This window comes from Ailuropoda melanoleuca, chromosome 12 (assembly GCF_002007445.2).
Source record: "Ailuropoda melanoleuca isolate Jingjing chromosome 12, ASM200744v2, whole genome shotgun sequence".
Classification (NCBI taxonomy): domain Eukaryota; kingdom Metazoa; phylum Chordata; class Mammalia; order Carnivora; family Ursidae; genus Ailuropoda; species Ailuropoda melanoleuca.
In genome coordinates, this window is record NC_048229.1 from 36,342,050 (window position 1) to 36,399,538 (window position 57,489).

General features: G+C 56.0%; 4 protein-coding genes across 6 annotated transcripts in view; 3 read left to right on the forward strand and 1 right to left on the reverse strand.

Annotated features, from left to right (window-relative positions):
• The first annotated feature begins 13,066 nt into the window (after positions 1-13,066).
• AKT2 (AKT serine/threonine kinase 2) lies at positions 13,067-43,956 on the forward strand. The gene is made up of 13 exons (XM_034638446.1): positions 13,067-13,196; positions 21,224-21,352; positions 23,072-23,183; positions 32,342-32,495; positions 32,935-33,066; positions 34,916-34,981; positions 36,230-36,298; positions 37,145-37,267; positions 38,683-38,811; positions 39,007-39,221; positions 39,711-39,798; positions 39,915-40,017; positions 41,128-43,956. Exons 1-13 carry the CDS (start codon positions 13,151-13,153, stop codon positions 41,205-41,207), a joined length of 1,446 nt encoding a protein of 481 aa, XP_034494337.1. The 5' UTR covers positions 13,067-13,150; the 3' UTR covers positions 41,208-43,956.
• A 3,240-nt stretch (positions 43,957-47,196) lies between these two features.
• CCNP (cyclin P) lies at positions 47,197-50,789 on the forward strand. Its single transcript, XM_034638452.1, has 7 exons — positions 47,197-47,203; positions 47,283-47,477; positions 48,686-48,775; positions 48,853-49,008; positions 49,567-49,725; positions 49,806-49,957; positions 50,562-50,789. Exons 1-7 carry the CDS (start codon positions 47,198-47,200, stop codon positions 50,725-50,727), a joined length of 924 nt encoding a protein of 307 aa, XP_034494343.1. The 5' UTR covers position 47,197; the 3' UTR covers positions 50,728-50,789.
• A 2,344-nt stretch (positions 50,790-53,133) lies between these two features.
• Positions 53,134-55,546, forward strand: TTC9B (tetratricopeptide repeat domain 9B). Its single transcript, XM_011230440.3, has 3 exons — positions 53,134-53,701; positions 54,257-54,439; positions 55,335-55,546. The coding sequence occupies exons 1-3, from the start codon at positions 53,287-53,289 to the stop codon at positions 55,442-55,444; spliced, it is 708 nt and encodes a 235-aa protein (XP_011228742.2). The 5' UTR covers positions 53,134-53,286; the 3' UTR covers positions 55,445-55,546.
• Positions 55,547-55,723: 177 nt separating this feature from the next.
• Positions 55,724-57,489, reverse strand: part of MAP3K10 (mitogen-activated protein kinase kinase kinase 10) — a 17,438-nt gene continuing 15,672 nt past the window's right edge. The window contains exons 9-11 of one of the 3 annotated variants that reach the window (XM_034638136.1): positions 57,145-57,489; positions 57,073-57,097; positions 55,724-56,327 (exon numbers count right to left, since the gene is read on the reverse strand). The exon at positions 57,145-57,489 is cut by the window's right edge and continues 224 nt beyond it. In XM_034638136.1, the coding sequence (XP_034494027.1) occupies positions 56,005-56,327; positions 57,073-57,097; positions 57,145-57,489 (693 nt within the window). In that variant the 3' untranslated portion in view covers positions 55,724-56,004. Of the gene's footprint in view, positions 56,367-56,521; positions 56,531-57,072; positions 57,098-57,128 lie in introns of all 3 variants that reach the window. The other 2 variants (XM_034638138.1, XM_034638137.1) reach the window with 2 other exon arrangements.

Sequence of the window (57,489 nt, forward strand, 5' to 3'; positions counted from 1 at the left end):
GGGCCGGGGGTGGGGGGTGGGAGCTTGGGCCTGGCCCCCTTGGGGGCAGGACCCACCGCCAACTCAGCACCCGCAGCGGGGCCTGGCTGTACTGGGTGCGTGAAGCAGGGGACGGTAAGCCGGGCTTGGCTAAGGGAAGACTGCATGTAGAGTCCATGCAGGAAGTTCCTCTAGCCCTGCCGTTCTGCCCAGGAAGCTCGTCCGCAGATGTTTCTAAGGGTGAGGCCAGAAATCCAAGCCTGCCTTGGTTTGCCACCTTGTGGACCCTTTCTGAATGGACCCCGGGGGATGGGGGGGAGGAAGCTGCCACTCCCTTGCCGCCTCCCTGCCTGATTTCAAAGTATTCATCATCTGGTGGGTCATTGCACTGTGGTCGGGGCTGAGCTGGGTGTGCTCCCTGCTCCTAGCCTCTCCCTTGGTTGCTTTGGAACCCTGGGGGCCTTATTTCATATATTTGAGGTACATTTTGCTTGGCTGAAATGGGAACAATCCTGCCAAGTGGGGCTGTCGGGAGGATTCAGGGATCCCATGTGTTAGAGAGTGCCTGACACGGGGCCTTCTGCGAAAATGCTCGGTGGATCCGTGCTGCTGCTGCTGGAGATGGTGAGCCTGGGTCAGGTTGGGCATCTGCGAGGGCACAGGGGCTCCGGACGCAGCCAGCCTGGGCTTGTTGCTTGGTGAGCCGCTGTGTGTTTGGAGCCTTGGGAGGAGGTGACAGGCCGATCAGCTGAGGTTCCTGCTGGGGAGGGCTCCCGACAGGAATATCAATCATACCCATCACTGAGCCCCCGCTCAGCCAGACACGGCTCGGAGCAGCCTGTGCGTGTGAGCTTGGACACAGTGGCCTGTGAGGTGGGTAACAAGCACCGCCATGGGTGGTTGGGAAAGTGAGGCATAGAAAGCTACGTAGAATGCTCTGTTGTTATTCAGAGCTAGCAGGGTGGCCTTTCTGTGCCGGGCCCTGTGGAGCCTTATGTGTCTGCTCTCACCAATCCTCACCGTGACCTGGGGGCTCAGCAAAACTCTTCCTCCCGTTTCATAGGTGAGCGAGCAAAGGTCCAGGCAGGTTACTGGATTTGCCCAAAGTCACGGTGTTGGTAACAGACAGGAAATTTGAAGCCAGCTCTATCTGGGGTTGAGTCCGCCTTTTTGAAACTGGCTCTTCTGCCTCCGATCAGTGCCATGGCCACTGTTTCTGAGGTAATTACTGTTGTTGTTTTAAAGGTTTTTAAGTGATCTCTACACCCAGCGTGGGGCATGAACCCACAACCCTGAGATCAAGAGTCGCACACTCCACCGACTGAGCCAGCCAGGCACCCCACAATACTGTTGTCCTATTGATCTTTTTGGCTTTCTCTCCTAGATAGAGCTGGCCCAAAGTAGGCCCCAGTTCCGGAAATGACTGGATTAGCTCCATTCGATCCCTGCTTGGGAGAATGGGTGCAGCAACCTCTCTCCACCCCCTGAAGCCCACAGAGCCCTGGCCTTGGCTAGCCCCTTCCTTCCCTAGAGGCCAGGGGGCAGGGGTGAGGGTTGGGAGGTACTCCTGTATCCCCTACCTCGGGGTCTGATTCCTGCATAGCCTCTGGAGCCCGCCCTTGGCTATTTGTGGTCATTTGTGTATTCCATTCTTTCACCGGTTAATTTATTGAGGGCCTACTGTGTGCCGTGTACAGTTTTGGCTGTCAGGCAGCGGCACCCAGTCTAGTGGAGGAGGCAGAGAAGTCCAAGAGTGCTTGGTGCCGCAGAGGAAGGGAACAGAGATCTGGCTGGTCTTGGCAGGAGGGGGACTAGGGGAAGGGTCCTGAGGTGAGTCAGGCCTTGACATGAAAGCCCAGAGGAATGGGCCAGGCAGGGGTGCAACATAGGTAAAGGCCCTGAGGTGGGATACGTTGCAGTGTGGTGACCCTGAGCACATGCCGCTGCAGCCAGGGGGGTGGGGTCAGTGCACAGGAGGGTGGCAGGGCCCAGGGCTGGCAGGCAAGTCTGTGCTGCTCAAACTGGTGTCCCAAGACCAGGGCGGGGGGCAGGTGGGTAGGGGAGGTGGTGAGTATTGAGCATGTGTTTTGGGGTAGCGTCTGGGACTTGTCTACTTTTTTTAGCCGTGTGTTTTCATTTAGATGATATTTTCAACAAGTTAATATGGGCATGTCATGAATCATCTGGATGATTCCTTTTAACCAGCTAGTGACAGTATGAACATAGCTGCCACTTCCATAGCTCTAACTCAGGCTGGCCCTTGACTTTGGTGTTTGCCTTTGTGTGATTGCTGCCTGTTTTCCCAAGTGCTGGCCTCATCCCCAGTTGTGCTTGAAGTACGTCTCATTGGGTCCCCGTGATGATCCTGGATTGCCAAAAAAAAAAAAACAAAAAACCCCAAAAAACCCAAAAAGCAAAACATCTTTTGAAATAATAAACACACACTCAGGTTGGCATTAAGATCGCGTTTTATAGGTGAGGACACTGAGGTTCAGGGAAGCGACCTGTACATCCTGGAAGGTAACAGTCCGGATTCGAGTTGACCAGTGCTCTGGGTGTGGATTTGGGCCAATGAGCCCTGTTTCAGCTCCCTGGGCTGAGTGGGTCAGGGGTTGGGAGTGATGGTATCACATGGGAGCTTCCCCATGGCAGGCTGGGATGATCCAGCCCCTCAGGCCTGTGAGCACACCCCAGCCCTCACCTCCCCCCACCCCTCCTCCTGCTTTCAGTCCCCTGGTGCTTCACCAGAGAGGTTCCGTGGAGCTGCACCTCCAATATGCTGGCCACTAGCCCTGTGTGGCTATGTGAGTTTTAGTTAATTAAACTTAAATACAAGTAAAAATTTAGTTTTTTATTTGCACTATTCTCTGTAGCTACATTTCTATTATTATAGAAAATTCTGTTGTGCACTCACCTGCTGTGTGATCTTGGGCATGTGATTTCATCTCTCTGGGTCTCAGTTTCCTCTTCTGAAGAATGGGAACAGTAATGGCATCTACTTCCCAGGATTGCCGTGAGGATTCATAGGAGTCCAGACCTGGCACCTCGTGAACACTTGGTAAACAGTAGCCGTGGGTAGGACCCTACCTACTTGCTCCTGGGTGCCCCAGGGATAAGATGGGGACTCACACCACGAGACCCTGCCTCAAAACTGCTGGTCAGGGAGGCAGGCAGATGGTGATGTGGAGCAACGCCTGTGAGGGAGGAAGCAAGCCCTCAGCCAGACTGGAGGGGCCCTGCTTGTGTGTGTGTGTGTGTGTGTGTGCGTGCGCGCGCGCATGTGCGCACGCGTGCATTTGTGTACATCGGGCAGCCCAGGTCTGCAGGGCATCAGGGATGGTAAGGGAAGGCTGGCCCAGGTGTGAGACGGGACTCAGTCTCTTGGGAGTGAGGGCGGAAGGAGGTGGAAGAGGATCAGGGCTGGGACAGTCGTGATCCAGCTTTTCCTCTGCCGTGTCCCGGCTGCCCAGCGTTGGGTACTTGCTGCATCCTTCCTGTCCTCAGTTTCCCCATCGGTAAAATGTGGATCCTCATGGTCCCCAAGTGAGCCAGGAGGTGAGAGAGTCAGGCCAATGGGGACAGCCGCAGAAGATGGCTGTGATAGAAGCTCTGTCTCACGGGGGCCAGGAACTCCACATCCCACTGCTCCCCAAGCCAGACCGTTCCCCATCAGTCCCTGAAAAATAGCCACAGCCCTTACAGCAGCCTCTGTTCCCCTCCACCCTCCTTACTGGGTCTCGTGCAGGCCACACCTGGCCTTGGCGCTACTCTCCCTGGGCCTGGGGTACTCTCCCCCTCTCCCCTGGCCCCAGTGGCTGCCTCATCTCTCGGCGAGAATTTCTGCTCACATTTCGCCATCTCAGTGAGCCCTTCCCTGATCACCCTGGATAAAACCAGAAACTCTCGCCCCTTCCCACATACCTAGTCCTCAGTGAGCTGCTTTTCTCCATAACATTTGTCAGCTTCTGTTACAGCATGTAATTTGCCTCTTCATTTAGCTTTACTTTAAGGCCTGTCCACCATCTCCCCTCCCCCCATAAACTCCCCTAGGGCAGGGAGTTCTGTTTCAGTCACTGCTGTCTCCCTGGTGACCAGAGCAGTGCTGACACAACACGGGTGCCATATTTGTGGAATGAATGAATGCAGTATTTTTTGTTTTGCCTTTATTTGACCCAACTCTGACCTCAAAAGCTATGATTGTGTTTGCTACCCCTACCCTGAGTTCATGGAAGCTCTGGGCCTGGCCCTGTGGTTGGGGACACAGTGGGGAACCAGGACCCTCCCATCCCTGCCTTGTGGAGTTCCACATCCAATGGGGGAGGCACCATTACCCAGATAATTGTCCAAGTGACTGAGCACATTAGAGGTAAGTGCCGTGAGGGGGCAGGAAGGCTGAGCTCTGGGGATCTGTGACTTGTTGTGGGGCAAGGAGCAGTCAGGGTAGGCTTCCCTGAGGAAGTGAGGATTTAGCAGGTGAAGATGGGTGAGTAGTGTGCTGGGTGGGGGACTAGTACGTGCAAAGGTCCTGGGGTATATGTGTGTGTGAGAGAGAGCGTGCATGCTCACAAATATCGTTCGAGGGACCAGGAGAAGGGAAAAGTGCATGTGGGGATGGCGCTGCTGTTCGACGAGCCAGGAGGCTAAGCAGAGGCCACTTCAGGTGGGCCCTTGTCTCCTTGAAGGCCTTGGATGTGATCCCCAAGCAGGGGACAGACAGGGTCAGAGCTGTGTTTGGACGGTCTCTGCCTGGCTGCAGCCCACTGCTTGGAGCCCATGCCCAGGCCGACTCAGATATCTGACGTAATTTCTGTGGGGTGCTGTAGGGCCCTGGGTGGTGGGCTGAGGGGGAAGGTGTGGGGTGGGGGTGGCAAGGAAGAGAAGGAAATCTGCTCTGTGCTTATTCTTGTCCCAGTATCTTTTGCAGCCCGCCTCCGTCTTCAGCCTGCTCCCAGTCCTACCTGCTCCAAGTAGACAGATGGGGCAGCTGAGGGGACTGTGTGCTGTTTAAGAGAAAGAAAGTGTCTTTAATGCTGCCTTCCCACCAAGGAGGTGGACTAGGTAAAAATTCACATGTTACAGAAATGTGCGACGTAGGAAGCGAGGGTCCCCCCGCCTCCCCCCAGCAGAGGCAGTAACACCTGATAGGTCCCGAGCGGGTGGCCACGCTGGCAGAGTTCAAGGGACTTTATGTGGATTGACTCCTTTAGTCCTCACCGTGGCCTTGGAGTGCGTTCCTATGTCTAGTGTGTGGATGGGGAGACCAAGGGGAGGAGCGGGGAAGCGACGTGCCCAGGGCCCCCTAGGAGGTGGCAGAGCTGGTGGGATTGCCGCTGGGTCCTGAGGCAGCCTTGACTCCAGCCTGTGATCCCGCCTCTTGGCACAGTTCCTTCCCCACCGGCGCCGCGCACCCCCGCCTAAGGCGCTCTTCCCTTAGGCGCCCTTCCCCGTAAGGTCCATCAGGGATCGGGTGACTGCTTTTCTGAAGAGGATGCTGTGGCTCACGTCTACACTTGGGCCAGGACCAGCACGGCCAGCTCTGGAGCGTCGGCATGTGAGAAACCATCAGAACGGAGGCCGTGTGCTGGGTGCACGTGTGTGTGGCAGGAGGGAGGTCATGTCGGATGTTCCGCCGATGGCCAGGAGCCCGCGGAGGCTGCACCGCCCATGGCAGGAGACGGCCCCTCATCCAGGGCTGGGTGCTGAGCCCTGCACCCGGGAGTTTGAACCCCAGCCCGTGGCGGAGGCAACGCCGGCCTCCCCGCTGCACGGGGGGGAGGCTCTGAGCCCACCAAGCTGGGGAGCAGGGACCTGGCTCCTGATGTGCCGGACTCCTCCAGGCCATGTGGCCGCCGGCCCCGCCAGCTCCATGCTTTCTGGTCTGGGCACTGGCACCGGTCATTGCGCTTCGTGACTTGGTTTCTTCGTTAAAAAGAGATCGTAAAAGTGCCTGGGAGGGTTGAATTCCCACGCGCAGAACACCTGGGTGTGCCTGGCCTGTGGTAAATGAGACACAGCCGTCCGCTCCCTCTTTTTAATGCTGTCACATTAACCATCACTATGATGCCAGAGCCCTGGGGCAGACGTTTCGGTCACTTCCAGTCTTTCATGATTTCAGCAAGTGTACCCTTGGCACAGTGGTTTGCAGCCAGGGGGTGGCTCTGCCCGCAGGGGACATTTGGTAGCCTGTGAGGACTTTTTTTTTTTTTTTTTTAAGATTTTATTTATCTTAGAGCAGTGGGGAGGGGCAGAGGGAGAAAGGGAAAGCTTAACTCTGCGCTGAGCATGGAGCCCCAGGAGCCCCAAGCGGGGCTTGATCCCATGCCCCTGAGATCATGACCTGAGCCGAGATCGAGATTCACTGAGGCACCCAGGAGCCCTTGTGAGGACTTTTTGATAGTCACAGCTCAGGGGAGGCTGTGCAAGTAGACACCAGGGGTGCTGATAAACCTCCTACGGGCACAGCGGCCATTGCGCCAGGAATTACCTGGTCCCAAATCACATTCCTGCTGAGATGGAGAAACCCCACCTCAGAACCTCTGTGCACCGGCATGATCATTTTCTGCAGGAGAAATTCCAACAGGGGGTTGCCCCTTTTGTAGTATTACTAAAGCGCGCTCAGAAAGCGCGGGACCAGTCCCCAGAGCTGCGGATGGCAAACAAGGGTGCTCCTTCCCTCCGAGCACCCCGCGCACGCCTTTCCTCCCAGATTCCCGCAAGCAGCTGCTGCCTGTGGAAGGACAGGTTCTTGTTGTCTTTGCATTTATCTCCTGAGCAAGTCTTCCTCAGGGAGCCATAGGGAAGGTGCAGATTAGAGGGCAGGTGGCAGAGGCGCCCGCGGGTTGTAGCCCCGGGAAGAAGCCCCACCCTGCTGTCTCCAGCTCCAGGAGCTGCAGAGCCTTGGCCTCCCCTCCTGCCTCCCTTATGCCATCTGTGCTGTCTGGCATAGAAACCAGGTCAGGGAGAGGGGGGCCAGAGGAAAAAAGGACTTGACGAGTGGCAAGGGAAGGAATCTAACTTACTCTGAGCCTGTTCTGGGCACAGGGCTTCACTCTGTGCACATTCATTCCACAAATAGCTTTTTAAGTGCCCACTGTGTACCCAGCACCTTGCACGGCTCAGAGGATCCAGCAGGGCCCAAGACAGGCCACAGCCCCTGCTCTTACCATGCTGACATCCTAGTAGGGAGAGGTCGACTGTAAGCTGATGAACAAGTAAATACATAACGTCAGCGATGATAAATGCTTACGGAGAAAAGTAAAGGATAAGGAGAGGTATAGAGAAAAATAAAGGGTAAAGGGAGGTAGGATGGGTGCTCCTTTTTGTCTGCTTGGGAAGACTTCTTGAAGAACGTGGCATGTGGGCAGAGGCTGAAGAAAGTGGGGTAGAGCCCCTCGGATACCTGGGAGCAGAGAGTTCTGACCAAGGGAGCAGCATGTGCAAGGGCCCTGAGGTAGGGACGTCCTGGTGTGTTGGAGGAGCCACAGGACTAGGCAATGCTGAAATGGAGTGTGTTTGGAGAAGTAAAGGGGGAACCATGCAGACCTCATAGGGTCCTGAGGCGGCTATAAGGACTCTGGCTTTTACTCGGGGTAAGATGGGGACACCGGAGGGTTTGAGCACAGGAGGGATGGGCTCCAACTCAGGTGGTTACAGGGTCCCAGGCTATAGGAGGGGGGAGGACAGAAGGGCTAGAGCTCGGTGAGCCTTCACAGCCCTCCCTCCCCCTCCCCAAGCAGCAGGAACCACACAACCCTAATTTTATAGATGAGGAAACAGGTTTGGAAGGACCCTTCCCAGGACCCAGTCCCCTGCCAGAGCTGCCACGAGGGCCTCCCCCCCGGCGGCCCTGCATCGTCCTGTGAATTGCCTCTCACAGGTCCGACTCTGGTGCGTGAGCTAAAGCTTCTGAAGGAGGTACAGTTTGGAAACCATTGAGTAATAAGTAACACCTGTGAGTCAGATCAATGAGAATACTTCAAATGTCTTAAAGAAGTTTTAAAATAAATTATTGTAGAGCGTTTCAGCTCAAACGGTAGAGTATGTCAGTGATACCCATGTTCGCAGCAGCTCTTGAAACCAATAAAAGCTCGTCAGAGTAGTCGGAGCCTCCTTGCGGACCGTGGTCCAGTCTCCTTCCCCTGTCCCTGCTCAGAGCTGACCCCCGAGAGCAGTGATCTTCATCCCTGTTCAGCTGCCTTCTGTGTGGAGCTAGACGTCCTCTCCCCTCCCTCCAGCCCCCTCCCCACGCTGTGGGCTGGGAGTGTGCGCCTGCTCCCTCCTGGGGCGCGTGGCCCTTCTCCAGCAGGATCACTGTACAGAGGCAAGCTCTGCAGTCACAGAGGGCAGGGCATCACCTGCCTGTGGCCACACAGCTGAGAAGGCAGCAGAGCCTGGGGGTGAAATTCGGATCCTCTGGATCTCTGATGCCTCTCCTTCCTCATTGGTAAGCCGGCCTTTTTGACGGGAAAATCCAGGCACACCAGCCTTGGGGAGGGCGAGCCCTGGAAGCCAGGAGGCCTGATTTTGGCTCCCCGCATTCTCTGGACTCTCAAACCCAGGTGTTTTTTGTTTTTATAGTTATTTCCTTTGTCATATGGTACAGAAAAATACATTAAACCCATTTTGTATGGTGCAGTATAACAAACAGCTATAGAGCAGAGCCCTGTGTAACCACAACAGAACGCGGTCCGCTCCCAGAAATTCCTCCTCCCGCGCTCCTACCTGCTCTCCCGACCTTTGCAGATTTGTTTCCTTGACGTTCAGCATAGTTTTATAAGTGAGAAAGGCACCCCTAAACATGTAGTGAGGTGTTGCCCGTTCCAAACTCACTGTGAATGGACGTGCTCTTGATGTGTTGTTGTGTGTCTGGTTTCTTCTGTTTATTTCATGGTAACCTTACGCTTTTTCCCTGTTGTATGTGTCAGTAGTGAGTGGAAGAACGTTCTGCTGTATGAATTTACCTCCGTTTGTTTATCCGTTCTGCTGTGGGTAGACACTCGGTCTGTTTCCAGTTTGGGGGTTACTGTGAGTATTGCTGCTGTGAACATTCTAGTATATGTCCCTTGGTAAACAAACACACTCCTTTCTTTCGGGTTGGGTTGTGGAATTGCTGGGTCATGGGGTGTGGGCACATATTGAGTTTAAATTTTTACTACCAAGCAATTTTCCGTAGTGGTCAAACCATTTTATACTTCCACCGGTATTCATTGGTATCTTTGTCAACTCTTGGCATTTTCTGTTTTTAAAATTTCTGCCATTCTGCTGGATGATTTTAATTTGCATAAATCCCTAAATAACGAGATTATGTGTTCCTTGGTAGTGTGGGTGTCCTCTCTTGTGAAGTGGCCTTGCTCTTTTCGCCTTGCCTTCCAGGGGGCTCACCTCAAGCCTACAGGCTGCAGCTCTGGCCCCGGCTCTTGGCCGACTCAGGCCCAGACACTCAAGGAAGCAGCGAGTGGGGATGGGGCCGTCCAGGTCCTCCCTGCCCTGGGGTGTGCTGCCTGTGGGCTGGCGGCCAGGGCAGGCCCCTACGTGCTGACACCCGGCTTCCAGAGTCTGTTCTCTGTCCTCCCGCCTGGGCGGCCTCTGCCAGAAGCTCCCCAGGGAGCAGGCCATCCCCCTGGCTTCCGTGCCTGGTATTTCATCACCTCAGGACTGCGTCACAGACACCTCCTCGGAGGCGCCACCCTCAGTGGGAGGATGGGCCGGATCCAGGCGGGGCACAGGGGATCTTCCAGTTCCTCCCCCTGCCCTCGCTCAGGCTGCCTCTGGCTTCTTAGTTGCCGAAATGGGAATGTAAAAAGTGGCCCCGGGGTGCTAAGCAGTGGCCAGGGCTTCTGCCACTCCTCAGCAGGGAGACCCGAGGTAAATGGCTTCCACGCTCTGAGCTTTCTGCCCTCCCGTGGGCCTGGTCACTGCCCCTCTGGTGGGGCGGTTGGGATCGATCATTCAGGAGGGTCTCCACGAGGGCACCGGCACCCCAATTGTTCAAGGCCACCCAGCTGGCAGTGGCTCTAGGACTCTGCGACCCTGACCACTCATGGCCACACCTGGCTGCCTTTGCTTCTCTCTGATCATGGCAGCTGCGTGTTTGAGCGCTCACCCACGTGTTTGAGTGTTCCCTGGGGGCCAGGCCAGGCAGTGGGCCGAGCCTCTGCACGCAGTGGGTGCTTCAGCGCTGATACCCCAAGACATGTGGAATCGCGGAGGTGAAGTTGCCAGGCTGGGGAGGGGAGGGGAAAGCTCAGATTGGACGTCAGGCCCCGGTCCTGTCCTTCCATGTCCACCCTTCCTTGGGACTTGGGTTCTCCATCCCAGTTCTTTGAAACTTCCAAACTGAGCTGGTACCGGGGAAAGCGCAGTGTCAGCCCCTACATCAGGGGAAGACTTCTCGAACTTCCCACCACCGCCTCGCGTCAGGCCCTGTGTGTTCTTCCTGCCCACCTCTCCTCACTCCTTGGCCACACCGGCCCCTTGGCAGTTCTTCATGCTCTACAAGTACTTCCTGACTCAGAGGCTTTGACTTGCTATTCCCCTGCCTGAAATTCTTTTCCCTACGTGGCAGCGTGGCTCCTTCCCTCCTCACATGTACCCCATACCATACGGCTAACATAACACCCCACATTCCCCGCCATCCTTTCCTCCGCTCTACTTTGCTTCTCAGCGCCTCTCTGCCACCTGACACTGTTCCGTGCGCACTTGTGCGTTGTCTGCTTCCTCCACTGGGATGTGAGCTTTGCGATGGCAGGGGCTGTGTCTTCCTGATGCTTCATCTCTGGTACCCCTCTGGTTGTCTGGAGCTTAGGATACGCTCAGAGATTGGTGACGTGAATAGACTCTGGAAATGTTTCCATGGCTCAGTCTGGTCCTGGGCTGGGGAGAGCTGGGTTCATTCATTACCTACTCGGCAGATATCCAGATGCTGTGCTGGCCCACTAGACTAGCACTTAATAGGTGTCGGGAGAATTGGCCGAGGAGGTGCACACAGAGCACCCAGGCAGCCTCTGAGGTCAGGAAGGCTTCCTGGAGGAGGCTTTGGTTCAGCTGAGACCTCAAGGAGGAGGGAGAACCCACAGAAGGTACAGGGGATGGAGGCCAGAGGGATGGGCCTGAGAGACAGAAGCCTGGTTGGGGGGGGGGCTGGAGACAGAGGTAGTACCGGGTATAATTATTGTCATGGTCATTAGGTTTTATGGAGAGCTTTTTAGGTGACCCTAGGCTTGTGGTGGAAACGACTTTGTTCTGTCTGAGCACACTGGGGAACCCTGGAAGGGTTTTTAACCTGGAGGGACGGGGCCAGATTTAGATGGAGTCTAAGGGTTGAAAGCAGAGACGCAGAGCCCAGGGAGAAGGCCAGGGCAGTTGGGAGAGGCATCAGGAAGCGGGTGGATGGACAGTCGGGACTGTTGGGCTGAGCAGGGGCAGGAGGCAGCTGTAGTGAAGGTCAGCAGAGGCTGGGTCCTGAAGGTCCTTGAATCCCAAACGAGGGAGCTTGGCTCTTTCCCAAGGCCAGCGGGAAGCCATGGAAGGGTTTTGAGTGGGGGAAGGACAGGGTCAGGTTTGAGCGGTCTAGCTGGTGAATGGGGACAGATCGAAGGGAGCAATAAGGGAGTGGGGAGTCTAGGGAGGGGGTGGGGGGGCCCTCGAGGGAGAGGAGAGTGCCGGACCTGAGCCAGTGAGTCAGGCCACCCAGAGGGCGAGGCGGGGCGTGGGGCGGGGCGTGGGGCGGGGCAGGTGCAGAGACCCGTCACATTAGAGGTGGATGTGCAGGCCGGTGGGATCTTCAGGCTCTGCGGTCCTGGGTGTTCTGGCGTGGAGCGTGAGCCCCTTGGGGCTGGTCTGCCTGCTGCCGGAGGGAGCCCCTGTGCTGCTCCTGGCCCTGCCTTTGCGGCTCAGAGTCCAGAACGTGATTTCTCACCCTGCTGTTTACTTCTCTGTCACTGTCCATCTTGTCTTTCCTTTCGCTTCCTCCCACTTAGCTCCCTTCCCTGCCCGGACCGGGCAGCCTGCCACTGTCACATGCCAGGCAGTAGTGCGTCCGGCCCACCAGCTCCCCGGGGCATGAGAGAAAGCTGATGCCCTCGGTGTCCCTAGAGCCAGCTGCCACTTCTCTGGGGGCCGATGTAGCTCCTGACCTGCTGTCCGCAAATAACCCCAGGCCGGGAAAGGCGAAAGGCGCCTTGGGCTCCATGGCCCCTTTCCAGGCCTGTGGCTCCAGGTAGGGGCCCAGCGGGCGGCTGCCTCCCGCCCTTCTCCCTTCCACCCAGGGAACCTGAGACGATGCAGTGGCCTCGGCGTCTGTCAGTCTGTCGGCTGCTGGTCCCTGAGGACGGAAGTAGAGGTCTCCGGGAAGGGACCGGGGCCTTGATTGAGCCCCCCGGACTGGCTCCTAATTCCCAGACAAGTGCATACACAGTAGGTTGCTGTCTTGTTCAAGATTCTGAGCGTCGGAGACTTGTCTTCCCTCAGTCATCTGGTGGGGGCAAAGAGGGGACTGAGGCTGAGGGAGTGACATAGGGTGGCTTGGCGCAGGGGCTTGGGGGCACTCGGTTTGCTAAGGGTAGTAGGTTGGAAGGAGGGGAGGGGGTGGAGAGAGTGTGTGTGCACATGTGTGTGTCTGCGTGTCGGGCTAGGGGGTGGCAGGCAGATGCTGGTGGCTTTGAGCACTCCCTCAGGTGCCCAGGGCTGTCTGATTCATCCCAGGTTACCTCAGTGTGGGGGCCTGGGAGTGACACGGGTGGAGCCACAGCTCCTTCCCTCCAGCCCCGTCTGGGCTGAAGGTGGGTGGAAGGGCTGCCGCTGCTCAGCAAGGCCTGCGTAGGCCAGGGAGCTCTGTTCCCTCAGGAGTAAGGCTCTGAGGGCAGGGTCATGCTCCCCCCACCCCAGTCCCCAGTTGGAGTCCCCGAGGACGAGGCCACATCTTCCTTCTTGGACTGGGCCAAGTGGGCAGGGCTCCCTATCCTCACGGACTCCACCCTGTGCGGCGCCAGCAGAGCAGCCCGAGGGCCGGAGAGTCTGGCCATCCTGAGGGCAGGGGCTGTGGCTGAATCCCCCTTGCGTTCTGATGAGCTCCTCTCTTGTCTTGCAGACTGTGCTCTGTCCACCGCGCCTCCTGCATGTCCTGCTGCCCTGAGCTGTCCCAAGCTAGGTGACAGCGTGTCACCCTGCCACCATGAACGAGGTGTCTGTTATCAAGGAAGGCTGGCTCCACAAGCGTGGTAAGGGGCAGCTTTTGCCCACTGGGTGGCGTATCTCCCCTCCTGCTTTGGCTTTCCTCCTGGCAGCTGGTGCCCAGGGAGGGCTGAGCCCTACCTGCCTGCCCCAGGCCAACAGCTCCTTCCAAGCCCGTTTCATGGAATCCTTCAGCAGCAGCCTGGGGAGCTGCAGATTTGCCTGGGCCCGAGTCCCTGGGCCTTGATGGGCATCATCCTGCATGAGCCCCCAGGCCAATCTCGAGTCTGCCTCTGCATTCATGGTCTCAGTCATAGCCCCATTTTATAGAAGAAGAACCTGAGGCTTGGAGAAGGGAAGTCACTTAACTGAAGTAACACAGTGAGGTAATACCTCAGCATTCATTCATTCTGCAGATACTCAGTATGTGTGCTGTGCCAGGCTGGCCCAGGCTCCCAGATTCCTGGGACGTGTGGTGCCCTCATGGAGTTTACATTCTAGTGGGGGCTGGGGACAGCGAACAGAGAAGCAGACATATGATGTCAGGTGGTGAGGAGTGCTGTTGTGAGCAGTAGGGACTCTGAGGGCAAGCCTCTCTGAGGAGGGGACAGTGATGGACGCGTGGGCGGGTGGAGGCGAGGGAGTGAGCCACACGCATAGCTGGGCAAGGCTGTCCCACGGAACGGGACAGCAGGGACGAAGACGGGAGTGTGTCTGGTTGAGTTGACCAGACTGGCTGGAATGGAGAGAGCGAGGACGAGCCAGATGTGGCATCCAACCACCCTGGGCCCTGGAGGCCACAGGTAGGAGCTTGGCTTTAATTAACCGTGCAGGTGATCTGCGCCCAGGGCGCCAGGAGCCAGGGCATGGCCTCGTCTGCTTGTATGGGTGGGCAACTGAGGCCTGGAGAAATGAAGTCATTGACAGTGAAGAGCCTAACAGCCTACCCTGTTAGAGCCCAGGCCTCCTGTCCCCAGAAGTGTTGTGCTCACTGGCTTGGTTGGGGGGCAGCTGTCCAGGCACTGTGGAGTGGAGGAGGCAGACTGTCCCGGCTTCTGTGGATCTTCTTCTAGGGAGGGAGGGAGGGAGGGGGCCAAGCCTAGTGGGAGCCGCTCTCTGTGTGCGTGCATTTAGTCAACAGACGCATACTGAGCAGCTGCTGTGCTCCAGGCACTGGCGACTCGGCAGTAAACCAGATAGGCGAAGGTTCCCCTTCTCACGTTGATGTCTTACATTTAGTGGGGAAGGTGGGCGGCACCCAAGTGGACCAGTACGTGCAGTGGTGGTAAGGGCCATGGAGAACAATTGAGCAACGTGAGAAGGGATATGGGAGGAAACGGGGGGAGCTGTCGTAAACAAGGTGGTCAGGGAGGGTCTCACTGAGAAGGGGCATTTGATAAAGACCCGCAGGAGGGCAGGGAACAAGCCCCAGGGCTAACTGGGGCAGGAGAGTGCCGGTGAGGGGGCCAGCCGTGGGTCTGGAGGGAGAGTGGGCTGAATGTATTTGAAGAGGCAAGGAGGCTGAGGGGGCCAGCCCCATGGGAACCAGGAGAAGTGCCCACCCATCTTGCCCTATCCCAGTCTGCAGACATAGAGCAGTGATGAGGCATGGAGGTGATCCCCAGGACCAGGCCTCCACAATCAGACTGGGCAAGGGAGACCTGTTTCCCACTGCCCTTTCCGGGCATGGATGGTATTTGAGGTACCTTGGCCCTACCCGCCCAGGGTGGGCAGTGAGTTTACGGCTGTCGATGGAGCTTTCTGAGCCTTGGCAGATGTCAGAGTTCTAACCCTGGCTCGCCACTTCCTCTTGGTGACTCGGAGCAAGCTCTGTCACCTTTCTGAGCCTTGGTTTCACATCTGTAAAATGGGTTAACAACCCAGGCCTCTGACCTAATCAGTTCTCTGAGGGCAGGGATTTTATCTGGCTATTTACTGTGGTATCCCCAGGGCCTAGGAAAGTTCTTGGCATGCAGTAGGTGCTCAATAACTGATAGCTGAATGAATGGTTGGGATTGTGTGTGGGTGGTATGAGTGTGTTAGGGTGTTGCCAGGGTCTCAGTCTGAGTGTCCCCAGGCCCATAGCTCACTGGGCTGGGCTGTGAGGAGCCCTGGAGGCAGCCAGAGAGCTGTTGCTGGGGTGGGAGCTTGTGTCTGGTCTAGGGCTGCTGACGGCATTAAATGGGTCTCAGCCCCTCTTAGGCCTTCAGCGCCTCCATTCATGATGAGCTGCTGGGATGGCCTCGCTGGGACGTACCCACCTTGGGTTTGCACCATACACAACACGGATGCACGGTGCTCCTGGGCCTCCCATTGCCCGCCATTCTTTTTTTTTTTTTTTTGTAAGCTCTAGGCCCAACTTGGGGCTTGAACTCACGACCCCAAGATCCAGAATCGTATGCTCTACTGACAGAGCCAGCCAGGTGTGCCCCCCCCCGCCCCATGGCCCACCATTCTGAGCAGAGGTGGGCAAGGGCAGTTGGGTACCTGTGCCATCTCATCCCACCGCTGGTGGTTAAACTAATAGAGCCCCAGTTTGCCATGTGCCTGTCCGGTGCCAGGCACAGGGCTCTGCTCTAGGCAAGCCCAGTTTTGCGGAGTTTCCATAGCTGCCCTGGGAGGTGGGCGCCATCTTGTAGGCAAGGAAGCTGAGGCTTGGCAGGAAGACTGATTTACCCGGGATTCGGCAAAGACTTGCCCTCTGCCTCCTGAACCAGCGTTCTCAAGGTCTGGCCTACAGGCTGCCTCTTGCTGAGCAGGGTCTGCTCTTGGAGTCCCTCATGCCCTGCGCCGGTCCCCTTTCTGACACAGCCTCTGCACACCTTCTGCCGGTCCCCACCAGGCCAGCTCCCGTCTGCCAGTTGTGAGGCAGGCAGTGTAGGGGTCAAGAGCGTGGACTCTGGATGGAGCAAACCTGACTTCCAATCCCAGCTCTCCCAGTTAACAGGCAAGTAATGGAGCCTCTGGGCTTCAGTTTTCTTGTTGGTAAAATGGGATTGTTGTGAAGATGTTTTCCCTTTCCTTCTAGGTTTCTCTCCCCCCCCCCTCTTTATTACCAATACAGAAAATACCACAGGTGAGTGCCTGGGTCATAAACTCACTCTAAAACCAACGTCCAGGTCAAGATGTAGAACAAGACAGTCCCCAGAAGCCCTCTGCCCTTCCCAAACAGGAACACTTTCCTAACTTCCAGTGGCCTTAATGTGTGTTTTTCTGGGTTTTTTTGTTTGTGTGTTTTGCTCTTTAAAGTGGAGGTAAAATTGGGATGCCTGGGTGGCTCAGTCGGTTAAGCGTCTGCTTTCAGCTCAGGTCATGATCCCAGGGTCCTGGGATCAAGTCCTAAATCGGGCTCCTTGCTCAGCGGGAGTCTGCTTCTCCCTCTCCCTCTGCCCCCCACCCCAGCTCGTGCTCAGTCTATCTCAAATAAATAAAATCTTTTTAAAAAATTAAAATGGAGGTAAAATTTGCATAACACAAAGTTTACCATTTTAAATATTTATTTTTTTTTTAAAGATTTTATTTATTTATTCGACAGAGACAGAGACAGCCAGCGAGAGAGGGAACACAAGCAGGGGGAGTGGGAGAGGAAGAAGCAGGCTCATAGCGGAGGAACCTGATGTGGGGCTCGATCCCATAACGCCGGGATCACGCCCTGAGCCGAAGGCAGGCGCTTAACCGCTGTGCCACCCAGGCGCCCCCAAAGTTTACCATTTTAAAGTGTACAATTCAGTAGCGTTTAGTACACTCACGATGTGGTGTCACCACCCCTCTGTCTAGTTCCAAAACATTTTCATCTCCCTGAAAGAAAACCTCGTACTTATTAAGCTGTCACTCCCCATTCCCCTCTCCTCCCAGCCCCTGGCAGCCTTCGATTTGTTTTGATTTGTTTTCTGTCTCTAAGGATTTAGTTATTATGGACATTTCATACAAATGAATCATACAATAGGTGGTGTTTTGTGTCCGGCTCCCTTTCACTTACCACAATGTCTTTGAGGTTCATCCATATCGTAGCTTGGATCAGTACTTCTTTCCTTCTTATGGCCAAACAACATTCCATTGTATGAAAATACCACATTTGGTTTATCCATACATCGGTTGATGAACATTTGGGTTATTTCTACCTTTTGGCTATTGTGAATAGAGCTGCTACGAACATTGGTGTACAAGCATTTGAGTACTTGTTTTCAATTCTTTTGGGTATGGACCTAGGAGTGGAATTGCTGGATCCCATGTTCTGTGTTTATAATCTGTATCTGTAAAGGTTATATAAATTGGGTCGTATATTCTGTAATTATAATCTGATGCATTCTGTGTGATTAGGTAATATATGCATTTGTGTTTATATGTATCAGGGTTGTATATTCTGTATTTACGATCTATAGTGTATTCTATATTTAAGTTTTTGAGGAAGCACCAGCCTTTTCCACAGAGCCGTAGCATTTGACATTCCCACCAGCAGTGCACAAGGGTTTCGTTTTCTCCCACATCCTCACCAGCACTTGTTTTGTTTCTTTTCTTTTCTTTCTCTTTTATTTTATTTTTAAAAATATTTTTAGAAGGGGGAGGGGCAAAGAGAGAGAGAGAATCCTAAATAGGCTCCATGCCCAGCACAGAGCCCGACACAGGGCTCCATCCCTCAACATGAGATTGTGACGTGAGCTGAAATCAAGAGTCAGACGCGGGGCACCTGGGTGGCTCAGTTAGTTAAGCGTCTGCCGTCAGCTCAGGTCATGATCTCAGGGTCCTGGGATTGAGCCCTGAGTTGGGCTCCCTGCTCAGTGCAGAGCCTGCTTCTCCCTCTCCCTCTGCCTGCCGTTCCCCCTGCTTTTGTGAGCACACTCTGTCAGTCAAATAAAAAAATAAAATCTTAAAAAAAGAAAAGAGTCAGACACTTAACTGACTGAGCCACTTGGATGCCCCTTTTCTTTTCTTTCTCTTTTAAATTACAGTCCTCCTAGTGGGTGTGAGGTGGTAGCTCATCTGGTTTTGACTTACATTTTCCTAATGACTGATGATGTTGAGCATCTTTTCATGTGCATAGTGGCCATTTTTATATCTTTAGAGAAATCCCCATGCAAGCCCTTTGCCCATTTTTTAATTGGGCTATTTATCTTTTTGTTGTTGAGTTGTAAGAACTCTTTATATATTCTGGAAACTAGACCCTTATTAGTGCTATGATTTGCAGATATTTTGCCTGTTCTGTTGGTTGTCTTTTTATCTTCTTGATAATGTCCTTTGCACAAAAGTTTTATTTTTATTATTTTATTTTATTTTTTAAAGATTTTATTTATTTATTTGACAGAGATAGAGACAGCCAGCGAGAGAGGGAACACAAGCGGGGGAAGTGGGAGAGGAAGAAGCAGGCTCATAGCAGAGGAGCCTGATGTGGGGCTCGATCCCACAACGCCGGGATCACGCCCTGAGCCGAAGGCAGACGCTTAACCGCTGTGCCACCCAGGCGCCCCACAAAAGTTTTATTTTTAATGATCTACTTTATTTTCTTTCTTTTGTTGCTTGTAATTTTGGTGTCATATCAAAGAATCGATTGCCAAATCCAGGGTCATGATGACTTACCATTTTAGCTCTTATATTTAAGTAGATCCATGTTGAGTTAATTTTTACATATGATATATGGTGCGAGGCTAAAGTCCATCTCTATTCTTTTGCCTGTGGTTGTCCTGTTGTTCCACTATTTGTTGAAGAGACTATTCTTTCCCCACAGAATGCTCTTAGCACTCTTGTTGAAAACTGATTGACCATATGTGTGGGTTTATTTTTTGACTCCCAGTTCTATTCCATTGGTCTATCTGTCTATCCTCAGACCACACTGATTTGATTATAGTAGCTTTATAGTAAGTTTTGAAATCGGAAAGTATGAAGATTGACTTTTCTATTTCTGCTTAAAAGGTTGTTGGAATTTTGATAGGTACCATACCTTGTTGAATATGTAGATCACTTTGGGCAGTGTCGCCATCTTAACATATGAAGCCTTCCAATCCGTGAACATAGGATATCTCTGCATTTGTTTGGGACTTTAATTTCTTTCAGCAGTGTTTTGTAGTTTTTAGTGTGTACATCTTTTGCCTCCTTGTGCTTTTGCAAATGGAATTTTTAAAAAATTCCCTTTATGGATTGTTTATTGCTAACGTATAGAAACAACAGCTGGTTTTTGTGTGTCGATCTTGCCGGATTTATTAGCTCTTGTCATTACTTTGTGGATTCCTTGTGATAGTTTTACTTATTCCTTTTCAAGTTCAGTGCCCTTTATCTCTTTCTTTTTCTTTTTCTCTGGCTAGAACTTCTAGTGCAGTGTTTAACAGCAGTGGTGAAAGCAGTAGACATCTTGGTTTTTTCCTTGATGTTAATGAGAAAGTTTCAGTCTTTCATCACTGAATGATGTTAACTGTGAATTTTTCATAGATGCCTTTATCATGTGGTGGGAATTCTCTTCTATTCCTAGCTTGCTGAGTTTTTTTTTTTTTTTATCATGAAAGGGTGTTGGGTTTTGTCAAGTATTTTTCTGCCATAGTCAAAATGATCATGTGTTTTTTCCCCCCTTTGTTCTATTAATGTGTATTACGTTGATTGATTTTCATATATTGAACCACCTTTGCATTCCTGGTATAAACCCCACTTGGTCACGTCCTATAATCCTTCCTTTGTGCTGTTGGATTTGGGATTTTGCTGGTTTTTGAACTTTATATATATTGAGTCGTTCAGAATCGACATGAAAGAATTGAATAAGTTAAGTCCTGAAAGATACTTAGGGCAGTACCTGACACGGAATACTACTGGTGTGTTACCTGATCATTGTCATCAGTTAATGGATATCCCCATGAGAGGAGACAAAGACTCAGAGAAGTGAAGTGACTTATTGGAGGCCACACAGCACACCCAGCTCAGAGCCCACCCTGCGGTCCTGCTTCCCGTGTGCCATGTGGGTCGGGGGCCTGGCCCAGTCTTGTTTTACTTGCTTGCACAGTGGGTTGATGATGACAAGCATTTATTGAGTGCCTGTGGTATGTTGGGCCCTAAGCTGGATGTCTTATGGGTACCATCTCATGTTTTTTAACAGCTAGTACTAGAATTCACACGTCATACAACTCGGGAATTTAAAGTATGCAGTTCGTTGGCTTTCGGTGTGGTCAGAGTTGTAGAGCCCTCACCACCCTCAGCTTTAGAGCATTTCCACTCCCCTGGAAAGAACCCTGCCCTCCCCCTTGGCCATTCTGCTCCGACCTCCCCCCAGACTTTCCCTTCCCAGTCCCAGGCAGCCACAAATCTGCTTTTCACCTGTAGTTTTGCCTACTCTGGACATTTTATACAAATGGAATAGTTTGTGGTCACAGGCTTTTTTCACTTAGCATAAGTTATGGTTCATCCACGTTGTATGTAGCCTGTAGTCGTAACTTCTTCATAGGACTGAGTAATAGTCTCTTGTGTGACTGTGCCACGTTCTGTCTCTCCATTCATTAGCTGATAGGCTTTCGAGTTTCCGCTTTTTACACTTACGAATAAGGCCCTCTAAGGAGTGGGTCCTTGCCGTGTGGGCGTGTGAACACAGGGTGCTTGGATATTCATGGTTCGAACAAATGGAAGCAATCAAGGGGCACTCAGAGGGCGCAGCAGCCGTTATACCCTGCCTGGCACAGTGTTTTGACATTTGATCCACCTGCACGGCTGTCCTGGTGAATACCAGCCCATGGGATTTGGCCTTACAGGGCCACAGGGCATGTGTGTTTGGAAGCCTGGGCCTCCCCTGGGAGTGGGCCAGGCGCTGTCAGGGATGGCCGGGATGGCTTGCTGCTGGCCACACGCGGAGGCAGCTGGTGCCCTGGGGCACTGCAGTAGGCATCTTCCTGCCAGGCCTGACCTCTGGATCACTGGGGCCCTGCCCAGCACCCGGCCTGGCCCGGCCTGCGTCAGCAGGGGCTGCCTGGAGCTTTTCTCTAGCAGAGGTGCTCTCCTCCCGGCCCTCTCATGAACCCTTCTCCCACCCAGGTGCCCTTTGTGGGGTGCTGTTGCACAGGGCTGCCTGCCCTGACCTCTCTCCCTCCCCTCTGCCTCGGCTCAGGTGAATACATCAAGACCTGGAGGCCCCGGTACTTCCTGTTGAAGAGTGATGGCTCCTTCATTGGATACAAGGAGCGGCCTGACGCCCCTGACCAGACCTTGCCCCCCTTGAACAACTTCTCTGTCGCAGGTGCGTCTTGGGGCACGCCAGGCCAGAGGTCAGGTGCTCAGGGAACCAACCACTGGCAGGTCCAGGGGGCCCATGGGGGTTGGCCTTTCTTGGGTGCGGGCCTTTCCAGGTCTGGCTTGCGGTCCGATCCATTTCCCACCTTTCCCACCTGCCCCACCTTTGTGTCAGCTGGGCCCAGGGTGGGAGGGCTGAACTGGTGGCCAGTGGGGAGCAGGAAGAAGGGAGAAGCCAGGCGTTTCCCCAGGCCCTCCCCCCAGGCAACACCGCCTCTGCAGTTGTAAATCTGCCAGCTGGACCTGTGGTGCTGGTGGGTGTCAGGCACCTGCCATCCTTCCTGCGCTCTGGTGACAGCCCACTTCTCTGTCGCTCTAACCTAGAGACAGACAGCATGGCCTCCCGCTCAGCTGATCGCAGGGCTAACTTCACATCCTCCGTCCCCTCCATGGTACCCCAAGTGGTGCCTTCCAGCCTTACCCTGGCCAGTGAAAGCTTGGCAGGCCCAAATCCCTTGCCTGGGCCTTGTAGAACCACAGTCCTGCCCCCGACCCCCTGCTTCCTTTCTTGAATGCTCCCTGGATCGGTCACCATGTCCTCATTGTCCCACCTCCGGAGAACATTTCAGAGGCACCCCCTTCTCCCCTGCCACTCCTCAGCCCAGACCATCACCCTCTCCCACCCAGCTCCCTGTGCCAGCTTCTCCCCCTGGCAGCATCTGAGGCCATACCCACCCACGCCAGTCCCCTCTCTGTCCTGCTTAATGCCTTGTCCTTGTCACTTTCCCTGGGTTCTGGTGACCCCGATGTGGCTGTGCCCATGCTGGCTTCTCACTTGAACTGTCAGCCTGTCCCGAGCAGCTTCCTGTGCATTTCTCCCTGGATGTCCTCTGGTCCACTTACCCACCATGTCCCAAACTGGCTCTCAACTCTCCCCTCCCCCAGCTGCCTCTTCTCTGTCTCTTTCTCAGGGAGGGTCCTGTTGCCTCCTACTGCTCAGGCCAGAGGCCTGGCCTCGTCCTAGTGGCCTCTACCTCTTCCATGGCCTGTCTCCCTGCCCTTTGCTCCCCTCCCCACGGCCCCACTCTGGTGTAGCCCCGGCCTCCTCCCCCGGCTCCTGGCCTCCCTTCTCTCTCACCATCTCCATGGCAGTCAGAGGGATCTGTTTAGATATCTTCATGTCCTTTCCCTATTGAAAGCCTTTTGTGTCTCCCTCTTGTCCTCAAGACGAAGTCCAAGTTCCTCACCATGCACCCTGAGCCCTGCAGTCTAGCTCCTGTCCACCTCCAGCCTGTCCTTCTCTTCTCCCCTTCTTACATCTAGAGCAGGACCTGCCATTCCCTCACCGTGCTGGACTCTCTTGCACTTCTGGGCTTCTGTACACGACGCGCCCTTCTGTATGATTTGACTACATTCTGATCTCCTTGAGGGCTCAGTGCAGAGATGCCCCTTCTTCTGGGATACCCCCTGAGCTCTGGGCTGGGTTGACTGCCTCCTGGGCCTCCCCCGTCACAACCCTGACCACTGAGCTGTCATTGTCTGGTGGTCTGTCCCCCTCCCCGACACACAGTGGACCTTGAGCCCCAGAGAGACAAGGCCAGGGCGGACTCCGTCACTAACGTATCTCTACACCATGTGGCGCGCGGGCGGTGGCTCGGAATGTGGGCTGCAGGCCAGCAGGGCTGTCCCCCACTCTCCCGGCCCTGTCCCCCCTCTCTGTCTGCAGAATGCCAGCTGATGAAGACCGAGAGACCACGGCCCAACACCTTTGTCATACGCTGCCTGCAGTGGACCACGGTCATCGAGAGGACCTTCCACGTAGACTCTCCAGATGAGAGGTGAGTGTGGGCCTCTGTGTGGCCGCCCTTTGAGAGTGGCCCGGCCTCATGTGAGGAGGGGGGCCACAGATGGGCAGCGTCCCTTGGGCCCTGCCTAGGACTTTCCTGTCTCAGCCCTTCTGAGAGCTGGAAAGAGCAGGGGTTCTTAGTCTGCAGACATTCTTCTGTGTTCCCAGACTGGAGGGTGCATCGGAATCGTGGGTGGGGCTTAACAGCATGGAGCTTTGGGCCCCCATCAGGGCCTCCCACTGCCTGCAGATCCGCGGAGAGTCGGGGAGCTGCATTTGTAATGAGCATCGCTGCTGATTTTGAAGCAGATGGCTCAGACATTCAGTGTTAAAGAGATCCATTTAACCATCAGAAGAGATGATACAGATTTACCCAGTTCAAAAATCAGTGTCAGGAGGTGTCTGTCACTTCTGCCCCATACACCCCCGCCCCCATGCTCACCGCGAGTCTTCTGTGTCCTTGGAGAGCTTCACGGGTGGACGAGCTCATTCAGATAGACTTTTGCACCCTGCTCCCCTGGTTGGTTCTTTTGACACAAAAGGTAGCATCGTACACAGACTCTGAACTCTCTTTTCTTCCTCAGTGTGTCTCGGGGACTCTTTCTTTTTTTTTTTTCATTAATAATTTTTATTTTGTTAGATTAATCACCATACAGTATATCCCCAGTTTTTGATGCAATGTTCCATGATTCATTATTTGCGTATAACACCCAGTGCACCATGCAATACGTGCCCTCATTAATACCCATCACCAGCCTATCCCAGTCCCCCACCCCCCTCCCCTCTGAAGCCCTCAGTTTGTTTCCCAGGGTCCACAGTCTCGCATGGTTCATTCCTCGGGGACTCTTTCTGCTTCAGTCTACAGAGAGCCGCTGTACTTTTTGTTTTAGGCAGCCGCACACCTGTGTCCCCAGGTTTACTGAGTGGTTCCTGATGAATGGTGATCGGCATTGTTTCCAGGCTTTGGCTCATTATAGGCGGTACCACGGTGAAGTTCTCTGTGCTTACCTCGTTAGATGTATGTGCAGGTGGACCTAAGAGGAGTTCTTAGATGTGGGATTTCTGGGTCACAGGGAATCTGCATTTGTGATTTCTGAGATGTCTAAGAGCATCCTCGCAGCCTTCTGCTTTCTAACGGTTGGATTTTTACCAGTCTGATCAGTGGGTAGTGGCACCTTAAGGTGGTTTTCACTGACCCTTTTGTCTGATGGGTGAGTTTGAGCATCCTCTCCTACGTGCAAGGGGCACACGAGTTTCCTGTTCGGAACTGTCTGTTCATAACCTTTGCTTACTTGTCTGTTGGGTAGTCGGTCTTCATCTCATTTCTGAAAGCTCTGTATGTACTAGGAAGCTTAGACCTTTGTAACGAGTATCACACATCTTTTTCCCCACTTTGTCCCTTTGGTCCTCACTTTGAGAAATACTCCTTTGGCTTGTCTTGGGGGTGAGGATTCCGCTGACCCTGTGGGGAACCCAGGAAAACGGTGCTGTCCCTGAGAGTCTTGGCCATGAAAGAAGTGTTCAGTACTTGTGGTGTCCGAGAGGATGGCCGGTAGTCATAGGTGCCTGTTGAGCTTTTGAAATGTGAAATGTGGCTAGTGCAACTGAGAGCTGGAATTTTCATTTTTATTTAATCAATTTAAACTTAAGTAGCCACATACGGCTGGTGGCTCCCCTCTTGGACAGTGCGTATCAAGGATATACACAAAACAGTTTCATAAAGATGTGTTTCCACAATCTGTGGTGTAATTGTCATTGCGTGGCTTCCCAAAGTTAGAAATATGCCTGTTCCCCCACGGGCAGCAGAGCTCCCTACCATCTCAGGCCAGCCGTGACTCTGCTGAAAGCTGGTGACAGAAACCATGGGCTGCCAGTAAAAGCAGATGGAGACCAATAGGTACGTAGGGCCTGGGTATTGGAAGATGTTGGGTAGGAAGGTGAAGGTGACTCTGGGAAAAGGGACCAGCGTGTGCAAAGGCCCGGAGGTGAGACAGGGTGTCCTTCAGGGACCATAGAGGGTTCTGCGTCACCAAAGAATCAAGGGCCGGGGCCTTGGAAGAGGGCCGGTAGAGGCCTTGCCGGCGAGCTCAGCCAGGTCGTGGACTCCAGATGGAGATCCCTCCAGGGCTTGGCAGGTCGTGAATCAACTGGGGTTTGTCACAAGGTTGCTCCGAGATTCAGGGGGATGGTAAACAGGAAGCCCTTGATTCAGCAATACCGGGTGCGCAGTCTTCAAGCCTGGAAAAGGAGCAGTGGGGAGCTGGCAAAGCGTTTTAGTAGGCAAGAGCCCCGCTGTGCTTTCCATTTTGGTGAGATCCTGTGCTCTTCAGCGTGGGGGAGAATCTTTTTACCAGGACCGTGGGGCTGGATGAACCCTGCCTTGCTCCTTTTCCTAGCACCTGTGGCTGCTGGAGAGAAATCTGGGGTTGCTTTGAGGCCAGACCCCAGATTCCTGGCCTTCACCCTGGGGGAGGTGTGAGCTGGCAAGAGGGAGGACGCTCACTTGTGGCTGTCCTCACTGGCCTGCGCCACCCATGTGGGCCCGAGCCTGGGCAGAGGTGGGCGTGGGGTGGGGGTGTTGTCTAGAGGCTGCAGCGGCCTGCTGCCTGTGCTCCTGGGAGCCTCTCCTGCCTTCCCCCCCAGACTCCCCCTTGCCACCCCCACCTTCTTGTTTGAGATGTACGGGAAAGTGGAGAGAAAAGTCTAAGAAACGAACATCCAGGTACCCTGCACCTAGACTCAGCCATCCAGCATCTGCTGTGTTTGCCTCATCTGACTTTGTTTTGTGTTGAATTGTGCACTTCTGACCACACTTCGTGACACTTTGCTCCTTCATACGTCAGCGGGCGTTTGCTAAGAATAAGGACTTTCTCCTACGGAGTCATGATGCCGTTTCCACAGCTGAGGTCACTGTTCATCGTAGATATTTACCAGCCTCTTCTCCATGTCCGTGTCTACTCCAACTTCCCCAGTTGTCCTCAAAATGTTTTTCAGTCACCTCATTCAGCCCTGTCTTTTCCTCCCACACGACATTGTTGGTTTTTTTTCCCCCTGACAAGCTGTTGTCTTGTAGAATGTCTCACACTCGGGATTTGTTATCTTATTTTGGCACTGTTCGCTTTGTTCCTTTGTGTCTGTATTTCCTATAAACCAGAAGTTAGGGCCTGAGCAGGGTTGGCAAACCACGGCCCAGCCTCTTGTTTTTGCAAAGAAAGTTTTATTGAAACAGGCCAAGCCCATTGATTTACAAATTATCTGTGGCTGCTTTTGCCCTGCGGTGGCCGGTGGCCATGTTGAGTAGCTGTAACAGATCGCATGGCCTACAGAGCCTGGAACATTTAGTCTTCGGCCCTTTCCAGGAGAGGTTTGCGGACATCTGGTCTTAGTAGGTATAGTTAACAGTGCATCACATTATTATGACCTTTTAACATAAATCTGATTGTGTCATTTCTCTCCTTAGAACTCTGAGGGGCTTTACTTCCACTGGGAGTAACTCCAGAGTTTATGCTATATTCTTTTTTTTTTTTTTTTAAGATCTTTTTTACTGGAGGGGGAAGGGGAGAGAACATACCCATGGGGGAGGAGCAGAAGGAGAGGGACAAGCAGACTCCATGCTGAACATGGAACCCAATGCAGGGCTCAATCTCACGACCCTGAGCTGAGATCGTGACCTGAACTGAAATCAAGAGTCAGATGCTCGGGGCGCCTGGGTGGCTCAGTTGTTAAGCGTCTGCCTTCGGCTTAGGTCATGATCCCAGGGTCCTGGGATTGAGCCCCGTGTCAGGCCCCCTGCTCAGCAGGAGTCTGCTTATCCCATTCCCAGTCTTCCTGCTTGTGTTCCCTCTCTCACTGCCTCTTGCTCTGTCAAATAAAATAAGATCTTAAAAAAAAGAGTTGGATGCTTAACCAACTGAGCCACCCAGGCACCCTTTTTTTTTTTTTTTTGGTAAAGTAGGCTCCACACACACCCAGCATGGAGCCCAGTGCAAGGCTCAAACTGAGAACCCTGAGATCAAGACCTGAGCGGAGATCAAGAGTCGGCCGCTTAACGGACTGAGCCACTCAGGAGCCTGAATTTATGCCATATTCTACAAAGTGATCTGGTCTCCTCTCCAGAATCATTTTCTATTGCTAGTTTCCTCACTGTAGCCACACTGTTCACTTTTTGATTCCTTAAACATGCCAGACACACCTCCTGCCTCAGGCGGCAGTGTCGGCCCTGGCCCTGTGCTGTGTCACTCACATAGTGGAGCTCCAGTCCTTGGCCAAGGTCAGGAACAGAGGAGGAAGCGGCTGGCCCAGGCTGCCTGCATGGAATTGCACTTGATGGTGCCTTGTCTCCCCTCCATCCCCTCGGCCACCTGGCACCCTGTGCCTGGAGGACTGCCATAGTCTCCTGATGCTTCCTCTCCCTACCCCCGGTCCGCACCCCACCACAGCTACAGACTGAAAACAGAAATCAGATCCTGTCACCCCTTGCACAGACCCTTTAGTGGCTTCCTGGGCCATTAAGGATGAAGATGTCCATCCCTAACCCAGTGCCACACGGAGCCCAGTGTGTCCTGGGCCTTCCTCCCTCCTGCCCTCGTCTCCTCCTTTCCTCTCTGTTGCCCCAGCCATGCCGGCACCTCTGGGCCTTCTGCAGACACCCGGGGCTTCCTAGCTGCACCCTCAGCGCCAGAACACAGGCCTGGCACTCCGAAGGTGCTCGGGAAGTGTTTGCCGGTTGGCTGAGCGAATTCTCACAGCAGCCCTTTGAAGGGCTTGTTCTGTGCCAGGCAGTGCCCTAAGCACTTTGTGTCTCCTGTTCATTTCGCCCTTACACACACGGCCCTCGTCCCGGCGCTCTGTGTCAGCCAGCTGAGGCATAGGAAAGTCAGATGGCCCGGCATCACCACCAGGAAGGGATAGACCTCGGATTCACGCCAGGCCATTGGCTCCAGAATCTGCTTTTCAGCCTGTGTGTCGTGCCCTGGTGCGTGGGAGGCAGACCGAGGCCTGAGAAGTGTAGTCCCTTGGGCCCCCACGACCAGTTTGCAGTGGATTTGAGCTCCGGGCCCAGCTACCTACTCCTGAGCTGGTCTTCACTGGGCCTAGTGCTGCCTGCGGGACCGTGGCTCCTCCCAGTAGACCTCCTGCGGTCCCAGAGCCCACAGGAGGGTTGAGAAGGTCCCTGAAAGTGCTCAGTTGACAGGACAAGTGCTTTGAGGGCGGCAGGGACTCTCGGGTTTGTGCCCTGCAGCTTCTGCTGGCTGGCTGTGTAATTGGGCATGTGCTGGCATCGCTGTGCCTCAGTCTCCTTGTTCATAGAATGAGGTGAGTCGCAGTCCGTACTTGGGAGGCTTGTGGGCAGACCGAGCTTCCGGCCGTAGTGCGTTCTGCAAGCCGTTGGTGTTCCTGTTGCTCCCTGGTGGGGGAGGCCCTCTCAGAACAGTGGCCAGGGTCTGAACTCCCTGTGGGTGGCTTTCCTTCACCCCATGCCTGGGCTGCACGCGCTGCATGCCTTATTCCCCGAGCCTTCTTGAGCCTTCTTGCGGGAGGGCTCTGCTTGATCCGTCGGGGCCTCATCTGGGAGGGAAGCTGTTACTCTCATCAGGGAATGGTGGCGTGGTGCCACAAGGAGCGCAAGGATCCGATGTGAGTCTCAGCTTTGTCACCTCCTGTGTGTGTGCCCCCCACAAGTGACTCTACCGCTGTGTGCCTCAGTTTCCACATTAGAAATGCCCCCCCCGACTCCAGTGTTCTTGATGAGTGTGGAAGGAGCTGGTGTCTGTGGAGCCTTTATTTTTCTCATCATGTCTCTGGGGGAAGGAGGTTGGTTCCCCTGGGGGCTCTCCTCTGAGGGGTGGAAGGCTCAGCAGCCCCAGCTATGGGTGGGAGCTCCCCTCTGCCCCAGACACCATGTTGCAAACCCTTAAGGAGTACCCTGGACAGAGGCCCTTGCTTTTTCTCTGGAATTCTGTGCTGCAACCTTGCAATCTTGGTCCAGTTGGAACAGGATTGGGGGCTTGTCTGGCGGTGGGAGAGCCCCAGTTACCCCTGAGCAGCCTCCTGCATGTCAGCGGCTTCCCTTGACAAGGGGCCAAGGGGCCTAGGGGCCTGGGCAGCGTGAGCCAGGGTGGATGGCATAGGTCCAGGCCTCACCTGGCGTCTTGAACACCTTCCTGGAGTCAAATGCTTCCCGTATACCGTGGTCTGTACGCAGCGGCTCGCCTGTGCCTCAGCGTCTGCCGAGGAGGGGTGAGCCTGCCCTGGAGGCAGAATTGCTGCTTGAGTCCCAGCCCACGCGGCTCCGGAGCCCACGCTCCTCATTACCTGCTCTGGGGCCCAGAGAGGCCCTTTGGAGCTGCTTCCAGTGCTCCCGTGGTGTGGCCGAACCCATATTTATTTATCCAGGCTTCTGTGGATGGATTGTCTGTGTTCTCCTCCATTACAAACAGAGATGACGGCACCTCCTGCGTCTTAGTCTTTACCTTTGTCATGTGACAGTCCTTGGAGATCTCTATACGTGAGATATATACATATTTTGTTCTTTTTAATGTCTCTTAGGAGATTGGTGGGTTTTTTGTTTTGTTTTGTTTTGTTTTGTTTTGTTTTTTCTTTTCTAAGTAGGCTCCATGCCCAGCGTGGAGCCCAGTGCAGGGCTTGAATTCACAACCGTGAGATCAAGACCTGGGCTGAAGAGTCAGATGCTTAACCAACCGAGCTACCCAGGTGCCCCGGTGTTTTTTGTTTTTTTTTTTTTCTTCAATCCATGGTTTTAGACCTGAAGTCAGCATTTAAAAATTTCTAAGAGGACATTTATGATCTGGTAAAGCCTATCATGGGATGTGCCCACCCCACCGCCATTTTTTGAAAAATAGAGATATGAATGTGGGGATAGGGATTTATACTGTAACTTGTCCCAAAGAGGTCATGGGTTAAAACAAGTTGAGAAATGGCAGCCTGAGGCGTTGGCTCGGTAGAGGCCAGTGCTGCCCTGCCTGCGCGTACGTTGGGCCTTGTTGTCATCTGTTTGGGTGCGCACTGGGCCTCGTGTGCACTGAGTCTGGGGCCACTTGAACTTCAGCCTTCTTGCTCACTCGTTCCCCAGTTGCCTACTGAGTCCCCGCTCAGGTGCCGCGTTGTAGCGTGGACAGACAGATGAAATCCCTGCCCCTGTGGGTTATGGGGCCCCCAGACTTGGCCCCGGGGAGGGCCAGTGTGCCAGCACTTGATGTCGGTGCTGGCGGTATTCACGCATCTGCCTCAGAAAGCACGATCTTCTGTGAGCGAGGCCGCTTTGAGACCTGGAGCTCCCAGGCGTGAGCTGGGGCCTCCTGGGGCGGTGACTGCTTAGTTTCGCAAGCCATAGAGCTGAGCAGGAATGGCCCTGCCCTTCGGCTCTGGAAGGTCTCGGGCCCTCTGTGCTACCAGGGTCGGAGCACCCGCTGTGTTCTTCTTGGATTGTGTCATTTCAATCTCTGCCTCAGTTTCCACATCTGTAATGCAAAAGGAGGGGTGAATGCTCTGGGAGTGTTTGTGATTGGGGGACAGTGGAATTAGACTCCTCCTTACCGCTGACTCCCAGTTCCCCTCCCTTGGGGCAACCAGGGCCCCGTGTCATGCACGCCCTTCCAGAGGGGTCCATGCTGGGGTGAGCACACGTGCCTGTGCGACATTCCTCTTGCTTCTAACTCCAGGATCGTGACAGTCTGCCCCTCTGCGCCTTCTTTTTTCCCTTAAGGTGTCTCAGGCCATCCCAAGCCTGCATCTAGATTTTCCTCCTTCCTCTGAGCTGTAGGGTGTTCCTTGCATAGACACGCATTCCCTACCCCTTCTGGTGCCCGGGGAGTTCGACACTGTTGCCACCCTTCAGGAAATCCAAGATGCCATCCCCTGGAGGCACACCAGTATTTTCCATAATACCAAGCAAAAGCAAGGCTCAGTTCATTCGAAAAGGACCACTGGCTGTAAGGTGCCCCCGGAATCCAGCAGTGTCAAATTACGGGGAGATGTGCGCGTGGGCCTACAGCATAGCTGTAATGCCCTCGGGTCGTGAGGCACTGGAGCTGAGTGCAGCCCCCCAGGCCCCGGCTCCTCAGGCCACTTGCTTCCTGCGCGACCTTGGCCAGGGGCCTCCATGCCTCGGGAGTGCGAGCACAGTTTCACCTGCTGCCTGGGGTTGGGGGTGATTCTGGAAGAAGTGGGGCTGACTGGCCGGTCTCACGGAGGCTTACCTAAATTGTTGTGATTTGGGAGGTTGCCTGCTTGGGCTCTTTGAATTTTCTCGTTCTTCGTGTGCATTTTATTTTTCTCACTGTTCATGGGGCTGTTTTATAGACCCAAGCAGAAGGGGGTTCAACATACACTGGGTTGAGCCACCTAAAATTGTGTAGTGAGTCAAACACGGGAGGGGTCTGGAAAATCGAGTATCGTTCAGCCTCCTTCTTCTTTTTTGTGGTCTCGGGTTATTTTTACTTATTTCTCCTAGATCTATTTTCCCTTTCTAGAGACAGAACAGTTTGCAAGTATCAAAAGAAAGCTATTTCTGAGCAAGTTCTAAATCGTGAATGACAGAAATAGTTTATTCTTAAACCAAGCTCCTTTTGGCTGGGACCTGCTTCCCTGTCTGCCACCTCTGTGTCACGTCTCTGCCCCACTAGGAACCTCTGTCTCTGAGCCCTCCTGGCAGACAGCTCCCTCCATGGGATCTTGCCGTATGAGATCTTCAGCTTTCTCCTGTGGATGAATACTCCCTTTTCCTCTTGGTTTGCTTTTACAAAACATCGCGCTTGGCATTTGTTCTGGAGGAGTCCTGAGGAGCACTGTGGCTCAGGGTGGTGGCTCATTTTCAAGGGGCTGTGAAGAAAGGTGGTCTCCTCTCTTTGGTCATTTAATTGCTGCTCTCTTCAAGCAGCCCTCGGGCCAGGCCACTCCTGGGACACAGATACAGTCTCTATCCTTATTCCGCTCTTGCCTTCTCTTACCCACTGCAGCCAAAGGCTCTGTAAGATGTCATTCCTGCCCTGTCGGCTCCCCCCAGCTCAGACAGATCTTACCAGAACGCTCAAAGGTGTTGGGTCGTTTGCTCCCATTGGAGGGGGAGGGGCTCTGTCCTTCCTGCTCAGGCTCCTGGGACCCAAGGCTCTTGTGACCTGTCCCTCACAGGGAGGAGTGGATGCGGGCCATTCAGATGGTCGCCAACAGCCTCAAGCAGCGGGGCCCAGGTGAGGACCCCATGGACTATAAGTGTGGCTCCCCCAGCGACCCTTCTGCAGCCGAGGAGATGGAAGTGGCAGTTAGCAAGGCTCGGGCCAAGGTGGTAAGTGCTGTGGGGCAGGCGGCCAGTCTGGGAACAGCCCTCTCCCCACCAGCGCTGGCCCTGCCGCCCGTGGTTCCCCTACAGAGCACGCAGGGGCATGGTGGGACCCTTCGTGACTGCCCTGTGGGATGGGCGATGTATGGCTCTGGGTACCCCAGGGCTGCTCTTTGCCCCTGGAGTGAGGGGCAGCCACATCCTCAGAGATCGTGAAGACCTGTCTACCCCCATAGCCAAGCCTCCCGGAGCCCTCTGCCTGGGAGAGCCCTGGTCTGAAGGCCACTTCAGAGCAAACAGTTGCTGCCTGGAACCTCCCTTCCTGCTCATGCCCGAGCATTTTGGCAACAGTGTCTTTCGATCTTTCCTTTCTCTTTGTTAAACTGTCCTCCCGTGGGCCACGTGCCAAGCCCTGACTGGCCCACTCTCTCCCCCTCCTGGGCAGACCATGAATGACTTCGACTATCTCAAACTTCTGGGCAAGGGCACCTTTGGTAAAGTGATTCTGGTGCGGGAGAAGGCCAGCGGCCGCTACTACGCCATGAAGATCCTGCGGAAGGAAGTTATCATCGCCAAGGTGGGTGCCCCTGGGGCTGCCGCTGGCTGGCCTCTGTGGTCAGGACCACACTCGCCTGGGCCTTTAGGGAGCCTGAGGCCCACCCCACCCTACCCCACCCTCTGGGCGCCCAGGGACTAGGGTGGAGAGTCTGACTGGGCCTTACCCAGCAGGTGTTGTCAGGGCCTGAAGGCAGGTCTCTTGTGGCAGAATGGGCCTGTGGGGAGGCCCTGAGGCTGGGGGCTTGGCTTAGGACCTCTCCATAAGAGGCTGGGCCAGAATGGTATCTGTTCCTTTTTTCCCCCCTTTAAAGTTTTTGAAAGGGAAAATTCCAGACAGTGTTCAAAAGAGAAATAAATACTGTGGACTCCCATGTAACCAACATCCAGCTTCAACAGTTGTCAACATTTGGCCCATCTTGTTTCATTAGCTCTCCCCTCCCCTTTGTTTGTTTGTTCTGTAGTATCTTAAGGCACGTTCTAGGTATTGTATAATTTTACCCATGTATACTTTTTTTTTTTTAAAGATTTTATTTATTTGAGAGAGAGAGTGAACGAGCAAGAGAGAACACACAAGCAGGGGCAGAGGGAGAGGGAGAAGCAAACTCCCTGCTGAGCAGGGAACCTGACTCGGGGCTCGATCCCAGGACCCTGGGATGGATCACGACCTGAGCTGAAGGCAGATGCTTAACAACTGAGCCACCCAGGCTCCCCTACACCCATATATACTTAGATATGGATCTTTAGCAGATGAAGATTTTAAAGACTGTGACTGTGATCTCATCCAGCAAAACTAAGAGTCCCCTCTGTGACTGGTCCGAGGCAGGCTTCCTTGGCCTCAGCACTGTCGGCCTTTGCGGCCAGATCATTCTCTGACGGGCTGTCCTGTACTGTAGGATGAGTCGCTGCACCCTGGCCTTCACCCCTAAAGCCAGTAGCACCAAGTTGTGACAGTCAAAAAGTCTTCAGACATTCTCATCAGGTGTCCCCTGGGCACAGACTCAGCCCCACAAGAGCCAGTGTTCGTACTGCGGGCAGCGCAGGGTTTTTAGCAGTTCTCCAGGGGGCTGCTGTGTCCTCAGATACTAGACTTGAGCCCATGTTCGAGTGACCTGCAGGGCCTGCGAAGCCTGTGCTGGGCCCACCCCCAAGTTTCTGACTCAGTGCGTCTGGGATGGGCCTGAGAATTTGCATTTCTCCAAGTTCCTAGGCGACATGATGCCGCCATTGTGGGGACCACACACTGGGAATCAGATCCACCTCCTTTTCTCAGCAACAGCACGTAGAGTGGTGATTCCTACTGCCTGTGGTGTCACCTGAGGGGTCTTAACAATGGCTGCTGCTTCTTCCTCCTTAGAGATGCTAAACTTGGCTTGCAGGTTCTGCAGGTGACAGGGTGACAGCTCGAGCCCTCTGTCATAAAGTCCCCATCGACTTCTCACCTCATGGCTTTGAGAGTGAGCCACTCATTGGCCTTCTTTGGGGCCATTCTTTTTTTTTTTTAAGGTTTATTTATTTGAGAGAGAGAAAAAGCACGACTGGGGGGAGGGGCAGAGGGGGAGAATCTTCAAGCAGCTTCCCCGCTGAGCACAGAGCCCCACACAGGGCTCGATCTCACAACCATGAGATCATGATCTGAGCTGAAACCGAGAGTCAGACACTTAAACCACTGAGCCACCCAGGCCACCCTTGGGGCCATTATTTCATTCCGGCTTGCAGATGGTACCATTCCACTCCTGCCATTCTCTGTATTGGGTGGGAATAGAAGTGCATTTCCCCCGAAGCATTGCTCCCCCATCCCTTAGGTGGGGGTGGGGGCAGGGGCAGGCATGGTGTTGCCCACCAGCCCCTCACCCAGCCTCTGTCTGCAGGATGAAGTCGCCCACACGGTCACCGAGAGCCGGGTCCTCCAGAACACCAGGCACCCATTCCTCACTGTGAGTGGTCCTTCCCTCTCAGGCAGGGCCTGGCCTCCCTGTGTGCCATGAGAGGCCTGCTTCAGATGGAGCTCAGGAAAAGAGCCCAACCCTGCCACCACAAAGCAAGGACTTAGTGTCGGCCAGGTGGCCAGGGCCAGACCAAATGGCCTGAACCAAAGCCTGGGGGTGGCAGCTTTTTCACAGTTGGTGGCTTCATGGCGCAGCTTCAGCTGACTGATGATCCATATTACAAGATGCCTCCAGGAGAGCATGGCTACTCTTGATGACTTAGAGGCGTTTAGTCCAGTTGGTCAAAGTGGGAACATTTTTTTGTTTCTGTTTTTATTTTTTTTAATTTTTTTAAAAAAAGATTTATTTATTAGACAGAGAGAGACAGCCAGCAAAAGAGGGAACACAAGCAGGGGGAGTGGGAGAGGAAGAAGCAGGCTCCTAGTGGAGGAGCCTGATGTGGGGTTCGATCCTGGAACGCCAGGATCACACCCTGAGCCGAAGGCAGACGCTTAATGTCTGCGCCACCCAGGCGCCCCTGTTTCTGTTTTTAAATGTAATCTTAGGAGGAGATGTATTTTGTGCTGCCTGTCAGCTTTGTCTGAGGAGACACCTCTTTGGGCTACAGTCTTCATCAAGGCCAGCAGCCATCAGTTAAATGGACCAAGTGGAGGATGGCTTCTGGGATGGGTCATTTCTTTAGCTCAGCTGCTGTCCAGGTGTCGTATTAATTCATGGCACTTGTTCAAATGAGATTGTATGAGGTACTTTGATATAGAAGATAGAGAGTAGAAGACTTGTCATGAGCAGAGGGGTCACTCAGGGGTACTCCGAGGAACTTTCTGTAGGGCTTCTTAGTGCATAGTGTGAGAACTGCTGTTTATTGGCAGATCACTTGCTCATCCTGACTTTGGGGTTGCTCCCAAGCCACTGCCAACTCCCAGCCAGCAAACGTGTGTGTGCGCGCGTGTGCGTGCGACACACCTGACTGTGAAGAGAGGTAAAACAGCTCTGGTTGCTCCGAACTGAATGTCTCCCTGGCTGCACCTCTCAGAAGCTTAGCTGAAGGCTGAAGACCACATCCTTCAGCCCAGTAACCCTTTCCCTGCTCTCAGGACCACAAGCTCATTCATGTACCCCAAAAGGCAAAGCTGAAGTTTGAGCCCCGGCTGCCAGGGTTGGGGGGTGTGCCTGCAGAATCAGCAGAGTGCCAGCCTTCTTCCCACCTCCCACCGTGGCCGCCTTCCTGCCCCACAGGCACTGAAGTACGCCTTCCAGACCCACGACCGCCTGTGCTTTGTGATGGAGTATGCCAACGGTGGTGAGGTGAGCAGCAGCCCCCAGCCAGGGCTCCCACGTCTCCTTCCCAAGCGTCAGGGGAGCGGAGGGGAACCGTGGGTGAGACGAAGAGGGTGGAAGGGAGGGGCCTTTGCTGGTGTCACCTCGTCCCCCTCCCACCCCTTGAGGCAGGCATCATCAACTCCATTTTGCAGGCAAGGAAACTGAGGCTCAGAGAGGTTAAGTGGCTTGCCCAAGTTCACCCAGCTAGTGAGTTGGGGGTAGGATGCACGCGCAGGCGCTGAGAGGGGTGGAGGGCTGCGGGGTGGGTGGCCAGCACGTGACAGAGGGCGTCTGTCAGGCTGTGAGGAAAATGTACGGGGAGGGGGCGGGCAGACCAGTCCGTGCTCTGCTTTCCCCATGCTCTCCTGCTGGGAGGAGTCTGCCACTCGTCGTCACTGGGCTGCTCCAGCCCAAGCGGTCACCCGCCCCTCATCCCTCACAGCCTTCTCTCTGCACACAGGTGTCAGGCACTGGCTCCTGATTGTTGGCTTCATGTGTCCCATTGGTCTTATGGCTTATTGTCACTTGCTTGTGACTTGTGTTCCTGTGTGTTCTTGCTGTCACTCCCCCGTCCCCTCACACTATCCCTCTTTACTCTCCCCTTGATGCCTCCTGACTGTCCTTCGCTCTTCGTGCCTCGCTCAGTGTTTTCTTCACAGGAGTTCTTCCCTGCTCACCGTCTCTCACTTGGTTCTTCCCGCTGTCACTTGCAGGTTCATGGCGTAGGTGTCACCGTGTCCCTGGGCTGGGTGTTGGGGGCCAGCGGGCAGGGTCCTGTGTTTCGCTCCTCTGGGCCAGTGTCTGACCTCTTGCCCCTCCCTCCTCTCGCAGCTGTTTTTCCACCTGTCCCGGGAGCGCGTCTTCACGGAGGAGCGGGCTCGCTTCTACGGTGCAGAGATAGTCTCTGCCCTCGAGTATTTGCACTCGCGGGACGTGGTGTACCGCGACATCAAGGTGAGTGTGCACTTGCCTCCTGGCCCGTGGCACCTGCATTGCTCACACCAGGGAGGCAGGACCTAGGCCCTCAACCTCAGACCTCCCCTCTCCCGGGAGGGTCTACCCTGTGGGTGTTCCCGAGTCCCTCTTGCTGTGAGATGCCAGCCCTCCTGCCGAGGCTGCGGGTGGCGGTGGTGAACGCACACCTCTGTGCCAGGAGTGCGGGGCTGGTGTGGGCGGACATATAGGTCCAAGCACCGTAGGCACTGGTTTCACACAGTACCCCCCGCAGCTGACTGTCCGTGTGCCCGCAAGCCAGCCATTCTGCCCTAGGTTCATGCACGGCCGCAATGGACCCCTGTGTCCCCCGCAGAGCCTGGGCACACATGCTGCCAGCACACCGTTCACACTAGCCCCAGGCTGGCAGCAACCCCAGGGCCCGCTGTCCAGAAAGGGCCGCAGTGCGCTGTGGTGGCGCCCCGCAGCCAGGCTCTGTGCAACCGTTACTGAGCGAAACGCGGCTCCGCTGCCGTGCGCATGCGCCTCAGGCTCCCCTGGAGGGAAGCCAGGACGGGCCACACATGTCTGTGGTGTTTGTAGGGGCATTCTTAGGTGGGGAAATTGTAAAGAAGAGCGGAGGAGTAGAGTTTTTCCTCAGTTGTGGGGGGATGGTCAATAAGAGGGAAGGGGCGCTTGGGGGAGGTTCTAGGGGTCTGGGAATGGTCTCTTGACCTGGTGGGGCTTCCACAAAGGTCCATTAAATTGCCCATTTGGGTTTTTTTGTTTTGTTTTAAAGATTTTATTTATTTGACAGAGAGACAGCCAGTGAGAGAGGGACCACAAGCAGGGGGAGTGGGAGAGGAAGAAGCAGGCTCCCAGCGGAGGAGCCTGATGCGGGGCTTGATCTCAGAACGCTGGGATCACGCCCTGAGCCGAAGGCAGACGCTTAACGACTGAGCCACCCAGGCGCCCCTAAATTGCCCGTTTGTGTTAAGTTTGTTAAAAGTTGAGGAAGAAGGGCGCCTGGCTGGCGCAGTTGGCAGAGCGTGCGACTCCTGATCTTGAGGTTGTGAGTTCAAGCCACATGTTGGGCCTAGTGTTTACTTTAAAACAAAAAACAGTGGAGGAACAAAGCTAGTGTTGCTCACGTGTCAGATTGTCACTGTCCCTACCCCAGCTTTTTTCCAGCTGCCTTGGGGGCTGACCAGGGGCTAGGGAGGTGTGGGGTCTGGCTTCGCTTTGAGCCTCAAGGGCTTAACCTTATGCTGCGGGTGTGCCCCGTGCTCATCCTGGAGCCCCTGGCATGACAACTATCACCCCAGGCTAGGGCCCTCCCACAGAATGGCTAGGGCATGTGGGGTTCAGGGGGTGGGGGGGCAGCGGGCGGAAAGCTTTGGGAGGATGTGACCCTGATACATTGATTTTTTCTACAGCTGGAAAACCTCATGCTGGACAAAGATGGCCACATCAAGATCACTGACTTCGGCCTATGCAAAGAGGGCATCAGTGACGGGGCCACCATGAAAACCTTCTGTGGGACACCCGAGTACCTGGCACCCGAGGTGCCTGGGGCTGGAGGTCCCTGGGCGTGTGAGGCCAGGGGAGGAGGGGCCCTCAGATCTGTGTGGTTTCCCTAGCTCAGACCCTCGGATGGCCCTCCACAGCCACAGGCCGTGCCGCATCCCCCCTTTGGGTCCCTGTGAGCCCCACGGTTCCCGGGGTGTGGGTCTGGCCCTTCACTGCCCCTCCGTGCTCAGGTGCTGGAGGACAACGACTACGGCCGCGCGGTGGACTGGTGGGGGCTGGGCGTGGTCATGTACGAGATGATGTGCGGCCGCCTGCCCTTCTACAACCAGGACCACGAGCGCCTCTTCGAGCTCATCCTCATGGAGGAGATCCGCTTCCCGCGCACGCTCAGCCCCGAGGCCAAGTCCCTGCTTGCTGGGCTGCTTAAGAAGGACCCCAAGCAGAGGTGAGGGCTGGAGTCTGTCCTGCCCAGACCAGTGCCACCTGCCGCCACTGTCCCCTCAGCCTGGAGGGGGGCTGAGTGCACAGGCTCACGCCTGCGTACTGTGCCTACGTACTGTCCCTACGGCGCCTCCAGCCATCCCTGCCGCTGGCACCTAGTGGGTACTCCCTCGGGGTCAGGCTTGTCCTTAGCGCTCTGCCCGCACCGCCTTGTTCTTTGGGGACGCTGAGAGACAGCGCAGCCCTGAGCCTGGCTGAGGGTGGCCAAGCGCACCCTCCCAGCTCCTCTTCTGGACTCAGAGCCCACATTACCAGCTCCCTGGCTCTGACCCTGGGCCTCTGAGCCCCCCTCCCTGAGCCACGGTTTCCTCCTCTGCAAAGCGGCCTGTGGCCAGGACAGAATCACTAAAGGTTGTTCAGGGCCTGCACTGAGAGCCTCTCTCCGGGAACCCGCTGGCCCCGGAGGCGGGTGCTCATGACCGTCTCTGCCCAGGCTCGGCGGGGGGCCCAGCGATGCCAGGGAGGTCATGGAGCACAGGTTCTTCCTCAGCGTCAACTGGCAGGACGTGGTACAGAAAAAGGTGAGCCCCGCCACCCGCCTGCCCCTGCCAGAGCCCCGCAGCCCTGCTGCTCGAGAGTGACCTTGGCCAGGTCTCCTCTTCCCAGGGTCCTGAGTCTGGGCTCCTTTCCTCCGCAGCTTCTGCCCCCCTTCAAACCTCAGGTCACCTCCGAGGTTGACACAAGGTACTTTGATGATGAGTTTACTGCCCAGTCCATCACAATCACGCCCCCGGACCGCTGTGAGTGTCTGGCCCTCGTGGTGGGCCTGGCTGGGTGTGGAGGGGTGGGGTCTGCCGTTGACCCAGTTCTGGGGAGGAAGCTCGCAGGCCCCTCCCGGTGTCTGGGCAGTTTGTCTGCAGTTTGCTTGCGGGGCTCTTTGCCATTGGGCTGTGCACCTTTGGACCCAGTGAGGGTCACTGGGAGCCCTCGGCCACAGCACATTCCAGAGGTCAGGGGAGAGAGGTCTGGGCAGGAGACGCATGGGAAGCTTTCAGTGCCAGGATGGCACATTTCATGGTTGTCTTTCCAAATCGCCCAGGTCTTTGGGGCCGGATGGGTGCATTGATTCTGCACCTATTTGAGTTCTTGCTCTCACTCAGCCATTGCTGGGCTGTGCTGGGGACACAGCAGTGACTGAGACGGCCCTGGCCCTGCCTCGAGGGAGCTTTGGGCCAGGTGGGGTGACAACCCAGAGTGGTCAGGTCTAGGGTGTAGGAGCCCAGGGACTGGGGAGACCCCGAGGAAATGCCTGACCTGGCCTCCGAGTCAGGGCGGGTGGTTTCCTGGTGGAGACGACGTGGCAGCTGAGCAGGAGGAATGGCATGCAGGAATGGAGCCCAGGAGTGGGAGTGTTGCAGAGGCCGGAGTAGTTGGGGGAAGAAGGGGGTCCGGGGCCTGAGCAAGAGGATCTTGGGGGCCACTGGGAAGAATAGAGACTTGCTGCATGGGGAGCCGGGAAAGGTTTGGTGCAGGAGGGGCAGGGTTGCATCTGGGCTTCGCGAGAGTCCCTCTGGCTGGAGGCTGGATGGGGGGGAGACGCAGTGGCAGCCAGGGCAGGGAGAGGTCTGGGCTAGACCAGAGTGTGGTGCTGGAGGGGAGAGTGGAGTTGGCTGAGGGAGGAGCCTGTGGGGCCTGTGGGCCCAGGCTCTGGTCGGGGTTGGGCCTCTGTTAGGGGGAGTCTCTGGGTCTTCCCTGTTCTGTTTTCATGGATGGCTGCCAGTTGGGGGTTCATGCGAACTGCATTCCTTCCTAAGGCTGGGCCCCCTTGCCCACTCCCGGTAGTGCACTCAGGGTGCTGGGCCCTCCACAGGCCCATTCTCCCCAATCCACCTCCACCCGCCCCCCCACAGATGACAGCCTGGGCTCCCTCGAACTGGACCAGCGGACCCACTTCCCCCAGTTCTCCTACTCGGCCAGCATCCGCGAGTGAGCAGTGCCGCCCACCGCCGCTGACGCCGCCGCCGCAGGACACACGCTCAGCTGCCATCACCGCCCCGGGGGCTTGTCTCTTTGTTTTTAGACTTTCTATTTTGCCTTTTCTTGTTTGCATCCCCATCCCTCACCTGCTCACCCCCATTTCCAGTTTTTTCTTCAGCCCTCTGCCAAACTCACCTCAGCGGTCCCAGCGGCCCTGCGTCCAGGATCCTGTCCTCACCTTTGTGCCCAGACCAGAATTTGGGAGACTCTCCACTGCCCGCCCCAGGACCAGGCCTTCGGGCGGTTGGAGAGATTCCGGTTTTTAATCAACACAAGCCCCTGCGAGGGGCTACGCGTGGAGCTGCGGGTCCTGCCTGAATTTCTGGCGGGGCACCTGCAGGCAGCCTGCCCCTGCGCCACTGCCTCGGTCAGAGGCTGCCTTCTCGTGGGACACCTCGTGGGACGCGACGCCCAGCAGACGGTGTCCTGGTGCTGTTGGGCTCAGAGCAGCCTGGCGCGGGCAGTCCGGCCCCTCCCCACACAGGGGCAGAAAAGCAATAATATCCAGGGACAGGCGGGGGCCTTTGGAAGCTGCAGGGTTGGGGGTTCGGGGATCCCTCGTGTAGACGGGGCCTGATCTGCCCCGTGGGGAACGAGGAGGGGCCTGGGATGGGCACTGTCTCCTGGCCCTGCCTTCCGCAGCCTCCCAAGCTGCTCCCCTGACCCTGTGGGTGAGGCAGGAGGAACATTTGGGGACGAGCCTCCCTGCCACCCAGTCCTGTGCCTTACCAGGGCTTCCTTCGGGCTGGCCTTAACTCCTGCTGGGCCCTGGGCCCTGGGCCCGGCCCCAGCCCTTGCCAAGGATGGGAGCAGGGCTCACCCTCTTCTTTCCGCCTGGGGCGGAGGGGTGCCAGCTCCACTGTTACACATCTCGCACCGAGACAGTATTGGGCCCTGTGGACTTGGGGTTGAAGAGGGGGTGGGAGTGAGGGTCTCTGGTACGTACTGGGGGGGACAGCCTCTGAGCAGGGGAGGCTCCAGGGCCCCTCCCTCCCCCTCCCTGGGCCCCAAGTTCTGCAGCCTTAAGGTGAACGTGTGTCAGTGCTGTGGGCACATGTGTGCGTGCCTCAGACTGTGTGTGTCTGTGGTTGGCCCTGTGCATCTGGGACGTGGATGCAAAAGGGTGTGTGTGTGCGTGTGCGTCTTGGGTATGTGTGAGGGCGAGCGTGTCCCGGCCTTGAGTGCGTGGTGTGTGTGGGCTTGGGCCCTGGCCCTGGCCCGAGCATTTCATCCTGTAGGGGAGGGGTGCTGGCCTGGTAGGGGAGCCGCACTTGGGGTCCATTTGCTGCCCAGCCTCCCTCCCCCCTCCTTCCCTCCCCCCCAACATCTCTGGGTGTGTGGAATTTAGTTGTGGCTTTGGTCTCCCTGCCCCACCTCCTAAACTAGGTAGTTCAGAGAGACACATCCTGTGGTGGGGTGAGGGTTGGTTTGGGTGGGTGAGGGGTCTTTTTCCTTTCTGTGTGTGTATGTCATTTATCTGACAAATCTCTGTCCTCCCCACTGGCCTTCCCCATTCCTCCCATTTGTACGGTACAAGCAATAAAGACACTCGTTTCAGACCGGGGCCCGCTGCCCTGGGCTGTTCTTGCCTATGGAGCCTGGCCCCACTGATCCGTTCCCAGGACCTGTCCGCTGTGGTGGGACCTGGGCATTTGGAGCCGTGCTTGCCATCTGGCCAGCGGGGTTGGGCAGGTGGGGCTCCGTGTGGGTGCCCCTATGGGTGCAAACTGCTGAGGGGCTTGGGAAGCTTCCTGAGGAGTGCAGCGGGCGGAGGCTGTTCCCGGTCTTCAGAAGCTGCCCAGGTGCGAAGAGGGTGGACAGGAGTAGGGTAGTGGGGCGGGTGACTCTGAACGAGAAGGGTGCCCCAGGTGTCCCTGAGCCCTGGAAGCAAGCGCGAGGGTGTGGTTTCACCGTGTGGGGCCCTTGGGCCCTAGAGTGCGGCATTGCCTGCCGTCTTCTCCCCACTGAGGCTAAACCGGGGAGACTTGAGGCCCCCCAAATTCCAGCGCAGTCCTTGGTGTATGAATGGGAATCGTGGCTGTCAGCTGGGGGCACCTCTGGTTACAGCCCTCACGCTCTGGGATCCTCTGACAGCCACCCCCTTTAGCCTGGGCAGGGTTCCCGTGCTTGACTCACTCTTCCCACCCCTGGGGACCAGGGTGGCCCCGGCACCAGTGAATTGAATGACAGACTTTGCCAGAAGGCCTTAGGGCTTCTTCACACGCATGGAGTCTCGGAGATCTTGTGTGAGGGTAGCAGAAAAGTCAGATTCGGTGTATAGGAATCTGCGTTTGCTGCAGCCAAGACCCAAGGAATGTGTGGCTTTTTCTCAGTTAATATGGACTTTATTATTTATTTCATTACAAAAGTATGTCCTGGCGGTCATAAGACAAGCCGCAGAGAAGCTTCTAGAGAAAAGTCTCCTAGTTTTCCCTCCAGTCGAGGCCCCGGAGGCGGCCAGGGCCAGTTCATTTTCGCGTCACCCCTCTGCTGCCGCGTGGGGGGCACCCCGAGCCTACCTCAGTCCGCTGGGTCGCCTCGCGGCCCCCGGGTCCCCGGTGCGGGGCCCGCAGGCTGATGAACCGCTTCCCTTGGGAGCACGTAGCCCCCTGGATGTGGTGGTGCTTCCTTCTGTAGAACTTTTCCCAAAGGGACTTCCAGGTGGGAGGGTTTTAATAAAATTTTACCAATTGGAAACCTTCAGTTCTGAGTAGATTAATCTGTCTTTTGTCATGTGCATGTGAAGACTTTGACATGTTGTGTAAGAATAACGTGAGCAACACCGACGTCTGAGGAAGAAAGTAAAGTGAGACTGAGCCGCACCCTAGGTCCTGAGCGCTCGTGCTGGTGCTCGCTCGTCTCGTCTCCTCTCCTCTCGTCTCGTCTCGTCTCAGATGCACGTGGCACCAGGAAAAGGCTCTTTCCCTCTGGTTTGGTTTGGTTCGTTTCGGTTTTTGCGTGGCTTGCCTCCCAGTTACTAATGGCAAGTGGCTGGGCTCTACCTGCCGCATCTCTCCAGTGCCCCTACCCACATGTGGACGTTATTAATGGGGCGTGTTGGTCACTGGTGAAAATGAGAGCCTCTAAGCCCTCTTTCTGGATCCAGGCGCCTCCTCACCGACGCGGTGTGGCGGTGCCTCGATTGATCTGCCCCCCCCCCCCGGTTGACAAGAATTGATTCGCCAGGTTTTTGCTGCTTCCAACGGTGCTGTAATAAACCTTAACGATCCAGCCTTCCCGCACTTCTGTGGCCTACGTTCCAGGGTGGGTGGAATTTAATAATGTGTCCGATAGCCTTCCAGAGTGTGGGGATTCACAGATCGGATTTTGACCTTTGTTTTTAAGATGAATGCAGGTGCGGGCTTGGAGAAGAAAACTTCCAAAAAACAGTACTAAACATGATTCTAGGCCTGGAGCACCTTGTAGTCCCCCGAAGGGAGGACCCGCTGGAAAGCAGGCAAAGCAGAGCCTCCCTGATGGGGAGGGGGCGGTATGTGAAGGGACTCAGGGCCCGTGGAAAGTGCTCCCGCTGAGCTGAGAGTACTTTGAGCCGCAAAGAAATAGCATAGTACGGTCTTATCCAAAGTTCAGGGTCAGTGAGTTCACACGGAGATAAACGGTAAATGGCAGGAGCAGACGTATCTGAACGGACTTGCAGGTAATTTCTGTAGATGCTGTGCCTCCAAGGAGGAGGAACATCTCCCCCATTCCTTACCTGCAGGCCGCAAAGTGACTTCCTTCCAAAGAGGATGGTGTAGAAAGGGGGGAAGCAATTTCTCCGTGAAAAAACCCGACGCACGTGATGTCAGCCAGGCGATCAAGGTTAACGTTAACCGTGTAACTGCTGCTGGCAGGAAGTGCCCTTGATAGGCCATGAGGGTGGTATCCCAGTTGGTCCATGGTTGTGACAAATGCACGACACTAGGACGTTGACGGGGGACAGGAGGGGTGGGGTGCAGGGGAACTCTCTCCTCTTTTTGCAGTTTCCCATAAACCTACTGTAAAATTGGACTTTAAAGAAAGAACAAAGCATTCTCCTCCACCCTTCACTCAGGTTCCTGGGACATCAGCTTGCTCCCTCCTTCTCCCTCCACATTTACACATCTGCCCTGAAGCGAGGAATTCTCTTGCACGACCACAGTTCAATTATCCAGATCAGGAAGTGAATACTCAACCCTCTTCTCTCAGATCTTTATCACATTTGATGAATGGTCACACTCCTGTCCTTGTACACAAAACAATCATCTGGCTAATGACTCCTGTCGCATTCGGGTGTCAGGTTTGAAACTTACAAGGCAGTTAAACTTCATAGAATGTCCCTCAGTTACGGTTTGTGGCTTGATGTTTCCTCATGGTTAGAGCCAAGCTACCCTTGACAGGAAATTTGAGAAATGCTGTGCCCTTCTCCCTGCATCCTCTCAAAGAGGCACATGAGATTCTGTCCCATGACAGGTGAGGGCTTTTGATCCCTTGCTTAAGATGGTGTCTGTCAGGTGTTTCCACTATAAAGTTACTACTTTCCCTTTGTAGTTAGTATCTTGTGTGGAGATACTCTGAAAATGTAGATGTCTACATTTTGATCAGGCAAAGGGAATAGCAAGCACAAAGGCCCTGAGGCCAGCAGGTGCTGATGTGTTTGGGGAATGGAAAGAGGCCAGGGTGTGTCAAATGGAAGGCAGGAGGGGGAGAACAGAAGGAAATGGGGTTAGAGAGGTAACGATGGGCTGAAGGGACTGTGTGGCAAGGTAAGGAGTTTGGGTGTTTTTGTGTGACAGGAAGTCATTGGTTCAGCATCTCATATTCCTTTGCTGGCTTTTCCACTCTTGCCAACCTCCCGGTGCTTGAAAATAGCAATTCCTTTCCTACCTTAGTGCCTTTGCTCATGCTGTTACCACCACTTGAAATATTCTCCCCTCCCTTTGCATTCCTGGCTCCTTGCCTTTCAGGTTTCACTCCAACATCACCTCCTCAGAGAGGCCCTTCCAGGCCACGGTTCTAAGTTATGTCCAGCCTGTTCACTTACTCATCCAACAAATATTCCTTGAGTACCTGCCACGTGCCAAACTCCGTTCTAGGCACTGGGAATACAAAAATCAAAACAAAACACCAGACAAGCCTTGCCCTCCTGGGGTTCACATTCTCATCAGGAGGGAGACAGTAAATAAGATCGGGCTGTAAGTGCTAAGGAGAGAGTAAGTTACAAAGAATGGTGATAGGAAATTCTCAGGATAGCCTTTTTCACAGGGTAGGTAGCATCTGAGTAAATACCTTGAATGAGGGATGTCTGAGGGAGGAGCATCTCAGGCAAAGGAAACAGCAAGGGCAAAGGCCCTGAGGTAGGAGCGTGCCTGATGTGGGTGAGAATGAGCCTGGAGGCTGGTGGGGCAGGAGAGACACGAGTTGGGGGGAGGGTTGGGACATGAACTCAAAGGTGTGTGGGGATGGGTGGGAGGATAATAAAGGACCTCATGGACTTTCAAATTGAGGGGGATGGGAGCCACGATGGAGTTATGAACGGAGGCAGAGTGCTCTGACTTGGGTGTGTGCAGGATCCCTTCTGGCTGCATTGGGGGAACAGACAATGGGGGTGGGAAACGGGGAGAAGTGAGGAGGTCGCCGTGCTAGTCCAGACCCATCGCTGGCCACTTGTCTTACTAGTTTTGAAATAATCCCTAATTTACAGCTGAGGAAAGGGAGCCTCAGAGGGGCTGTTTCTGATCCCATGATAAGTAGCAGGAAGAGGATTTGACTCCAGCTGCCTGACCTTAGGTTTGGAGGGGCCAGAGCCAACCTGCATAGCATTCGCCATCACCTCTGCACCTGCCCCTGTGAGGCGTGCTCAGCGCGCATGCGTGCAGGCACAATTTAAAGCTCCCGCCACAGATCCTTAGCTCCAGCAGGAAGAGGGGCGCTCGGCTTGGTTCCCCGACGCCAGCGTGGAGGATGCTGGTGAGATGCAGCCGCCAGGGCCCCGCCTCCGGGCTCGGGCCTCCCTCCAGGCGCTGACCCGCACCCCTCGCCCTTGCAGAGTCCCGCCGCCGCCTCCCCCGCCCCTCCCAGCGCCCCAGGCTCCGACAGCATCCCCGAGGGCACGAGCGTGTCTCCAGGACGCCGGGAGAGGCCCCTTGGGCCGTGCGCGCCGCCGGGGCTGGCGGAGGCGCTGAGCGCACTGGGGCTGGAGGGAGAGCGCGAGTACGCTGGGGACATCTTCGCCGAAGTCATGGTGAGCGCGCCCCGGAGGGCAGCAGAGGGGTTCGGGTTGGACGAGGCGAAAGCTGACCTCTCGCTCAACACCCATTCCACAAGCCTTCCCGAACTCTCACCTGCCTGCAGCCCCTTCTACTCGTCCCTCGCATGTATTCGTTTACAAACCCTTGGCAACTTATTAACAATTATTTCTGAGCATATTCTAGGCCCTGGGGATGCCGTGATGAACAACGTAGTCCGCTCTCATTGTGGACAACCAAGCAAACGTAGGCGGTAATAGCAGAAGGGAGACCAAAGTGCACGCCCGGTCACCTGCAGATACCTGTACAGGATAGAAACTGTCCGAAGAAATACTGCAGGGATGCAGTCGTTTCAGAAACTGAAGTGGGAGTCTCTCCCCCCAGCCAGGGACTCTGTTAGGAACTGAGATGCAGGTGTGATCCAGAGAGGAATCCCTGCCCTTGTGGGGCCAGCAGCCTAGGAAGGCAAACAGAACACAAAAGGAAACACCAGATGTCTCCAGACTGAAAATACTACGAGGACCATAAAGTGCTGACAAATAGCGGGGTGGGTGCAGGGAGAATTCTGTAGAGGAAAAGTCCAGGGAATTTGAGCTGAGGTTTCAACAATGCAAGGACCTGGGGAAGAACCATTCCAGGTGGAGGGAACGGTGCATAAGTGCAAAGGCCCTGGGGTAGGAGTGAGCCTGTCCTAGTCTAGGGCTAGAGAAGGCTGGTGTAGCTGGAGTGTGCGTTGTGAAGGGAGAGGGGGAAGAGGTGGTGCTGGTGTAGGGGGTGGCGCCTGAGAGCTAGCAATTAGGGTTTTCTCCTGAGGGTACTGGAAGCCGTGGAAGGGTTTTAAGCTGGGGAGTTCCTTGGCCAGTTTTGTGTTTTAGAAAGACCCTTCTGGGTGCTCTGAGGAGGATGGGTTGAGGGTTGGTGACCACTAGTGGTCTGGATACCCAGGGGGGAGATGCTCAGGAGGAGCCATGGCCATGGGGGCTACAGATTGGAGAGGTGGAGTGGGGAGGCGTCCTGAACAAGTCCAAGGCTCTAATTCGGATAAGGAATAGAAGCACATTTGGAGAAGACGTTGGAGGCCAGTTTCAGTGTGGCGCTCACGCTTGGTCCAGTTGGTGCGAGGAGGCTGCTGCACTTGGGGCTGGAGCTCAGGTGAGAAGCCGAGGCACGTGTGGAGAGTGAGGCCGTTCCTGCCCAACCGCAGGTGTGCCGCGCGCTGCCCTGGAGCGCCCTGCCCCGGACCGTGACCCCAGAGATGCGCGCGCTAGTGGTGGACTGGCTGATCCAGGTGCACGTACGTATCCGGCAGGGGGCAGCGCTGAGCCCGCGTCGCAGCCTAGAGCCCTGGTGGTCACTCACGTCCCTCCCCAGGAGTACTTGGGCCTGGCGGGGGACACGCTCTACCTGGCGGTGCACCTGCTCGATGCCTACCTGCGCGCCCGCCGAGTGCGCCTACACCGCCTGCAGCTGCTGGGCGTGGCCTGCTTGTTCGTCGCCTGCAAAATGGAAGAGTGCGTGCTTCCCGAGGTACTCTCTGGAGTGGGGCTTGGGAAGGTGGAACCCTCGCTCGTCGCGTCATAGATGGAACACCTGTATGCCGAGCTAGCGCTTTACTTATTCTTGGAATCCCAGCATATCTGTATGAGGCCAGGGCTTCCAATGCGTCCTTTTAGCAGAGGAGGAGACCCAGAGAGAGGGAGACGTTTGCCCAAAGCAGATGGGACTTGGACTCAGTCTTGAATAGTTATAGTCGCTGTAGTGCTCCACTAGTTAGAGGGAGCCTTATCAGAGCTGCCTGGTGACGCACGGAGTCATACTTCCGTGTTATAGACGAGGAAACTCCGTGTTTCAGTGACGTCCATGTCACACGGTGTGAAAATGGTAGGGTTTGAACTTGAACCCAGGTCTTTCTGTTCTGAAGCCTTTGCTCTCCGTGGCTTCCACACAACAAATCAATAGCTCCATTTTACAGACCAGGAAATCGAGGTTCAGAACGGAGACTGAACCGATCCCAGGCGCGCCTCAGGGCAGGGAGCAACCAGCCGGGGTCCAAGACTCTCCCACCTCTTTCCCCGCCATCCACAGTCTGCCTCCCTCTGCCTCCTGGGCGCTGGCTCCTTCTCGCGGGCCGAGCTTCTGCGCGCCGAGCGCCGCATCCTGAGCCGCTTGGATTTCCGGCTGCACCACCCGGGTCCGCTACTCTGCCTCGGGCTACTCGCCGCGCTGGCCGGAAGCAGCCCCCAGGTGCGGGGCGGGGGCGGGGGGAGAAAGACCCGCGCGGGTGGGGGCGTGGCCTGACCTCCCCGGGGGCGGGGGCTTGGCAGGTGATGCTACTTGCCACCTACTTTCTGGAGCTGTCTCTGCTGGAGGCCGAGGCCGCAGGGTGGGAGCCCGGTCGGCGCGCAGCTGCGGCGCTGAGCCTGGCGCACCGCTTGCTCGACGGGGCGGGCTCCGGCCTCGAGCCCTCGCTTTACAGGTATGGCTCCGGGGGAGGGCCTCTGTGGCTACAGGAACCTACTTGCCAGTCTTTCCCGTCTCCGAGAATGAGAGACCATGGCGGGGAGGGGGTACCTAGACTTGATTTTTTTTTTCTGGATGCGAGAAAATGGTGTGTCTGCCTAGTCTGGGGGCTGTCAGAGAATGAGGTGTTTGTCCAGATTTGGGGACCCTTAACCTTGCCCCTGGGTGGAAGATCCTAACTGCGTTCCAGGGTTGAGAATGAGCGGTATGCCAACCTCGAGTCCCCCAGCTCCCCTGCTGGCCCCAAGTGGGGTGTCCCTTCACCTGCCAGAGGGGCGCCCCCCCTCCCTGTTAACCACGTCACTGGAGGCCAGGGTGAGTCCTCTTTTCTCCCAGTCCATCCCCCATCCTCCGGGGTACAGCTGGATGTCTGTGCATCCTCAGCCCCGCTCCGTCCCTCCCCGAGGTTCCGGCTCTCCACTGGCTCGAGAGAGCCCCTGAACGGTCCTTGGGGACCCCAGTCAACGAGTCTTCTCAGCCTCGCGCCCCCAGCTCCGAGAACAGGTCGTCTTCACCGCTGCCCCTGCCCGCGCCTCAGTTTCTTCGTTTCCCCGCCGCAGCCCCGCAGAGCTGCGCCCGCTCGAGCCGTGCATGGCCCGCGCCGCGCTCCGAGGCCCCGCGCCCGGCCGCGCCGCCATCTTCCTCAAGTACGCGCGGCCCCAGCGCCAGGGCACCAGCCTCGCCGCCGCCCGCCTGCTCCGCCGCCCCCAGACCGGGCCTCCCTAAGCCGGGAGACCCCATCAAAAAAGACTGTCCGTGTGTATCCGTTTCCCACTTCAATAAAAGAGGTTTTTGTTGTTTTTGTTGTTGTTTTTAATTTTGAGCGCTCTCTGTCCTCATTGGGCGAATTCCGACCCCTGTCTCGCTTTTGATTGGTCACTTCCCAGGCCTCTCATCTTTCTGATTGGATGCTCTTTACCGAGTCCCTTAATGGCGGCCGGGAGATACGTTGCAAATTCTGGACCCCTCCGCTAGGGGGCACTGGCGGACTTCCGCAAGCGCGCCTCCGCGAGCTAGAACTAGGATCCCTGGCGCGACTGCCTGCTGGAGATAAATGGACAGAGGTGCTGCAAGCTGAGTGGTTCTCCGTCTCAGAGTCGGGAAGAAACTGGGAGGGATGGGGACTGTGGGAAGCTGTCCCAGTCATAAGGAATGCTACGTCGATGTTGCCAGAGTTTCAGATTTTGTTCACGTGAAGTTGAAAATCTACAATTCCATAAGTATCTCTACTTCCATATGTTAGCAACTAATTCAATATTTTGTAATGGTTGCACAAGCCCAGCACATCACAGGGAGTCATCAATCTGGGATAGTATGGGTCTTGGATAGCATGTGTTCTATAAATGGGATCTGATTTACTTAATCCCTAGGGTGCCACGGTGCGAATGGGTATAAATTGCAGCCCCGGTCTCCTAGAGGTGTGCTGTGGGTGTGAGTTAATAGAGATGTAGAGCTTTAGGACAGTGCTTGACACCTAGTAGGTCCTATGGAGTTGCTAGCACTGCATCCTAGCAGGACTGCGAGCTAGGCACACTTGTCCCCCATTTCTGCCGAACCCCAGCACCTAGCTATTTAGCAGGTGCTCAGAAAATATTTGTTATAAACCGATGGACCTCCACGTTTTTTAACTAAAAACACGGCTGGGGTGATCTCAGGAATTCAACCTCAGGAATATTAGACTCTTAACCAAGCCTAGGTTTGGAGGTGCAAGAGAGGAGGAAGTTTTTGCCCTGGAGATGTTCATGGTTGGAGGACCAGAGAGGGAGAGAGACTCATTCAGCAAAGCTCGATAAGAGATGGAAGCAAATATTGCCGTTGGGATGGAAGGTGCTGTGTTCAGGTTTGGACCTGCTGAGTGGGACCTGCCATGTGGCCTCCAGGAAGAGGATGTGCAGTGGCAGGGGGAGGGGAGAGTGGAAATAGGTGCTTGGTGCTTGGGGCTGAGGCCCAAGCCAGGGTCTGACAGGGAGCGGGAGAGGGTGGTAATACATGAAGCACATAAAGTTATCCATTCACTTATTCCTTCAGCAACTCTACATGGATGCTGACTCAGCCATGCACTTATGATCACAGACCTCACAGTCTCACGGGTGATGAGAAACGGGGGTTGTTAACTGTCCATTCCTGTGCCAGGCCCCATGCTAACTGCTTTATCTGCGTAACGTAATTCAGTCCCTACGACTACTCTGAAGTAAACTCACTCGTTATTCCCAGGTTACCCAGAAGGAAGGCAAGGGGGAAGCCAAGGTCCCACCACCAAGTGAGCAGCTAAGGAGGGTTGGAGATCAACCATCTCGTTCACCCTGTTTTTCCCTTAAAAGCCTCTCACGTGCTTCCTTCTCTGTACACTCTCGTATTATTGTGCTGCTCACTCTGGACTGTCGCTTGTCTGCATTCCCACTGTTTTTCCTACCCAGACAGTGAGCTCGAGGAGGGCAAGAAGCAGATCTCTTTTGTTCATTGAGTTATCCCCTCCTCCAGGAAGCCTTCACTCACCACCTCAGTCTAGGGCAGGCGCCTCCTCTGGGTCCTCACAGCCCGTGTGCCTCCCCCATGCAGGGCTCGACCCACTGCCTGTGCCTTCCCCGTCCCACCCTGGCCACTTTGCCAGAGCTTCCCAGGCTAGTCCATCGGTGCTGTCACTGTCTGGTCACTGGACTGTCTCCCCGCTGGACTAGGGGCTCAGTGAGGGTAGGGGCTGAGGCTCTCTCAGTCCCTGCTCTTTCCTGGCATCACCCAGACCAGAGTTGAGCACAGAAAAGATATCAGTGAATATTTGTTGCATAGATAAACAAATGAGTTTCCAAGATGCTATCATTGTCCTATGGTACTGATGAGGATATAGAGTTCCAGGTAATTTGGGTGATTTGTCCAAGTACTACAACTATTGAGAAGAGCAGGGAATTGAATCTGGGCAGCCCAAGCCTATAACCCGTGTTCTTATCTAAATATGTGAAATGCCTAGGGCTTTCCACGAGGTTGGTATCTTCCGGCTCTTTCCCCCAGACTTGTCTTTTCCTTCCAGAAAGCTTTGGGAGCTTTGGGCAGGGAGGAGGAGAGCAGGCAGGAGGGTGGGAGGTAAGTGAGAAGAAGGGAGAGGCCAGTTGGAGAACTAGGGCTGGGGCAGATTTGGAGGATAGAAGGGAAAGTCCTGAGGGGTTTCTCCAGACCCATAGGGGGCAGGCGGAGTCGGCTGCCGGAGGTGCGGGGGCGGAGAAAGGGTGGGGACCGGCCCCGCGGGGGGCGATGCGGTAGCTGCAGCGGCGGCCGCAGGAGTTTCCCACAATGCAGCGCGGCGCGCTGTCCCCGGTGCTGATGCTCAGCGCTGCCCCGGAGCCTCCGCCGCGCCCGCCTCCCGCCCTCTCCCCGCCGGCCCCGGGCCCCCGCCATGGCTCGGCTCGGTCCAGCCCTGCCCCCGAGCCGTCGGGGGGCCTGGGCGCGGCGCTCGACAGCAGCCTGCGGGCTGCCGTGGCGTTCAAGGCGGAGGGCCAGCGCTGCTATCGAGAGAAGAAGTTCCGGGAAGCCATCGGCAAGTATCATCGGGCACTGCTGCAGCTGAAGGCGGCTCAGGGGGCCCGCCCTGGAGGCCTGTCCGCCCCCGCCCCCGGGCCCGCCAGCAGCCCGGGGCCAGCCCGCCTCAGCGAGGAGCAGCGGCGCCTGGTGGAGAACACGGAGGTGGAATGTTATGACTCTCTCACGGGTATGGGGCCGTCGGGGGGGCGCAGAGGATGCATACGGAGAAAGGTGGGGAGTGACGGGCAGTCATGAAGCTTTGGGCGGGGGGCTGGAGGCTTGAAGGGCCCAGACCTGAGGTCTGTGAAGAGAGAACCTGGGGCTTATCAAGGAGAGGAGTTCAGGATGTAGGGGAACACAGGGATGGAAGGGCTGGGATGCAAGAAATGGGCTTTGGGCTGTCACCTGCGAATCTCAGGTGAGAAAAATCTTATCCTGGATTAGCGATTCAACGCCCCATCCCTCACCTGAGATCGCCTTTAGTACTCTCCCCTGCAGAAACTTCCCCGCTAATCACCCGGGAGCGCCTGTCTGTGTTTTCGCTCCCTCTAGCGGCGGCGCAGATTGATTCTATCCTGATTGGTCAGAAGATCGGCGGCCCCGGGGGCCTGACCCTTAGGCCCGGCTCAGCGACGGATAAGGGCTGGGGGGTTCCTGTAGCCTGAAAGGCTGGCTCCTAGCAGTCAGGTGGGGTCTGGGGGTGCCGCCAGGCTCTTTGAGCACCGGTCCGGTGTCCCCACAGCCTGCCTGCTGCAGTCGGAGCTGGTGAACTATGAGCGGGTGCGTGAGTACTGTCTCAAGGTCCTGGAGAAGCAGCAGGGCAACTTCAAGGCCACCTACCGCGCCGGCATTGCCTTCTACCACCTGGGCGACTATGCACGCGCGCTGCGCTACCTGCAGGAGGCCCGCAGCCGGGAGCCCACAGGTGAGGGCCAGAGGAAGCAAGGAGACAAGGAAGGATCAGGGCAGCGCTGCTTCGAGCGAGTGCTGTGCCTCCTCCCCAGTATTTACTTATCCATCTACCTACTCCTTACACACCCACTCAGTCACTCACCCGCCATTCATTCACCCCTCCTCTCCCCCCATGTTCCCCTGACATTCACCCAACCACCTCCCATCTATTCAGTCATTGACTCATCGAAGCCTCCTCCTCACCTACTCAGCCACTCCCTACCCACTCACCCTCCATCTCCACCCACCCTCATTCTCATTCATCCACTCACTAACCCATTCACCCACTCACCTATTCATTCACCTCTTCACCCACCCACTGCTCGCGGAGCATTTGCTGGTAGGCAGACCCGAGGACGGACAAGGCTAATAAATTTGCAGGGGTGGGGTCGGGAGTTGGGGAGGGGGATGCTTGGCAGAGCTGGAGGCTTGTTGCTTGCCCTCAGGGACATCATAGTCAGGGTGTGTGGGGGGGCGGGGACAGACACAATATTGAGAGCCAATGACAAGGGAGCAGAACAGGTGCAGGACCCAGGGCTGTGGGAGCAGAGGCAAGATGAGTTTTCCTGATGAGAGGGTTAGAGGAAACAGACTTCTTGCAGATGTTATCGGAAGGTGGGCAGAAGTATGACAGCCGTCTCTGAGCAGAGGCATTCCTGGCAGAGGTCACAGCAAAAGCAAAAGCATGGAGGTGTGAAAGGCCCCGTTCTGCTTGTTGTGGCTGGGGCTTTGGGAGAAGGGCTCTGGCACGAACAGCTGTGTGGAGGAGCCACTGAAGGCTGGGGACAATGAGGTGTGAGCTGCCGTGGTGCAGATGTCAGCCGCTGGCCCAGGACCCCCAGATAATGCCGTGCCCACCTCACCCACAGATACCAACGTCCTCCGGTACATCCAGCTGACTCAGCTCAAGATGAACCGTTGCGGCCTCCAGGGGGAAGACAGTGGGGCCGGGGCCGGGGCACGGGATGTCGTTGGCTAAGGCCAACCAAGGGGGCTTTCCCTCCCCCCACTCCCACCTCACCGTGTAACTTCCCCCGACTCGTGTGTTTGCTGGTAAAGCACTTGTCACTGGTGACCATAACCGCTTTGTGTGGTGTTCTTGTGGGGACCAGGGAGGGAACATGGGCCCCGGGCTTTGCCCTCTGGAGCTCAGAAACCCAGAGGCTTGGGGAGGAAGTGTGGGATGGGGGTGGGGGTGCCCTCCTGGAGATGACCCAGGATCAGGGCCTGGGCTGGGGAAAGACAGAGCCAAGAGTGGTAGGGGGCAGGGGTTACCTTTAATGCTGCATTTTGTGCCGAATCCCTATGATGCCCTGTCCCTGAGTATCCCTGCCCACCCTCCCCCCCCACTGCAGGGTAGGCACAGGGCCCCACCCTCTGGGGTACAAAGGAATAAATTAAGTGACCCCCTCCCCCTTCCCCAATAAATAGAGTGAGTATCCTGCCCAGGGCCTCTCCCCGCCTTGTGGCACGGCTGGCTGGGGTGGGGCCTGGGGCGCTACATTCATGGCTGCCCAGGCGGGCGGTGGAGGGTGGGCCTCAGCGGGAGCCATGGGCCCCACACAGGGGCACTGTGCTGTCCTGGCTCTGCCCCTCCATGTCCATGTCAAGCAGCGTGGGCTGCATGCTGGGGGGTCCAGGGCTCTCTGGGGTATCCGGCCTGCTGGGAGGCGAGATGCTGAGTGTCCGGCCAAAGGAGACCAGTTTCCAGGGGTCCAGGCGGGGGCGGCTGGCAGCCGGCCGGGGTCTTGGGGCGAAGGTCAGGGTGGTAGGGCGGCCAGGGAACTCGGGGGGCCGGCGGTGGGTCGGGAACAAGGTCTGGGGGTCGGGCAGGCGGGGGAAGTCCAGGGGGTCTCGAGGGCCTGGTAAGAGAGGATCAGATGAGGTCAATGGGGAGGGCCAGAGGGTGGCATTGGAAAGCCAGGACCTTTACATGAGAATTGGAATTTCTGACTTCTTTTGAAACACCTGCTGATGTTGGGCCCGCTTTCCAGCCGAGGTGTGACCTTAACCTAGGCCCTGAGCACTCCTAATCGCTCACTCATCTGGGAACCACTCTGAGCATCTTCCTTAAGCCGTCAGAGCCTGTTCCCTTGTCACCCCTCTAGACAGAGCCCTCATCCCCCCAACTCCCCTCTCAGGTGCTGGGTGCACGGACACAGGCCGGCGGAGAGACCTGAGGCATAGCACTGTCTCTGGAGGGCAGGGCAGCAGCTCCCTCCCTAGGCGAGGGTTAAATAAAACAGTGCCTGGTAGTAGGTAGTTGACTCCTATGCTGATCGTTTTTGTCCTTGTTAATAAATGCATAGGGAACCATCTAGCACAGGAGTGTTCGCTATAGTCGTTACTGTTGCCACGAATGTCACCCGCCTGGCCCCTGGAGGCACTGAGGTTTGCCACCTCTCCTGCATCCCGGGACTCAAGCACCTGGGGACCCACAATGCCCCCAGCAGTGAGGACCCTGGGCACACAGACCCTTCCTCCCATGCTAAGCTGGAGGCCGCCCTGGCGTTGAGGGGGTGGCTGCTGGGCTGGGACCTTGGATCTTGGTGGGGGCAGGGGAGGAGGGTCGTTTTCAGCGCCCTGGGTGCGGGGCACCTCACTCACCAGGGCGGGGAGCCGCGGGCTCAGGCGCCCCCCGCTGCCCCAGCGCCCCGTCTGACGGCGTCCGCCGGTGCNCGCCCCCCGCTGCCCCAGCGCCCCGTCTGACGGCGTCCGCCGGTGCCCGCGGCTCACTGCGCGCGCGGCCGTGACGTGGGTGGGCGTGAGCGACTGGCGGGGGTCTTTCTTGAAGCTCTCCAGCTCCAGGTCCACCAGCGGGTTGGTGCCGGGCGGCGAGGGCGGCGGGGAGGGCGCGGCCGGCGCGGCCTCGTCGCTGTCGGAGCGCAGCAGCGAACGCGTGGAGTTGCAGTCGGACACGGACGACAGCGACACCAGGGTGGCCGAGGGCGCTAGGCCCGGGCCCGGGGCCGCGTCGTCGCGGCGGCCGGGGGAGCGCCCGGTCGGGCTGAGGCCCCGCGGGAA

Excerpts from the sequence above, each read along its gene's own strand:
- AKT2 (XM_034638446.1), top strand. The coding sequence starts at position 13,151 with ATGAACGAGGTGTCTGTTATCAAGGAAGGCTGGCTCCACAAGCGTG. Across the intron at positions 23,184-32,341 it reads GTAGACTCTCCAGATGAGAG|GGAGGAGTGGATGCGGGCCA; the intron begins GTGAGTGTGGGC and ends TGTCCCTCACAG. Across the intron at positions 36,299-37,144 it reads AGTATGCCAACGGTGGTGAG|CTGTTTTTCCACCTGTCCCG; the intron begins GTGAGCAGCAGC and ends CTCCTCTCGCAG.
- CCNP (XM_034638452.1), top strand. Across the intron at positions 47,478-48,685 it reads ACATCTTCGCCGAAGTCATG|GTGTGCCGCGCGCTGCCCTG; the intron begins GTGAGCGCGCCC and ends GCCCAACCGCAG. Across the intron at positions 49,958-50,561 it reads CTCGAGCCCTCGCTTTACAG|CCCCGCAGAGCTGCGCCCGC; the intron begins GTATGGCTCCGG and ends TCCCCGCCGCAG.
- TTC9B (XM_011230440.3), top strand. The coding sequence starts at position 53,287 with ATGCAGCGCGGCGCGCTGTCCCCGGTGCTGATGCTCAGCGCTGCCCCG. Across the intron at positions 53,702-54,256 it reads ATGTTATGACTCTCTCACGG|CCTGCCTGCTGCAGTCGGAG; the intron begins GTATGGGGCCGT and ends GTGTCCCCACAG. Across the intron at positions 54,440-55,334 it reads CCGCAGCCGGGAGCCCACAG|ATACCAACGTCCTCCGGTAC; the intron begins GTGAGGGCCAGA and ends CCTCACCCACAG.